The sequence below is a fragment of the Nerophis lumbriciformis genome, linkage group LG16 (assembly GCF_033978685.3).
Source record: "Nerophis lumbriciformis linkage group LG16, RoL_Nlum_v2.1, whole genome shotgun sequence".
Classification (NCBI taxonomy): Eukaryota; Metazoa; Chordata; class Actinopteri; order Syngnathiformes; family Syngnathidae; genus Nerophis; species Nerophis lumbriciformis.
In genome coordinates, this window is record NC_084563.2 from 40,351,698 (window position 1) to 40,423,786 (window position 72,089).

At 42.3% G+C, this 72,089-nt stretch overlaps 1 protein-coding gene across 4 annotated transcripts; it reads left to right on the plus strand.

Moving 5' to 3' along the window:
• The first annotated feature begins 2,841 nt into the window (after window positions 1–2,841).
• On the plus strand, window positions 2,842–43,727 carry LOC133617436 (uncharacterized). 4 transcript variants are annotated; one of them, XM_072914965.1, is made up of 11 exons: window positions 2,842–3,432; window positions 10,314–10,409; window positions 10,484–10,717; window positions 12,138–12,276; window positions 17,564–17,683; window positions 22,642–22,799; window positions 33,032–33,127; window positions 33,202–33,435; window positions 39,109–39,247; window positions 41,018–41,137; window positions 42,922–43,727. In XM_072914965.1, exons 1-11 carry the CDS (start codon window positions 2,842–2,844, stop codon window positions 42,930–42,932), a joined length of 1,938 nt encoding a protein of 645 aa, XP_072771066.1. In that variant the 3' UTR covers window positions 42,933–43,727. The 4 variants fall into 4 exon arrangements, with proteins under 4 accessions (XP_072771066.1, XP_072771068.1, XP_072771067.1 ...); XM_072914967.1 differs by having other exon boundaries at window positions 33,202–33,318; XM_072914966.1 differs by having other exon boundaries at window positions 10,484–10,600.
• Window positions 43,728–72,089: the final 28,362 nt, after the last annotated feature.

A 72,089-nucleotide genomic window follows, 5' to 3' on the forward strand; every position in this document is an offset into this window, starting at 1 on the left:
TTGTGAAGACTCATCAACATTCCTGTTCTGTTACCCTGTAAACTGTTTGTTTGTCTAATCTTGAACGGGTTTGTGCAGAAAACAAAGTTTTGTTGTACTTGTAATTTGAAAATAAAAACCATACAACACCATATACCATACTGCATATATATATATATATATATATATATATATATATATATATATATATATATATATATATATATATAAAAACAGGCAGAACAGGGGCAGAACCGGAAGGGCACGTAATGGACACACAGATATATCGCTGCAAATCAGTAGGTACGCTTTCGGGGTGGTGTCCAAATGGACTCCAATGTGGTGGCGGGTTGTGCCTCCGGCACGAACACTGTCATGGCGGGCCTGGAGTGCAAACTTTTGAGTATCTGTACTTTTGGGGTGATTAATCTGATGTCAATAAAACACCGTCGGAATCCCAGTAAGTTCCAGGAAGGAACTCTTTACTAGTGCGGGTGTAACGGTGCCCAGTCAGGGTGGTTCGTTAACCTCTCTCCCTGACAACTTCAAAGAGTGTGCTAGCCGCTGTGTTGGGTTTTAGCCTAGTGGCTAGCACACTTACATCTCATTCGGGCGTCACACACACACACACACACACACACACACACACACACACACACACACACACACACACACACACACACACACACACAGAGACAGGCAGACACACGCATACACACCCAAACCCAGCTGTAGTGGTGATGAAAACATCGTGAATGCATTTGAACTCTGAAAACAGCGGTCCAGTCGCTATTCAGATTGTGCGATCAAGAGAGTGACCACTGCAAAGATCCAGCCAATGGTGAATACACACACACACTGATTGATAGCCGATGGGGGTGGTTGTCAGCTGCTCATCAATCCCAACTTTCCTCACAGAGTTGGAAACATTAATTCCAAACGTCTGTCTGAAGCCCAAAATTTACAGCATGTCTGTGCTTGTTCCAGACTTTCTTTAACTCGTTTGCAGAACTAAACTAAAATTAACTTTTGTGATGTCACTATTGACAGGTGGAGGAAGTCCGGTGCTCCGTCTGTGTCCACTCGTGGCGAGGCATTGTATTACATCATTTTCACCCCGCGATCGTTTCTGCCTGGGCGTGACTCACTCCTCCAAGAGACATTTATTCTTTCAACCCAGCGTCAAAACAAAAGCTAAATGTTCCTGTAGGTACATACTCTCAGTCAGCCGGTGATGAATTGACAAACAGGTTTGACTTGAGTCTTTGTGTGTGTCTATAAATAAAGTTGATTTGATTTGGAAGTAAATGGAGGTAAATGTCTATTTTTGTGTAGTTAATTTAATGCTTGGAGCGGTTCCCCAAACAGTCTGTTGAATATCCAACTTGAAACTAACTCACTTTGGTCCACTTCCTGTATACATAAAGTGAAACTTCTCGCTTTAATGTTTTCCATTTCTTTTGCCAAGTATTGATACGATACAGTAATCACAATTGTTTTTCAAGCCTGCATCAAAACGAAACAGAAACTGTACTGTAGGGACAAACAGCTCTGACTTCAAAGTCCATGTTGGAATCAAGGAGGGGAAAGTCTACCTGCGTGTCGCTACTTTTGAACTTCTAATCCTGGAGACGGTTCGCCAAACAGTCGGTGTGGTTGGAGTCCAATCTGTTGAATATCCAACTTGAAAATAACTTCATTTCATTCCACAAAGCGTAAGGTCTTGCTTGAATTTTTTCCATTTTTTTTGCTCTGGATCTATGTGATATGTTTTACGTACTGTATCTATTATCAATATTTAGATTTACTATCTAAAAAAGAACATGTGCTGTAAAATTGTTTTGTTTGTGCCATGACGATTTTTGAATTAATCTAGAACACATTTTCTGACTAGTGATGTCATCCTGCCCCCCCCCCACTTTGTCACAATCTCCCCAAACTTGTCATCTCAGGGCATTCAATCGTCTTGGAAGAGGTTTCGCCGCTCATCCGAGTAGGTTTCATCCGTACGTACTTATAAACTTCGAATGGTCAGATCTAGTCCAGCGGCTGGTGCCAAAACCCCAAATATTTACACCCCAAAAACCAGGAGGGTGTGCCTGGGCAAGGATGGTTTCGGCCAAACAATACCTCAATGCTAACGAGGGGAATTTACACGTCAACGACTGTCGTTGACATTGACAGGTAGGGTTGCTCGTTTGCATTAAAACGTTGTTTTTCTCACCACGATACGGCGAAACCATCCTTGCCCAGGCACACTCTCTACTGGTTTTGGAGTATAAATATTTGGGGTTTTGGCACCAGCCGCTGGATTAAAACTGACCAATCTAAATCTATGAGCATGAACTGATGAAGCCTACTCAGATGAGGGGCGAAACGTCTTCCAAGTTTCCAAGTTTGGGGAGATCGTGTTTAGGTGAGGGGGCTGGATGACGTCACTAGTCAGAAAATGTATTTTAAATCAGAATCAGAATCAGAATCAGAAATACTTTATTAATCCCTGAGGGGAAATTAAAAATTTTCAGCACAATCCCATTCAAGAGCAGACACATTACAGGGAGACAGAACAGGATCGCTGACGGGTCTGCCAACTTCCGGCGCCCCTTACAAAAAAGGTGAGATACAGGTAAACAATGGGGGGTTTGGGGGTGAGAAAAAACAAAATCGGTCTAAGCCTGGGCCCCTGGAGAGGGGGTCCAGACTGAGGCCAAAGGAAAAACAACTCATAGCCATAGCACACATCCCTCTTACATGTGTGTAGAAGGGAAACATCAAACATCAAAGAAAACAAAGGATATTAAAGACATTAAAATACCTTTAAAACCCGTAACAGTGTGGTCCCCTCCTGCACCTCTTTGAAGGATGGCTCATGGCGGGATGGTCCTGGACAAAGACCAGTTCAACTGTGCAATGTGTCAGGATGTCCTGAAGGACCCAGTGACCATTCCATGCGGCCACAGTTACTGCTCCGAATGCATCAGCAGCTACTGGGACGATAATAGCAACTTGAAGGTTTTCAACTGCCCTCAATGTCGGCAGACTTTCAACCCGCGACCGGTGCTTGGCCGAAGCATCTTACTGGATGACGTGGTGGGAATATTTAAGCAAAGTGGACTCCAGGAGGCCTCGGCGGGTCGAACTCTGGCGGAGGAGGACGACGTGGAGTGCAATGTTTGCCCGAAGAGAAAGTACAAGGCGGTCAGATCGTGCTTGGTGTGTTTGGCCTCGTTTTGCGAACTGCACATTCAACCGCACTACCAGTCAAACGAGCTTAAGACGCACACGCTAATTACGGCCTCCAAGAGGGTCCAGGAGTGCGTCTGTGGTCAACACAACAGGCTGCTGGAGTTCTACTGCCGCACGTACAAGCAGTGCATCTGCCTGCTGTGTGTCATCGACCAACACAAAGGCCATGACGTCGTGATGGCGGAGGTGGAAAGACAAGAGCAACAGGTATGCTAATCATCATAATAATCAAAACATCTCCATTCACACGAGTCACCCGTCATCACAAAGAGCATGCACACTGAATAAGATCCCTTCTTACATCACGTTTGGCAAATTAAACCTCTTCTTTAAAGTAAATCCTCCAGTTAACAATTTAAAAACTAAATGCCGAAAACACACAATTTTGCATCATTACGATAAGATTTAACTATGCTACATTATTATTTTGCTCTCTTTTTTGCTCTAATATTATTATCATTATTATTATGCAATAAATCAATCAAAGTTTAGTTGTATAGCCCAGGGGTCTGCAACCTTTACCACTCAAAGAGCCATTTTGACCCGTTTCACAAATTAAAGAAAGCAATGTGAGCCACAAAACTCTTTTGAAATTTAAAATTAAATACGTTTTTTTTGCTTTGTGCTATGTATAAACAAACTATTATGGGTTACATTTATGAAATCAATGGACGACTGCAGAGAAAATGAAACAACATTTCTGCATGCAACAAAACGTTTTAACTCCGAAAAAGAAGTCGGGTTGAAGTTTAAGTAAAATACTTAATGTCTATTTAAGTCCTCCTTGTAGTAATGAAAAAACAAAACGCCAAACTTAAATGATCCACTGGCAGAGAACCGAAAATGCCGTCCTCTCTCTCTGTGCCGTCATCCTTTTACTGGCGCCGTACATTCAGCTGCCAACCTGAATAATACAATGTCTATTTCACTGAACAATTAAAAAATGTGAATATATGCAAAATTATAGGAAATTAAAATATTTATCATACTTGGTCAATGTGATTTCTGCTCCTGAACCGCACGCAGCGCACAGCGTCTCCACATCAGAGCTGTATGACGTCACCTTTGTCTTCACACAGGATGGTAAGCTCTCATCTGTGAGGCGTGTGCCATGTTTGTTTTGAATAAAGTTCATGTTGGACAACACCTACTCACATACATATGTGGATCCAAAGATCGGCAGGACTCCAAGTGCATACTTTTTCATGTTCACATAAAAGTCGGGGATAGCGTTCCAAGTTTCAAACACAAGTTTGTCTGGTTTGGGGAGGTTTTCAATATCACACCATTTGTGATTCTGAGCAAGAACGGCCTTGTGGTGTGAAACATCTTCAAGGTACGCTGTTAACTTGGACACCCACATGTCTTTGTCGGCTATGTCAGCCAGTTCCATCTCAAGATCAGGTGGACTCACACCTGGAAATGCTGTCATATTCAACAGGGATGGATGGAGGGTGAGGGGAGTGACAGGGAAGGATAATGTGTTTTTTTCCTCTCTGAACTCACTGAATTGTTTCCCAAACAATGTTTGCATTGCAATGACTGCAGAATGTAAATACTCTAAATTCACAATGTGAGCTTTTTTGAACTCACTCAAACTGGGGAAGTGTGACAGTGTACCTTTCTGTAAATCTCTGGCAAGCACTGTCAACTTGCGCTGGAATGCCAAAACCTCCTCCAACATGTGCAGGGCTGTGTCCTTTCCCCTGAAGAGCTGTGTTTAGCGTGTTCAGGTGCGCTGTCATGTCTACCATGAAGTGTAGCTTTTCCAGCCACTCTGGCTGTTCCAACACAGGATATGTGAGCCCTTTGCTGCCCAGAAAGGTTTTCACTTCTCCCAAAGCGTTTCAGCACCTCGTCTCTGGACAGCCACCGGACTTTGTTGTGCAACAGGAGATCAGAATATGTGCTTTCCAGCTCGTCCAGTAACGAACAAAACAGACAGTGATTTAAACCTTTCACCATTATTTTATTGACAATCTGAATGACAACATTCATTACGTCTGTGCATTCCGGAGGAAATGTTTGAGCACACACAGCCTCTTGGTGCAGGATGCAGTGAATAGTCAGCAAGTTTCTGTCCAGCGACTTTTGCAGTAAAGCCACAAAGCTCTTGTGCGCTCCTTTCATACTGGTCTGTAGCCACTGACACCAGGTGGGCGGTTTTATTCCTTTGGCTCTTAAACAGTTCAAGACAGCCTCACAGACGTTCTCCCCCCGTGTTTGGCCTTTTAGTGGTATCAACTCAATAATTTCTTCCTGTGGCCCAGCAGAGTTAACATACCGGCAGAACAGAACAGTGCTATTTGTTCAATATCACCTTTGTCTTTAGATTCATCACAGGCAATTGAGTAGGCAACAGCTGAATTGATGTCTTTAACTTGCTGTCTGGTGATGTCTTCTGCCATTTTTATGGTTCTGTCTTTGACAGTCTTTGCAGAGAGGGGCATATCCTTGATTTTCTGCACAATTTCCCTGACGACCCCTCTTCATCGACCAAGTGCTGTCCAGAATTTGCCAAGCACCTGAACATATCGCTCGGTGTTGATTGTCACAAACCGCTCGTTGTCGTCCTCGAACCAGAATGGTCCAATGATGCCATGTTTGGAGATGGCGACCCATGCAGTGCACTTGACTGAGTGTAATGGCCTTTGCAGACAGTACTCAGGGGTTGTGCTACCCCACAAAATGTTGTTCTTAGAGTTCACATCACCTGACAGCAGAAAATGTGCCTCATCCGAAAACCAGACATTGTCAAGGAAGTCTGGCGCAGTGTCAATCTTATTGCAAAACCACTGGGACATGATCACTCGTTTCCTCATGTCGGCAGGTGTGAGCTTTTGTTTAATATGTATCCTGTTAGGATAGAGGTCGAGATCTGCCATCAAAATTCTCCGCACAGACTCCCGATTCATTCCAAGCTCCTGACTTCGTCGACGCACAGACTTGCGTGGGCTGCGAACAACACAGTCTCTGACTGCATCAATGTTCTGCGGTTTCCTTGATGATTTTGGTCGTCCAGAGTGTGATTGTCTGTTAGTATCTTTACGACTGAGGTTATTAACAGTCCCATGGGTTCGGAACTTGTTGACCCATCTGTAGATTATTGTTTGGGCAGGAAATTCACAACATCCAAACCGTTCTTTGTTTTGCAATTGAGCCGCATGGATAGAATTCAGCCGAAAATAGGCTTCAACTATAAATGTCTTTTGTTCAGTAGTCCATGGCATCTCGAAGTTGAAATTTTCTAAACTTTTAGAACATTAATTCTCCTTGGTAAATCTGTAAAATAAAAAGACTTGATTAATTATTTCAAAAGTTATTCAAGTTTAGGTGATGAACGCTTTTTTTGTGTCACCCTGTACTTATATTTGCAGACTTCATCCACTTCTTGAAGTGATTGTTGCTCAAATCAGCCTTCCGTGTCAGTTCCGAAAAAGCTTTTTTTTCTCTCATCTCCATCCGGATATTTGTGAGCAAATGCTGCGTGTTTATTTTGGAAATGTCTTGTGACATTTGACTTTTCGTTGTTAGCGAGTTTCTCATTGCATATTAAGCACACAAGTAAAGCAGTCTCGTCAGCAGTGAAAGCAAACGCATCTGCCCACTTAACATTGAACGTTCTGTTTTCTTCAGACACTTTTCTTTTCTTTGAATTCTCCATAGTAAGCCCACCTGGGGTCGAAAAGTTAAAGGAACCGCACACTGGCGGGTGTCGCACATTGGAGGTTGTGACGTGTATCAAGAGCGACAAAAATATGTTAACACATGTTATAAGATCGCCATAATAATCTTAATAGAATTACATTTTGAAAATGAATTAACTAAAATCAAATACATTTTAATTAATCCATCCATCCATCCATTTTCTACCGCTTATTCCCTTTGGGGTCGCGGGGGGTGCTGGAGCCTATCTCAGCTACAATCTGGCGGAAGGCGGGGTACACCCTGGACGAGTCGCCACCTCATCGCAGGGCCAACACAGATAGACAGACAACATTCACACTCACATTCACACACTAGGGACCATTTAGTGTTGCCAATCAACCTATCCCCAGGTGAATGTCTTTGGAGGTGGGAGGGGCCTATCACCAGGTGCATGTTTTTGGAGGTGGGAGGAAGCTGAAGTACCTGGAGGGAACCCATGCAGTCATGGGGAGAACATGCAAACTCCACACAGAAAGATCCCGAGCCCTGGATTGTTCTCACGACCTTCGTATTGTGAGGCACATGCACTAACCCCTGTGCCACCATGCTGCCCATATATATATATATATATATATATATATATATATATATATATATATACATCCCTTAAGAAGGGAGGGTACTGTCATGATCCGTTGCTTGGATCATGTTCTGTTTAGTTTTGTATTTCCTTAGTTCTTGATTTTGTTCGGTTTCAGCACCCTGGTTTGTGTCTTGGTTGCCATGGATGCTGATTATTGTCACCTGCCTTTGATTAGTGGTCGAGACACTCACATATTCCTGGTCACCAATCAGAGAGCTATTTATTCCTGCCTCTTGCCACACTCTGCCTGGCTGTTTTGTTTGCTACGTTGGATTTCTTTATTTCTTGTGCCTGCTTTTGGCTAGTCTTTGGTTAAGCCTATACCCTAGCTTCCCGTGCAATCGGCACACTTTTCTATTCTTGTTTTCTCGCCTGATTTACTACAATAAATAATTTATTCCTACCTGCTGTCACGATGGAGGGGTCAACCTTAAATAATGCCTCTGATTAGTGCTCGGGTAGCAGGTGAGCGGCTGAACACTAGTCAGAGACAGGTGAACATAATTAGCAAACCAAAACAAACTCAGGGAGGTGCACAAACAGGAATTAAAATGAGTCCAAAACTAACAGAACTACATAAAACATGATGAAGACCACAGATCATGACAGAGCCCCCCTTAAGGACAGATCCCAGATGTCCAAAAAAAAGACAAAAACCAAGCAGGGTCAAAAGTCACGGGAGGGCGGAGGGAGGACTTGGCGAGGGGTCGCCAGACCAAGTGTCCCTGCAACCAGCGAGGGCGAGTCAGGTGGCGGCGACGCGTTGAACTGCACTTGGCGAGGCGGGTGCACTTGGTGAGGCGGGCGACCAGGAAACGGCCACATCTGTAGCCGACGGGGAGGTGGGCGCGTCATCGGCGTGGCAGGCATGGATGCAGTAGACGACGACGTGGCAGGCGTGGATGCAGAGGCAGACGAGTCAGGCGTGGAAGCAGCGGCAGACGAGTCAGGCGTGGAAGCAGTGGCAGACGAAGCAGGCGTGGAGGGTGCAGCAGACGAAGCAGGCGTGGGTGCAGCGACAGGTGCTAGCCGTGGTGCAGCGACAGGTGCTAGTCATGGTGCAGCGACAGGTGCTAGCCGTGGTACAGCGACAGGTGCGAGCCGTGGTGCAGTGACAGGTGCTAGCCGTGGTACAGCGACAGGTGCTTGCCGTGGTGCTGCTACTGGTGCTAGCCGTGGTGCTAGCCGTGGTGCAGCAACAGGTGCTGGTGCTAGCCGAGGAGCAGGAACAGGAACTGGTGCTAGCCGAGGAGCAGGAAATTAAGGTGCTGAGGAGGATGGCTCCTGCAGGCCCACCGGAGATGATGGTGGCGTCTGCAGGCCCACCGGAGATGATGGTGGTGTCTGCGGGCCCACCGGAGATGATGGTGGTGTCTGCAGGCCCACCCGGGCTGAGGTTAGCCATGAGCTTGGCGGAGGTGGCCTAGCTGGGGGATGCGGCTTGGCATGCCGATGGACTGGTGGTGGTGGACGGGCTGGAGGTTGCTGCCTGGCTGGGCGCAGCTGAGCCACCCCACTAGCACAGCTCCCGGCCCTAGCCTCCCCCTCAAGGAGCGGACACCAGGCGCGCTCCTTGCGGTCTGGAACCGTCTTTAGGGGTGGGTGGAGGGAGGTCAGGAGGGGGGTAGACTCCTACCCTTTAAATTGTCCAAAAAGTCTATTTCTAACCCCCACCTGAGGTTGTGTGGGCGGACAAAAGGAAAAGGTCTGTGACGTGGGCGGGCTTTGTACCGGAGGAGGAGTCTGAGGGAGTGGCGCGTCCTGGCAGCAAAGTGAAGCCCTTTTGAACAGCTTCCGTCTTCGCTGACGCATCCGGTACTGCGGAGGTGTGACAATGTCCTCAGGCCATACGGAGTTGATTGGGACCAACTTTCCGTTAGGGCCCCACATCAGGTCCTGGCGCGCCAAGGGGGAATAGCAAAGAGTCTCCGCCTCCATTGCGCGCAACACCTCCCACGTGCCTTCATCCATCTCCTCCATGTCCGTTGCGGGAAAACTTCTTGCTGGCGTCATTCTGTCACGATGGGGGGGGTCGCAGCTTGCTGCGGGGTCGTTCCCCCAGGAATGCAATGACTACTCCGGACATGGCGTGCAGATAAAAACATGATTTATTCTTAACTTACTAACTGTAGCAGGAACAAACAAAAACTTACTTGTCAAGGCATGGAACGAGCAGAAAGAACAGAGGCATTGCATGAAACAAACAATGACGCCAGGCCGACTGACTGGCAAAGGCAGGCTTAAATAATGCCTCTGGTTAGTGCTCGGGTAGCAGGTGAGCGGCCGAACACGAATCAAACACAGGTGAACATAATTAGCAACCATGGCAACCAAAACAAACTCAGGGAGGTGCACACACAGGAACTAAAAGGAGTCCAAAACTAACAGAACTACACAAAACATGATCTAGACCACAGATCATGACACCTGCACACTGCTTCCGAATGCCTGTTTGGGGAAACGATCTGCGCATAACCGTCCGACCCCGGTGTAACACCATGCGAATTTACACCTAATATAAAAGGCCATTATAAATATTTATGATTTCATTGGTTGCTATATTTGGGGAGTATGTTAACACTCTTTAGACACTTTTGAAAAAGCAACTTGCGTTTTTTTGTAGGTCTTACAATGATGTCATCCAACAACTAAATAGATTGCAGTTCTCTAGGAACACTTTTTTAGACCACTCGTACATAGGATGAGTTAAGGTGCTTTGATGAGGCAGGAAGACCACCCTGGTGTCATGAAGGGTTTCTTTTGGCTTGATGTGTCTTGAATGTTTCATTGTCTCCAGAATCAGCTTGGTAAGATGAAGCACGACTGTCAGGAGAACATCCAGCAAGCAGAGAAGATGGCTGAGAAGGTCAAAGAAAACCTCTCCTCTGTCAAAGTAAGACCAAACAACCCTCGCACACTTTTTGGGTTAAATGCACACACGTCACAAACGTCACGGTTCTCTCGAAGGACTATGCCTGGAAGCTGACGAAGACAAGTGAGGAACTCATAAAAAAGATGACCAGCTACTTGGAGGAGAAGCACTTTGGGTTGATTGAGAGGATCCACAACATGGAGAAGCTGGAGGTCAGTGAGGTCGAGCAGTCGCTGGAGGAGGCAGACATTGTGATCAAGGAGCAGCAGAGGATGTGGGTCCAGCTTGACAAGTTGGCAGAAAACGTGAACCCCGTGCACTTTCTCCAGGTTAAGACTGAAACATGTAATAGTTGTCATAAATCACATACAACAATGTAATATATGTCATATATCACATACAACAACGTACTATATGTCATATATCACATACAACAACGTAATAAATGTCATATCACATACAACAGTGTAATAGATGTCATATATCACATACAACAATGTAATAGATGTCAAATATCACATACAACAATGTAATAGATGTCATATATCACATAAAACAATGTAATAGATGTCATATATCACATACAACAATGTAATATATGTCATGTATCACATACAACAATATAATAGATGTCATATATCACATACAACAATGTAATAGATGTCATATATCTCATACAACAATGTAATAGATGTCATACATCACATACAACAAATGATAAATGATAATAATAAATGGGTTATACTTGTATTGCGCTTTTCTACCTTCAAGGTACTCAAAGCGCTTTGACAGTATTTCCACATTCACCCATTCACACACACATTCACACACTGATGGCGGGAGCTGCCATGCAAGGCGCTAACCAGCAGCCATCAGGAGCAAGGGGTGAAGTGTCTTGCCCAAGGACACAACGGATGTGACTAGGATGGTAGAAGGTGGGGATTGAACCCCAGTAACCAGCAGCCCTCCGAATGCTGGCACGGCCACTCTACCAACTTCGCCACGCCATCCCCGATCCCCGAACAATGCAATAGATGTCATATATCACATACAACAATGTAATGCACCTGTCGCTGCACCACGGCTAGAACCTGTCGCTGCACCCATGCCTGCTTTGTCTGCTGCACCCACGCCTGCTTCTTCTCCTGCACCCTCCACGCTTGCTTCGTCTGCTGTACCCTCCATGCCTGTTTCGTCTGCTGCACCCTCCACGCCTGCTTCGTCTGCTGCACCCTCCCCGCCAAGTCCTCCCCCGCCAAGTCCTCCCTCCGCCCTCTCGTGACGTTTGACCCTGCTTGGTTTTTGTCTTTTTTTTGGACATCTGGGATCTGTCCTTAAGGGAGGCTATGTCATGATCTGTGGTCTACATCATGTTTTGTGTAGTTCTGTTAGTTTTGGACTCATTTTAATTCCTGTGTGTGCACCTCCCTGAGTTTGTTTTGGTTGCCATGGTTACTAATTGCGTTGTTGTATGTGTAATAGATGTCATATATCACATACAACAATGTAATAGATGTCATATATCACATACAACAACGTAATAGATGTCATATATCACATACAACAATGTAATAGATGTCATATATCACATACAACAATGTAACATAAAAGAGTGAGACAAGTGTATTTACAATTGACATTAAAGAGTATTTGAAGTAAGTGAGGCACACAAATGTTAGCAACATTAGCATAGCTATGTAAGCTAACATTACAGTCCATCACAATAATTTAATTCTTCTCTGCCGGCAGAAACTTCCGTCCCTGAAAGCCTGGACTATGTCCTCACTTCTGCCAGACTTCAACTTGATCCTTTTCAAAGATATTTACGTCTACCAGGAGTGGATGTTGAAATACTACAAGGAAGGATTCAATGACATTTTTGAAGAAGGTTTACTTGTGTCTTTTTATTTGATTTTACTTCGTAACATGGTAGCAACACAGCATCAATCACACAAATACATTTAATTAGACAACGACAAACATAAACACCATACTTTTTCACAAGTGACATTAAAATACAAAAACATTTAATATATTTTGAAAAACCTTTTTTTTAACTCCTTGGATTATTTTTGTCCTATAAGTAACTCTAATAATAATAAAGTTAAATTAATCTTAATCAAGAACTGTGCTAATATATGTATTTATTCATTTGAAAGTCAGTAGACTTCAAATATGTATTTGCTAAAATGATATGCCAAGTTTTGAGTTAGTAGTTTTACAGGAAGTTATGTTACTGATCATATTTTAGCAGTTAGTGACGCAAGGAAGTATTCTAGAAGGAAACGAAAGAGCAGTAGTGAAACATTTATGATGAATCATTACCAGGTTGTTGTTTTACATTTGAAGAAACAATGATTCCTACTCTTCAGCTTGTGTCATGATCAGTGTTGGGTTAGTTACTGAAAACCAGTAACTAGTTACAGTTACTAGTTACTTTATTTCAAGAGTAACTCAGTTACTAACTCAGTTACTTACACCAAAAAGTAATGCGTTACTGTGAAAAGTAACTATTTAGTTACTTATTTTTTTCTCCTTTTTTTTAAGGCTCCCATTAATGCCCTTTTAGCCTTCGTTTCAGTACTGTTATTGCACTGGAGAATAATACAATGTGTTGATCAACTTGACATGCATTTGCATCACTGAACTCTGCTAAGCAATGTGGTCTACATACAACACACAAAGACAAAGATATGTTTCAAAGGGCCAATTTATTTCAGGCCACAACAAATTGACAAAACTATTTGAAATAGCTGCAACATGACATACATAAGTAACAAACCGCATAATAACAACATAGCTGTAAAGCTGGCTTCACCCAAGGAAGGCACACATGACATACACAAAGCCTAATCAGGCATTTTTTTTCTCTCAAGGAATTGTGAAATAAAATCATGTATTCAGGAGATCAACACTGTAGTGAAGCCCAGAAGACTCTACACATTTCCCCAGTTTTAGTTTAGAGAAAATGAAAGATTGGCCTGGCCCACTAGCATCCCTCTTTATGTTTGTGAACTTTATAGTCTATACATTTAGAGTGATGTGAAAATCAAACACTCTAGAAGTCTAGAATGAAATAGTATATAAGAGAATTGACAGAGTGTGTACCTTCAATGATGAGCAGAGGCAGAGTTTGGAGTGTTTTCTTTAGCTCGCTTTCCATGTTTATGTACTCACTGTCCAGGTACTTGGAACATGTTTTCTGTGCCATTTGTTGTTTGACGCCGGTATCATGCTATTTAGCTGCCAGAAAACGGGTGACTCCACTGTAGAAATAGCCTGCATGTCTTCTAGCACATACGCTGCAATGGCTCTATCAATGTTGTCCTGGCTAGCATTGCCTCCGTTAAATCCTTAGGTGGAGGTGAAGTGGCATCGGAGTCTGTGTCTCTCTTTACTAGCTTCGTCAAAGCATGTTGCTTAGGTGGCGTGGCGAAGTTGGGAGAGTGGCCGTGCCAGCAATCTGAGGGTTACTGGTTCAATCCCCACCTTCTACCGTCCTAGTCACGTCCGTTGTGTCCTTGAGCAAGACACTTCAACCTTGCTCCTGATGGGTCCTGGTTAGTGCCTTGCATGGCAGCTCCCGCCATCAGTGTGTGAATGTGTGTGTGAATGGGTGAATGTGGAAATAGTGTCAAAGCGCTTTGAGTTCCTGAAAAAGGTAGAAAAGCTATACAAGTATAACCCATTTACATTTATGTAGCTGTTTCAGCAGATTTGAATTGCTGTTTTGGGCAGTATTCCCGGGTGCGGTCACTGTTGCTACTCACTGCTCCCCTCACCTCCCAGGGGGTGATCAAGGGTGATGGGTCAAATGCGGAGAATAATTTCACCACACCTAGTGTGTGTGTGACAATCATTGTCACTTTAACTTTAAGTAGATGGGATCTTTGATCCAAGACACAACTTACATTTAACTAAAATGTTATTTTCTTTGTGCTCGACAAAAGAAAAGTAGTGACAATGTATCCATGTTAAGAACCTCGACTTCTGGCTTCGCCATGAGGTCTTTTTAGTTGTTATGAGAGTAGCGTGTGTGTGTGTGTGTGTGTGTGTGTGTGTGTGGCCCTTTAAGAAATGACAGCATGTGAGGTGAGTGACGTCAGTGAGTGAGTGGGCGAGAGAGGCGAGGGAGCGCAACAGTGCGTACGTGCAGGTGCTCTAGCTTGGTGGATGGCTGCGTGCAAGACACCAATAAAGTCACAAAATTGCAACAAACCGCCGGCCTCGTCATTCACCCTCGAGTCCGGAGCTGTAAAGACCCACTGCCGGGTAAAGTGAAGGGTGTTAGCCCCGAAGTACATAGACCCTGGAGCAGGCCCGGCCCTAATCAATCTGGCGCCCTAGGCAAGATTTTAGGTGCCCCCCCCCCCCCCCCCCCCCCCCACATCGGCAGTGAAGTGTATATACTCACAAGAACCCGAATAGCTTTGTCTTTGACCTTTTTTTTTTACTTACAACTATACCTAATATATAAAGGGGTGGAAAAGTGACTATTACCTGCAGGGAAAACATTAGCTAACCAGAAGGCAATAATGTAAACAAAAAACACCTGCTTAAAAGATCTAATACAACTGTCCCTGAGGAATGTAAGGTGGGAGTACTGTAATTACCTAACGTTACATTATTATTTTCCATAACAATTTAGCCCCCTCCACAATATTAACCCGACGTTAAAACAGAACTAGCTATTTATTGATTAGCAATTGCCGAGTCATGTAACATTAGCTTAATGCTAAAAAGCCAGGTTACTATCACATTCTGTAACAGACAAATAATTTCATGTAGGCTAACGTTACCTACCTGCTACCTCTGTCTTTTCTCGTTTCTCCTCTTCTTCTTTTCTCTTTTTTCTTCCCTGGGCACCTGACAGTTTTGGCCGTTTTGACATCTTGTGTTGATTTTTTGATGTGGTGACGTCCAAGGCGAGTCATGATACGGGAAGGGAGGGGGCGCACCGTGTGGGGGGAGGAGGGGGGGGCGTAATGTTGTAACAAATAATATTTCTATTAAATAGGCTTTACTTTGCATTTTAATTAACGTGAGATTATTTTTTGTATTTAGAAATAATAGTAACAACTTTTTTTTTTTTTTTTTTTTTCTCCAACATTTGTGGCACTGGCATGGCGCCCCCTGATGGACGGCGCCCTTAGCATTTGCCTATACGGCCTATGCCACGGGCCGGCCCTGCCCTGGAGGAACGTCTCCCCTGCGCTCCGCTCCTCGGTCGAGGAAAGCACGCCTTTTCTTTTCCTTGTGAGACAGAAGGACGACACTTCTTCTGTTTCTAGCCGATACTACATTAAAAAATAACGTAAAATAACGCAGTAACGCATCATGTAGTAACGGTAACTGAGTTACTGGATATAAAAAAATAACGCGTTAGATTACTAGTTACCGCCGAAACTAACGGCGTTACAGTAACGCGTTAGTCCCAACACTGGTCATGTTATAGTAGATTACAATGTTTCACAATAAAGGTTCTGTTACTTGATATTTAAATATGCATTACACCAATACAAACCCCAAAAGCAGTGAAGTTGTCAATGGTAAATAAAAAGAGAATACAACAAATCTTTTTCAACTTATATTCAATTGAATAGACTGCAAAGACAAGATATTTCATGTTCACACTGAGAAACTTTGTTAATTTTTGCAAATATTAGCTCTTTTGGAATTTGATGCCTGTGATATGTTTTTAAAAAAGCTGGCACAAGTGGCAAAAAAGAGTGAGAAAGTTGAGGAATGCTCATCAAAGACTTATTTGGAACATCCCACAGGTGAACAGGCTAATTGGGAACAGGTGGGTGCCATGATTGGGTATAAAAACAGCTTCCATGAAATTTTTAAACAAGGACGGGGCGAGGGTCACCACTTTGCCTGAGCAAATTGTTTAAGAACAACATTTCTCAACCAGCTATTGCAAGGAATTTAGGGATTTCACCATCTACGCTCCGTAATATCATCAAAAGGTTCAGAGAATCTGGAGAAATCACTGCACGTAAGCCATGATATTACACACCTTGGATCCTTCAGGCGGTACTGCATCAAAACAGTCATCAGTGTGTAAAGGATATCACCACATGGGCTCAGGAACACTTCAGAAAACCACGGTCAGTAACTACAGTTGGTCGCTACATCTGTAAGTGCAAGTTAAAACTCTACTATGCAAAGCCAAAGCCAATTATCAACAACACCCAGAAACTCCGCCAGGTTCCCTGGGCCCGAGCTCATCTAAGATGTACTGATGCAAAGTGGAAAAGTGTTCTGTGGTCTGATGAGTCCACATTTCTATTTGTTTTTGGAAACTCTGGACGTCGTGTCCTCTGGACCAACGAGAAAAAGAACCATCCGGACTGTTCTAGGCACAAAGTGTAAAAGGCAGCATATGTTATGGTATGGGGGTGTATTAGTGGCCAAGAAATGGGTAACTTACACATCTGTGAAGGCACCATTAATGCTGAAAGGTACATACAGCTTTTGGAGCAACACATGTTGCCATCCAAGCAACGTTACCATGGACGCCCCTGCTTATTTCAGCAAGACAATGCCAAGCCACGTTTTACAACAGCGTGGCTTCAAAGTAAAAGTGTGCAGGTACTAGACTGGCATGCCTGTAGTCCATACATTGAAAATGTGTGGTGCAATATGAAGGCTAAAATATGAGAAGGGAGACTGTTGAACAACTTAAGCTGTACATCAAGCAAGAATGAGAAATAATTCCACTTCAAAAATGTGTCTCCTCAGTTCCCTAACCTTTACTGAGTGTTGTTAAAAGGAAAGGCCATGTAACACAGTGGTAAAAATGCCCCTCCGACAACTTTTTTGCAATGTGTTGCTGCCATTAAATTCTAAGTTCATGATTATTTGCAAAAAAAAAAAAAGTTTCTCAGTGTGAACATGAAATATCTTGTCTTTGCAGTCTATTCAATTGAATATAAGTTGAAAAGGATTTGTTGTATTCTCTTTTTATTTACCATTTACACAACCTGACAACTTCACTGCTTTTGGGGTTTGTAATTATTTCATCCCCTGCTGAATTTTTAGTTTTCGTCTCTTGCATATGAACACATATGAGTTAAAAAATGTGTAATGTCGTGCAACCCAACATTCTAGTACACAGTGATGTGGCTGGTTTTCTGTTGACCAATCATTTTTGTTGTTGTTGTTGACAGTGGAAATGGCATTGTTGTCATCGTGTAGTACGAGTCATCGTCTTACCCCCGCCCCGCCGGCCCAGGCAGAAGCAGCGCCCTCGGCCTGTGTCACACCTCCCGTTCAAAGGGAAGCCGCAGGTGAGTCACCATGATGACGTCACCACCAACACCAACTGATCACGTGTCGACCAGTGTTTGTCAACGTGGGTGATTATGTCATTTCACTTATTGGGTTAATGCAAACCAGTAATTATAACCCGCAAATAATGCGCCCTTGTTGAGTGTCAGTGCTGTCTAGAGCTCGGCAGAGAAACCGTGTAATACTCTTCCATACCAGTAGGTGGCAGCAGGTAGCTAAGTGCTTTGTAGATGTCGGGAACATGGTGTGTCGTGATCACAATATGCAGATGACAGTGGGAGGCAGGGTGCAGGTAAAAAGGTATCGACGCCAATAATAAACAAAAGGCGAGTGCCGCCAAGAAAAAGCATTGAAGCTTAGGGAAGGCTATGCAGAACGAAACTAAAACTGAACTGGCTGCAAAGTAAAGAAACAAAGAATGCTGGACGACAGCAAAGACTTACAGAGTATGGAGCAGAGAGTTGTTTAATGACTTTACCATGAAAAAGCAACATTTAAGTGAATGTACGACTAAAAAGTTACATTTTAAGTGAAAGTACCATTAAAAAGTAACATTTAAGTGAAAGTACCATTAAAAAGTAACATTTAAATGAAAGTACCATTAAAAAGTACCATTTAAGTGAAAGTACCATTAAAAGTAACATTCAAGTAAAAGTACCATTAAAAAGTAACATTTAAATGAAAGTACCATTCAAAAGTAACATTTAAGTGAAAGTACCATTAAAAAGTGATATTTAAATGAAAGTTCAATTAAAAAGTAACATTTAATTGAAAGTACCACTTAAAGGAATATTTAAGTGAAACTTAATAATAATAATAATAATACATTTCATGTATAAGGCGCCTTTCTGGGCACTCAAGGACACCGTACAAAATCAAAACAATAAAATCAAATTGGATAAAAAACAACAGCAACAACAAAGATAGAGAAGAAAAGATGATTACAATGAATAAGCAGTCAGGAATAGGTGTGTTTTGAGTCTTGATTTGAAGAGGGATATTGAGTCTAAGTTACGAAGGTCTGGTGGCAAAGAGTTCCAAAGATGTGGGGCAGAGCGGCCGAAAGCTCGGGCACCCATGGTGGACACTTTAAATAAGGGGACAGTGAGATGGATGGATGGAGAAGATCTTAAGGAACGTGAAGGCATGGCGACATGGATCAGGTCAGAGAGATATGATGGAGAGAGGTTATGGATGGCTTTGAAAGTGAGGAGAACTATTTTAAAGTGGATGCGATGTTTGATGGGTAGCCAGTGGATTTGCTGCAGAACAGGGGTGATGTGCTGGATTGAAGGGATTCTGGTGATTAACCGGGCTGCAGAGTTCTGGAGAAGCTGAAGTTTGTGAAGTGACTTGTGAGGGAGACCAAACAGGAGAGAGTTGCAGTAGTCCAGGCGAGAGGTGACCAGGCTATGGACTAGTATGGCAGCAGTATGAGGGGTAAGGGATGGGCGAAGACGATTAATGTTTCGTAGATGAAAGTAAGCTGACCGGGTAATGTTGTTTATGTGGGCTTGAAAGGAAAGTGTGCTGTCGATGATGACACCCAGACTCTTGACTTGGGAGGAGGGTGAGACAGAGGAATTGCAGGGAGTAATGGACAAGCTGTTGGTTTTGGCAAGAATGGTTTTTGTACCGACAAGTAGGATTTCGGTTTTATTACTATTGAGTTGAAGGAAATTGGATGAGAACCACTGCTTGAGTTCACTGAGGCAGTCTGTAAGGGAGGAAGGAGGAAGAGAGGCAGTTGGTTTGGTGGAGATGTAGAGCTGGGTGTCATCCGCATAACAGTGAAAATGTATTTTAAATTTACGGAACATATTGCCAAGGGGAAGAATGTAAATAATAAAAAGCAGGGGACCAAGAACAGAGCCCTGGGGGACACCAGAGGAAACGGGACACGGAGGGGATTTGAATGAACGGAGTTGAACAAACTGAGTGCGGTCGAAGAGATATGATCTAAACCAGTGAAGGGGTGTGCTTGTGATGCCAATACTGTGCAATCTATGGAGGAGGACAGTGTGTGAAATGGTGTCAAAGGCTGCAGTGAGATCTAAGATGATTAGGATAGTGAGAAGACAAGAATCAGCTGCCAGGAGGAGATCGTTTGTGATTGTTACTAGTGCTGTTTCAGTGCTGTGCAGGGGGCGGAAACCAGACTGGAATTGTTCATATAGGTTATTTAAGTGTAGGTGGGAGTGAAGTTGGGAGGAGACAGTTTTTTCAAGGATTTTTGAGATGAATGGCAGATTCGAAATTGGACGAAGATTATTACAATTATTTGGATCTTAGCCTGTTTTTTTTCAAAATTGGTGTTATGGCTGCTGTTTTGAAAGCAGAGGGAACAATTCCAGTAGTGAGAGAAGAATGGATGATGTTGGTGATGAGGTGGATCAGTGAGGCGGATCAGTGAGGCGAGGCAGACTTTCACCAAAGCAGTAGGGAGTGGATCTAAAAGAAGGTGGATTGCTTGGATGGACAGATAAGTGCAGTGATGTCCAACTGAGAAGGCAGTGAAACACTAGAAAATGAATGGATGAGGGTGGGGTGAACTGGGGTTGAGGAGAAGAAGAAGGAAGTTGTTGGTGAATCTGGGTGATTTTGGAATTAAAAAATTGCATAAGGGAACAACAAAAAGAAGTTGAGGCCATATGAGACGGAAGTCAGTGCGGAGGATTTGAAAATTTGCCAAGAATAGAAAAAAGTGTTTTGGAGTTGCCTTCATTAGAACCGATTACAGTTGTGTAGTAGGATGATTTGATGTTGTTTAGGCAGTCTTTGTAATGTTGAAGGTGTTGGATGTACATGTCCTTGTGTACAGTGAGACCAGTTTTTTTGTAAAGACATTCAAATTGGCGTCTCTTTGTTTTTAACTTGCGGAGTGTGGGAGTAAACCAGGGTGCAGAGTTGGTGAAAGAGACGCTTCTGATTTTTTCTGGAGCCAGCATGTCCAGTAGATGATGAAGATTGTTGTAGTAGGTGAGCAGTTCATTGGGAGAGGAAAGAGAGTCACTGTCCGGGAGGCTGTCAATGGCGGTGGAAAGAGTGTCAGAGTCGATGTCCTTGATTTTGCAAAAACAGATATTGCGGGGAAAGGTAATTGTAGAAAAACTTAATTTGACAATAAAAGATACTAGCAGGGGATCGGAGTAAGGTAGTGAATGGGAAGTGGCATTAACAACATTTACACCTGAACAGCAAACCAGATCAAGTGTGTGTCCTCTACAGTGGGCAGGGAAGTTGATGTACTGCTGCAGACCAAAGCTTTGTCGACAGGATGAAAAGTCACTGGCTATTGTATTGTTGGTGCTGTCCATGTGAAAAGTAAAATCCCCCAGCAGTACAATATTAGGGAAAAGTGAAGAAAGATGAGCAATAAAAGTAGAAAAATCACTAATAAAATCTTTGCTGTATTTTGGTGGTCGGTAAACAGCAGCAATGATTGTGGGAAAATAGGATTAAAAAGTAACATTTAAGTGAAAGTAGGATTAAAAAGTAACATTTAAGTGAAATTAGGATTAAAACGTAACATTTAAGTGAAAGTACCGTATTTTCCGCACCATAAGCCGCCCTGGGTTATAAGCCGCGCCTTCAATGAACGGCATATTTCAAAACTTTGTCCACCTATAAGCCGCCCCGTGTTATAAGCCGCATCTAACTGCGCTAAAGGAATGTCAAAAAAACAGTCAGATAGGTCAGTCAAACTTTAATAATATATTAAAAACCAGCGTGATGTGGGCGCACATGGAGTCGTATATCAACATGGGCGGAGCTGCGTGAAAAAAGCCACCCGGCCTCTTCGCGTAAACTTACCTTAACCACTCGCTCATCTTTTTCTTTTTCTTCTTCATCCATCCATCCCTTCGAGTTAGCTTTTATGATGACGCCGGCTGGAAAGGTCTCTTTTGGCAAGGTCTTCCTTTTGAATATCACCATGGGTGGAAGTTTCTGGCCATTAGCATGGCAAGCGAGAACCACAGTGAAGGATGACTTCTCATTCCCTGTGGTGCGAATATTCACCGTACGTGCTCCCGTTGTATCCACAGTGCGGTTCACAGGAATATCAAAAGTCAGTGGAACCTCGTCCATGTTGATAATGTTCTCTGGCCGGATCTTTTTTTCAGCTATCTTGTTTTTACAATATGCACGGAAAGTAGCCAGCTTTTCTTGAAAGTCTTTAGGCAGTTGCTGTGAAATAGTAGTCCGTGTGCGGATGGAGAGATTGCGTCTTTTCATGAACCGGAAACCTGTCGCTTAGTAGGAGCCATTTTGTGGTCTTTACTGATGTAAACACACAAAGGAAATGAAACGTAATATCCGCGCGCTTCTTCTTCTTCTTCTACGCGGGCGGGTGGTTGCTTACAGTAGAAGAAGAAGCGCTTCCTGTTCTATGGGGGCGGGTGCTTACCTTGGCGGTTGCTTGCGTAGAAGAAGAAGCACTTCCTCTTCTACGGGGAAAAAAGATGGCGGCTGTTTACCGTAGTTGCGAGACCGAAACTTTATGAAAATGAATCTTAATATTAATCCATATATAAAGCGCACCGGGTTATAAGCCGCACTGTGAGCTTTTGAGTAAATTTGTGGTTTTTAGGTGCGGCTAATAGTGCGGAAAATACGGTACCACTAAAAAGTAACATTTAAGTGAACGTACCATTAAAAAGTAGCATTAAAGTGAAAGTACCATTAAAAAGTAAAATCTAAGTGAAAGTAGGATTAGAAAGTAACATTTAAGTGAAAGTAATATTAAAAAGTAACATCTAAGTGAAAGTACCATGAAAAAGTAGAATTTAAGTGAAAGTACCATTAAAAAGTAACATTTAAGTAAATGTACCACTAAAAAGTAACATTTAAATGAAAGTACCATTTAAAAGTAGAATTTAAGTGAAAGTACCATTAAAAAGTAACATTCAGCCGCACTACCAGTCAAACGAGCTTAAGACGCACACGCTAATTACAGCCTCCAAGAGGGTCCAGGAGTGCGTGTGTGGTCAACACAACAGGCTGCTGGAGATCTACTGCCGCACGGACAAGCAGTGCATCTGCCTGCTGTGTGTCATCGACCAACACAAAGGCCATGACGTCGTGATGGCGGAGGTGGAAAGACAAGAGCAACAGGTATGCTAATCATCATAATAATCAAAACATCTCCATTCACACGAGTCACCCGTCATCACAAAGAGCATGCACACTGAATAAGATCCCTTCTTACATCACGTTTGGCAAATTAAACCTCTTCTCCAGTTAACAATTTAAAAACTAAATGCCGAAAACACACAATTTTGCATCATTACGATAAGATTTAACAATGTTACATTATTATTTTTTTCTCTTTTTGGCTCTGTTATTATTATCATTATTATTATGCAATAAATCAATCAAAGTTTATTTGTATTGCCGAGGGGTCTGCAACTTTACCACTCAAAGAGCATTTTGACCCGTTTCACAAATTAAAGAAAACAATGTGAGCCACAAAACTCTTTTGAAATTTAAAATGAAATACGTTTTTTTTTGCTTTGTGCTATGTATAAACAAACTATTATGGGTTACATTTATGAAATCAATGGACGACTGCAGAGAAAATGAAACAAAATTTCTGCATGCAACGAAACGTTTTTAACTCCGAAAAAGACGTCGGGTTGAAGGTTAATAAAAATACTTAATGTCGTCATGGAGAGTGGTCACATCTTTTTTCCCTCCCATGGTAGCGGTCGTTTGATTCCACACTTTCTCCTTTTTATATTGTGGATCACGGATTTGTATTTTAAACCACCTCAAATACTTTACCCTCTTGAAAATGAGAGTCGTGAACGCGAAACGGACAATCACAGTGACTTTTATCTCATTGACAATACATCGGCGAAGCACTTTAGCTTCGGAGCTAACGTGATAGCATCGTGCCTAACTGCATATCAAAACAGAAGAAACATGCCCCTGACTGGAAGGTTGGACCGAAGATCAACAATACTACTATTACTTCTACTCTCAGGAGACACCGAAGTCAACCCTGGACCTGTATCCACCCAGTTAATGTTGTCCTGGCTGGCGAAGCCTAGCAATGCTACTGCTAACGACGCCATTGAAGCTAACTTAGCTTCGACACCTCCTATCTGCTCATCACAACCCGAGCTCACCTGTGCTCCAGCGATCGGCGGCTCGACAGAGGACTTCACCCCGTTCATCCACACGGGCGGCGGCGGCGGCGGCGGTGGAGGACAGCGGCTCGGCGGCGGCGGCGGAGGACAGCGGCTTGGCGGCGGCAGTGGAGGACAGCGGCTCGGCGGCGGAGGAAAGCGGCCCGGCGGCGAACAGCACGGCGGCGAACAGCACGGCGGCGAACAACGCGGCGGCGGTCAACGAGGTGACTGTCGACATCAACAGTGCGGAGGTCCTCCTGGCCTCTCCCGAGGCCCTAGGGGTCTTCACCGCGTCACCTGGACCCCCCAAGGTCTACACAAGATACAGGGGATGTTTTGTACAAAGTTGGTCGTTGTTCTCAACAACAACAACAACAACATCACCAAAACCCGCAAAACTTCTTCAACTACGCCCCTCCCCCATCACCTGGCCGTTGAACAATGTGCCTCTCTCCCTCTCCCCTCCCCCAAGTCTCTCCGCACAAACAGTGAATTGGACTGCAATACAACTCCATCTTCTGGACAATACTTCTCCCCAGCGGACTCTGATGTTATTTTTGGTTCCAGTGGGCTACACATCATCCACCTTAATGTGAACAGTCTCTCTGGAACTAAACTCGACCAAATCAGAGAAATGTTCCACAACAATAAGGTAAAAATCTTGTGTTTCTCTGAAACTAAATAAGATCAAAGTGTTTCTCACTCAGAGATAGAGATAGAAAACTTCTCGGTTATTAGAAAGGACAGGAATAAGCATGGTGGTGGGGTTTGTATGTATATTCACCAGGATATTAAATACATAAGTCGAACCGATCTTAACCATAATAACCTTGAATCTGTGTGGGCAGAAATCAAATTCACAAACGCTAAGCCATAGGGACTGTTTACAGACACCTTAATCAGAGTGATTTCTATGGTGCTCTCAAGGAGTACTTGGCTGGTGTAGACAACGTGGAGAAAATTATAACTGGAGATTTGAACACAGATATTCAACGCAGAGATGCGCCTGTCTTCAAATCTTACAGCAAGCTTTGTAATCTGCACGGCCTCTCCCAACTAATAACACTACCCACAAGGGTGTGTGATTCCACCCAATCAACCATAGATCTTATTCTCTCATCAGACCGGCATAACATAAAAAATAGTGGGGTCATGATCTGTGGTCTTAGCGACCACTATCTAACCTTCTGCACCCGCAAAATAACTAAACCCAAAGCCAATGGCCACATAACAGCTCAATCCAGATCAGTTAAAACATACTCCAGTGATAATTTCAACCTTAAATTAGGTGAGTGGGACTGGTCCCCTGTGCTCACGAGCAACCTGGTTGATGTTGTTTGGGATCGCTTCAAAACAGCGTTCCTAGCGATACTAAATGATATGGCTCCCGTTAGAACAGTCAGGATCAAAGCCCACTCTGAACCATGGATGAATCCAGACCTCTTGGCTGCCATAAAAGACAGAGACAGAAAATACTCCGAATACCAAAAGTGCAAAACCGAAGTAGATAAACAACCCAATAATAACCTCAAATCACTCCTTTCAACACTCAAAAAGCAATGCAATAAATTAAGAAATAAGACAAATAACCTGACTAAATCCTTAAAAAAAAATTACATTACCGACAAAATAGAGGAAAACACAAATAAGCCACGTGAGCTCTGGAAAATCCTCAACAACCAGCTTCCTGGTTGCAGCCAGAAACTTAAAACCATACTCACCAACATCAACATCAAGGAGGGTGACTCCCTCATTACAGACAAAATGGAGGTAGTAAGCAGACTTAACACCTTTTTCACCAGCATAGCCACAACTCTAGTCAACAAGCTGTCCCACCATTCTGGTCGCTTTGGTGTAGAACACATTAAAGCTTTCTACAGAAAGCTAGGAGTATCCAGCAACGATTTCAAATTAGAAATGGTCTCACCTGACGAGGTGATTAAAAAATTGAGCGCGCTCCACCCAAACAAGGCCACCGGCCTTGATAATATCCCCTCCAGATTCCTCAGGGACTCTGCCACCACCATTGCCCCGATCATCACACACATAATAAGCCTCTCAATTACTCAAGGCCAAGTACCAAAAGATTTCAAAATAGCAAGAGTAACTCCCCTCTTTAAAAAAGGAAGCAAATTAGAACCTAGCAACTACCGACCTGTTTCTATTCTCAGTTCCATTTCGAAAGTAATGGAAAAAATAGTTTATGAACAGGTCGATAGTTACCTTGCCACAAATAAACTCATGTACAAATTCCAATCCGGCTTCAGAACTAACCACTCCACTGACACATGCCTTCTCTATCTGACCGACCACATCAAACATGAGGTGGACGCGGGCAAATACTGCGGCATGGTCATGCTGGACCTTCAGAAGGCCTTTGACACCATTAACCACAATATACCGTTGGATAAGCTCAGCCCCCCCCCCCCCCCCCCTCTCTGTAAGCTGTGGAGTCCCCCAAGGCAGTATATTAGGGCCTTTATTGTTCCTAATATACATAAACGACATGTCATCAGCATGCGACTGTGAATTTTTTTTGTTTGTGGATGACTCGGCCCTGCTGGTATCCGGCAAGGACAAGTCACAGGTGGAGAAAATCCTCAGTGCTGAACTCTGTAGAATTTGCACCTGGCTCGCTGACAACAAGCTATCCATACACTTGGGTAAAACGGAATCCATCCTGTTTGGGCCCCACATCAACCTTAAGAAAGTCAGTGACTTCACTATAAAAGTGGGTGACATTGTTAGCGCCAGGAAGGATGAGGTCACCTACCTAGGTTCCATTCTAGAGGCTAATATTTCCTGTGATAAAATGGCAACCAAGGTAATCAAAAAGGTCAACCAACGAACGAGATTTCTCTACAGAATCTCCTCTCTGGTCAACAAAAGCACCATGAAGATTCTGGCGGGAAATCTCGTTCAACCCTTTTTCGATTACGCATGCACCTCCTGGTACCCTAGCACCTCCAAAACCCTCAAATCTAGACTCCAAACATCCCAGAACAAGCTAGTCAGGTTACTTTTAGACCTCCACCCCAGATCACACCTCACTCCTACCCACTTCTCTAAAGTGGGCTGGCTCAGGGTGGAGGACAGAGTAAAACAACTTGCACTGAGCCTTGTCTATAAAATCCGCTACACCTCCCTGATACCGAAGTACATGTCAAACTACTTCCTTAACGTAAATGACCGCCATAACCACAACACCAGGGGGAGCTCCACTAACCACGTTAAACCCAGATTCCCATCTAACAAAGGTCTTAACTCATTCTCTTTCTATGCCACATCAATGTGCAATGCACTCCCAACAGGTGTAAAAGAAAGGGCATCTCTATCCTCCTTCAAAACAGCACTAAAAGAACACCTCCAGGCAAATTCAACCCTAAACTAACACCCTCCCTTCCTCATCATACCTCCTCGGATTGTAAATAATCAAATGTAAACAATCAAATGTAGTCACTTTTTCTTATAATTCCTGATCTCTCTCTCTGTGTCCAATACTTGCTGTACACATGTACCAAGTCAGACCTACACTGTTCCAATGTCAATTTCTCTGATGATGCAATTGTTGATGACTGAAGTGTTGATTCCAACCAAACTTAACCCCCCCACCTCCCTCCATATCCCACACCCCGGATTGTAAATAATGTAAATAATTCAAATTATATACTGTGATGATTATCTTGTGTGATGACTGTATTATGAAAACAGTATATATCTGTATCATGAATCAATTTAAGTGGAGCCCGACTTAAACAAGTTGAAAAACTTATTCGGGTGTTACCATTTAGTGGTCAATTGTACGGAATATGTACTTCACTGTGCAATCTACTAATAAAAGTTTCAATCAATCAATCAATCAATCAATCTATTTAAGTCCTCTTTGTAGTAATGAAAAAACAAAACGCCAAACTTAAATGATCCACTGGCAGAGAACCGAAAATGCCGTCCTCTCTCTCTGTGCCGTCATCCTTTTACTGGCGCCGTGCAGTCAGCTGCCAACCTGAATAATACAATGTCTATTTCACTGAACAATTAAAAAATGTGAATATATGCAAAATTATCAGAAATTAAAATATTTATCATACTTGGTCAATGTGATTTCTGCTCCTGATGCGCAGCGCACAGCGTCTCCACATCATGGCTGTATGACGTCACCTTTATCTTCACACATGATTGTAAGCTCTCATTTGTGATGTGTGTGCCATGTTTGTTTTGAATAAAGTTCATGTTGGACAACACCTGCTCACATACATATGTGGATCCAAAGATCGACAGGACTCCAAGTACATACTTTTTCATGTTCACATAAAAGTCGGGGATAGCGTTCCAAGTTTCGAACACTAGTCTGTCTGGTTTGGGGAGGTTTTCAATATTACACCATTTGTGATTCTGAGCAAGAACGGCCTTCTGGCGTGAAACATCTTCAAGGTCCGCTGTCAGGCGCTTTAACTTGGACACCCACAGGTCTATGTCAGCCAGTTCCATCTCAAGATCAGGTGGACTCACACCTGGAAATGCTGTCATATTCAACAGGGATGGATGGAGGGTGAGGGGAGTGACAGGGAAGGATAATGTGTTTTTTTCCTCTCTGAACTCACTGAATCGTTTCCCAAACAATGTTTGCATTATAATGACTGCAAAATGCAAATACTCTAAATTCACAATGTGAGATTTTTTGAACTCACTCAAACTGGGGAAGTGTGACAGTGTACCTTTCTGTAAATCTCTGGCAAGCACTGTCAACTTGCGCTGAAATGCCAAAACCTCCTCCAACATGTGTAGGGCTGTGTGTCCTTTCCCCTGAAGAGCTGTGTTTAGCGTGTTCAGGTGCGCTGTCATGTCTACCATGAAGTGAAGCTTTTCCAGCCACTCTGGCTATTCCAACACAGGATATGTGAGCCCTTTGCTGCCCAGAAAGGTTTTCACTTCTCCCAAAGCGTTTCAGCACCTCGTCTCTGGACAGCCACCGGACTTTGTTGTGCAACAGGAGATCAGAATATGTGCTTTCCAGCTCGTCCAGTAACGAACAAAACTGACGGTGATTTAAACCTTTTGCCATTATTTTATTGACAATCTGAATGACAACATTCATTACGTCTGTGCATTCCGGAGGAAATGTTTGAGCACACAGAGCCTCTTGGTGCAGGATGCAGTGAAAAGTCAGCAAGTTTCTGTCCAGCGACTTCTGCAGTAAAGCCACAAAGCCTCTGTGCGCTCCTGTCATACTCGTCTGTAGCCACTGACACCAGGTGGGCGGTTTTATTCCTTTGGCTCTTAAACAGTTCAAGGCAGCCTCACAGACGTTCTCTCCCTGTGTTTGGCCTTTTAGTGGTATCAACTCAATCATTTCTTCCTGTGGCCCAGCAGAGTTGACATACCGGCAGAACAGAACAGCGCTATTTGTTCAATATCACCTTTGTCTTTAGATTCATCACAGGCAATTGAGTAGGCAACAGCTGAATTGATGTCTTTAACTTGCTGTCAGGTGATGTCTTCTGCCATTTTTATGGTTCTGTCTTTGACAGTCTTTGCAGAGAGGGGCATATCCTTGATTTTCTGCACAATTTCACTCTTGTTTTTAAAGTCCGTGAATAGGTGTTCTGAAATCTTAATGAAAGATTCTTTTAAATATTCTCCATCTGCAAACGGCTTCCCGTGCCTTGCTATTTCCTGAGCTGCAACAAAACTAGCATATGTTCATCAATACAAATCGAATAACTTCCAAAATTGTATTTAGATTATCACAAAAACTCAGCTACATTAGGTTAAGTCTATGTAGCAGACATCTCTAAATTTTCAAGTCTGTACCACAAAATCTCTTTGTTTAACTGGCGCTCAAAAAATGTGCTCTAAATGAGCTCCCCGTTGCTGCAAGCACATTTGGATCCGGCGGGCAAAATTCTCGATGACCCTCCCACATTCTTCCCTTGGGATCGCTCTTATTGCTGCTGTGATTTCTGCCTTCAGATCAGGGATAGTCTGGGGGTTGTTGCCATACACCCTGTCCTTAAGGTATCCCCACAGATAAAAATCTGAACATATCGCTCGATGTTGATTGTCACAAACCGCACATTGTCATCCTCGAACCAGAATGGTCCAATGATGTCATGTTTGGAGATGGCGACCCATGCAGTGCACTTGACTGAGTGTAATGGCCTTTGCAGACAGTACTCAGGGGGTGTGCTACCCCACAATATGTTGTTCTTAGAGTTCACATTACCTGACAGCAGAAAATGTGCCTCATCCGAAAACCAGACATTGTCAAGGAAGTCTGGCGCAGCGTCAATCTTATCGCAAAACCACTGGATCATGATCACTCGTTTCCTCATGTCGGCAGGTGTAAGCTTTTGTTTAATCTGTATCCTGTAAGGATAGAGGTCGAGATCTGCCATCAAAATTCTCCGCACAGACTCCCGATTCATTCCAAGCTCCTGACTTCGTCGATGCACAGACATGCGTGGGCTGCGAACAACAGAGTCTCTGACTGCATCAACGTTCTGTGGTGTCCTTGATGATTTCGCTCGTCCAGAGTGTGATTGTCTGTTAGTATCTTTACGATTGAGGTTATTAGCATTTCCATGGGTTCGGAACTTGTTGACCCATCTGTAGATCATTGTTTGGGCAGGAAATTCACGACATCCAAAACGTTCTTTGAATTGAAATTGAGCCGCGTGGATAGAATTCAGCCGAAAATAGGCCTCAAATATAAATGTCTTTTGTTCAGTAGTCCATGGCATCTCGAAGTTGAAATTTTCTAAACTTTTAGAACATTAATTCTTCTTGGTAAATCTGAAAAATAAAAAGACTTGATTAATTATTTCAAAAGTTATTCAAGTTTAGGTGATGAACGCTTTTTTTGTGTCACCCTGTACTTATATTTGCAGACTTCATCCACTTCTTGAAGTGATTGTTGCTCAAATCAGCCTTCCGTGTGAGTTTCGAAACAGCTTTTTTTCTCTCATCTCCACCCGGATATTTGTGAGCAAATGCTGTGTGTTTATTTTGGAAATGTCTTGCGACATTTGACTTTTTGTTGTTAGCGAGTTTCTCATTGCATATTAAGCACACAAATAAAGCAAACGCATCTGCCCACGTAGCATTGAACGTTCTGTTTTCTTCAGACACTTTTCTTTTCTTTGAATTCTCCATAGCAAGCCTACCTGGGGTCTAAAAATTCAAGTAACCCCACACTAGCGGGAGTCGCACATTGGAGGTTGTGACGTGTATCAAAGGCGACAAAAATATGTTAACACATTTTATAAGATCGCCATAATAATCTTAATAGAATTACATTTTGAAAATGAATGAACTAAAATCAAATACATTTTAATTAAATACTCATTAATTATTTTCAACAGCTGAGCCACATCAGAGTGATCAAAGAGCCGCATGCGGCTCCGGAGCCGCGGGTTGCTGACCCCTGGTATAGCCCTTGATCACAGTGCAATGTTGACAGCCATACCCGGCTCTCACCCTAAAAGTTATTTTAAGTGGCGTAAAAATGCTGGTGAAACGTAGCAATGTTGTCCAGTGATATATATAAATATATATATATATATATATATATATATATATACAGTATATATATATATATATATATATCCATCCATCCATTTTCTACCGCTTGTCCCTTTTTGTGGTCGTGAGGGGTGCTGGAGCCTATCTCAGCTGCATTCGGGCGGAAGGCAGGGTACACCCTGGACAAGTCGCCACCTCATCACAGGACCAACACAGATAGACCGGGGACCATTTAGTGTTGCCAATCAACCTATCCCCAGGTGCATGTCTTTGGAGGTGGGAGGAAGCCAGAGTACCTGTAGAGAACCCACGCAGTCACGGGGAGAACATGCACACTCCACACAGAAAGATCCCGAGCCCGGGATTGATCTCACGACCTTCGTATTTTGAGGCACATGCACTAAGCCCTGTGCCACTGTTCTGCCCATATATATATATATATATATATATATATATATATATATATATATATATATATATATATATATATATATATATATATATATATCCCTTAAGAGGGGAGGGTACTGCCATTGCTTGGATCTGTCACGTGGGGGTCGCATATTGATGCGGGATCGTTCCTTCAGTGCAACACGGACACTCCGGACAAAAACGTGAAGGTATGAGGTGATTTATTTACACAATAAACAGAAAACAAGCAAAAGAAAAGCGTGCCGAACGCAAGGGAAGCTAAGGCTAACACTTAGCACAGGAGTCTGGAACATGAAATACAAGAACGCGAATGTAGCTTACCGCAAACAAGGAGCACAGGACGAGTGAACAGAAAGGCAGGCTTAAATAGTGTCAGTGATGCAAAACAGGTGCGCGTCGGGAACACAAGCGGCAGGTGAAAATAATAAGTAACCATGGTGACGAAACAAACTCACAGGTGCACAAGCAATAACTAAAGGAGTCCAAAACTAACCAAACATAACTAAACAAAACATGATCCGACCACGAATCATGACAGGATCATATTTTGTTTAGTTTTGTATTTCCTTAGTTCTTGATTCAGTTTGATTTCAGCACCCTGGTTTGTTTCTTGGTTGCCATGGCTGCTGATTATTGTCACCTGCCTCTGATTAGTGGTCGAAACACTCACATATTCCTGGTCACCAATCAGAGAGCTATTTATTCCTGCCTCTCGCCACACTCTGCCTGGCTGTTGTGTTTGTCACAGTGGTTTTCCTCACTTCTTGCTCTTGCTTTTGGCTAGTCTTTGGTTAACCCTATACCCTAGCTTCCCGTGCACTCGGCACATTTTTCTATTCTTGTTTTCTTGCCTGATTTACTACAATAAATAATTTATTCCTACCTGCACGCTGCTTCCGGATGTCTGTTTGCATCTTGGGGAAACGACCTGCGCATAACCATGCGACCTCGGTGTAACGCCATGAGAAATTACACCTAATATAAAAGGCCAATATAAATATTCATGATTTAATTGGTTGCTATATTTAGGGAGTATTTTAACACTCTTTAGATACTTTTAAAAAAGCAACTTGCGTTTTTTTTGTGGTCTTACAATGATGTCATCTAGCACCTGAATAGATTGCAGTTCTCTGGGAACACTTTTGTAGACCACTCGTACATAGGATGAGTTAAGGTGCTTTAGTGAGGCAGGAAGACCACCCTGGTGTCATGAAGGGTTTCTTTTGGCTTGATGTGTCTTGAATGTTTCATTGTCTCCAGAATCAGCTTGGTAAGATGAAGCACGACTGTCAGGAGAGCATCCAGCAGGCAGAGAAGATGGTTGAGAAGGTCAAAGCAAACCTCTCCTCTTTCAAAGTAAGACCAAACAACCCTCGCACACTTTTTGGGTTAAATGCACACACGTCACAAACGTCCTGGTTCTCTTGAAGGACTGTGCCTGGCAGCTGACGAAGATGAGTGAGGAACTCATAAAAAAGATGACCAGCTCCTTGGAGGAGAAGCACTTTGGGTTGATTGAGAGGATCCACAACATGGAGAAGCTGGAGGTCAGTGAGGTCGAGCAGTCGCTGGAGAAGGCAGACATTGTGATCAAGGAGCAGCAGAGGATGTGTGTCCAGCTTGACAAGTTGGCAGAAACCATGAACCACGTAAACTTTCTCAAGGTTAGGACTGAAACATGTAATAGTTGTCATAAATCACATACAACAACGTAATGTATGTCATATATCACATACAACAATGTAATATATCACATACAACAATGTAATATATGTCATATATCACATACAACAACGTAATAGATGTCATATATCACATACAACAATGCAATATATGTCATATATCACATACAACAACGTAATAAATGTCATATATCACATACAACAACGTAATAGATGTCATATATCACATACAGCAACGTAATAGATGTCATCTATCACATACAACAATGTAATCGATGTCATATATCACATACAACAACGTAATAGATGTCATATATCACATACAACAACGTAATAGATGTCATATATCACATACAACAATGTAATATATGTCATATATCACATACAACAACGTAACATGTGTCATATATCACATACAACAATGTAATATATGTTATATATCACATACAACAACGTAATAGATGCCATATATCACATACAACAACGTAATAGATGTCATATATCACATACAACAACGTAATAGATGTTATATAACACATACAACAATGTAATAGATGTCATATATCACATACAACAATGTAATATATGTCATATATCACATACAACAATGTAATAGATGTCATATATCACATACAACAATGGAATAGATGTCATATATCACATACAACAATGTAATATATGTCATATATCACATACAACAACGTAACATGTGTCATATATCACATACAACAATGTAATATATGTTATATATCACATACAACAACATAATAGATGCCATATATCACATACAACAACGTAATAGATGTCATATATCACATACAACAACGTAATAGATGTTATATAACACATACAACAATGTAATAGATGTCATATATCACATACAACAACGTAATAGATGTCATATATCACATACAACAACGTAATAGATGTCATATATCACATACAACAATGTAATATATGTCATATATCACATACAACAACGTAACATGTGTCATATATCACATACAACAATGTAATATATGTTATATATCACATACAACAACGTAATAGATGCCATATATCACATACAACAACGTAATAGATGTCATATATCACATACAACAACGTAATAGATGTTATATAACACATACAACAATGTAATGGATGTCATATATCACATACAACAATGTAATATATGTCATATATCACATACAACAATGTAATAGATGTCATATATCACATACAACAATGGAATAGATGTCATATATCACATACAACAATGTAATATATGTCATATATCACATACAACAACGTAACATGTGTCATATATCACATACAACAATGTAATATATGTCATATATCACATACAACAATGTAATAGATGTCATATATCACATACAACAATGGAATAGATGTCATATATCACATACAACAACGTAATAGATGTCATATATCACATACAACAACGTAGTAGATGTCATATATCACATTAAACAATGTAATATATGTCATATATTACATACAACAACGTAATAGATGTCATATATCACATTAAACAATGTAATAGATGTCATATATCACATACAACAACGTAACAGATGTCATTTATCACATACAACAATGTAATAGATGTAATATATTATATTTTTTAGAAGCCCATCCATTTTCTACCGCTTTTCCCTTTCGGAGTCGCGGGGGGTGCTGGAGCCTATCTCAGCCGCAGTATAGTATATTCATCAGTACCGGTAAACCGTACAACCCCTAGATCTGGGTCATAATTTCTCCCAAAGTCGTCGTCTTTGGCTCTCATGAAGTTTGCCGTTAGTAGTTGTTATTGTTGAAGGAAATAGCAAACATTGTGATGTGTCTGTGAAATCAATACCTCGCCGTGTGCTTAAAATCATCTTTCTCAAGGTTAGGACTGAAACATGTAATAGTTGTCATAAATCACATAAAACAATGCAATAGATGTCATATATCACATACAACAATGTAATATATGTCATATATCACATACAACAATGTAATATATGTCATATATCACATACAACAATGTAATAGTTGTCATATATCACATACAACAATGTAATATATGTCATATATCACATACAACAATGTAATAGTTGTCATATATCACATACAACAATGTAATATATGTCATATATCACATACAACAACGTAATAGATGTCATATATTAGACTTAGACTTAGACTTCATTTTTATTGTCATTCAAATTTGAACTTTACAGCACAGATAAGAACGAAATTTCGTTGCATAAGCTCATGGTAGTGCAGGATAAAAAAGCAATAAGGTGCATATATAAATAATAAATATATATAAATAATATATAAATATACATATAAAATAAATAAATATATATAAATATATATAAATAAATAAATAGATTACTGTACGGATAAATATATTGCACTTTTTCACATGCGTCCACGTTTATGGATGTATGTTATATTGTCTTTTTTATTCCAGCGAGTTAATCCATTTTGGGGGGAGTTGAGGGGATCATTTAATTTAATTATGATGCATTCAAGAGTCTTACGGCCTGAGGAAAGAAGCTGTTACAGAACCTGGAGGTTCTGCTTCGGAGGATGCGGAACCTCTTTCTAGAGTCCAGCAGTGAAAACAGTCCTTGGTGGGGGTGGGAGGAGTCTTTGCAGATTTTCTGAGCCCTGGTCAGGCAGCGGCTTTTTGCAATCTCCTGGATAGGAGGAAGAGGAGTCCTGATGATCTTTTCCACCGTCCTCACCACTCTCTGGAGAGGCTTCCAGTCTGAGGCATTGCAGGCTTCAGTCCAGACAGAGATGCTGTTGGTCAGCAGGTTCTCTATAGTGCCTCTATAGAATGTGCTGAGAATGGGGGGAGGGAGCTGTGCTCTTTTCATCCGACGCAAAAAGTGCATGCGCTGCTGAGCTCTTTTTACAAGAGCTCCGGTGTGTAAGGACCAGGTTATATTGTCAGTTATCTGCACCCCCAGTAACTTGGTGCTGCTTACTATCTCCACCGCTGTGCCGTTGATGTAAAGTGGAGCGTGGCTGGACTGGTGCTTTCTGAAGTCAACGATGATCTCCTTGGTCTTGTTGACATTCAGGACCAGGTTGTTGGTTCTGCACCAGTCAACCAGATGTTTCACCTCCTCCCTATAGTCCATGTCATTGTTGTCACGGATGAGGCCCACTACTGTCGTGTCGTCCGCATACTTCACAATGTGGTTAGTAGTGGACCTGGCACAGCAGTCATGGGTCATCAACGTGAACAGCAGTGGACTCAGGACGCAGCCCTGGGGGGAGCCGGTGCTCAGGGAGATGGCACTGGAGGTGTTGTTGCCCACCCTCACAGATTGGGGTCTGTCTGTGAGGAAGTCAAGCAGCCAGTTGCAAAGGGGGGTACTGAATCCAAAGGGGGACCAGTTTTCTTACCAAGTGCTGCGGGATGATGGTGTTGAATGCTAAGCTGAAGTCCAGGAACAACATCCGCACGTGTGTGTCCTTTCTTTACAGATGTTCTAAGCTCAGGTGGAGTGCAGAGGAGATGGCGCGGTAAGGGCGATAAGCAAACTGGTATGGGTCGAATGTGGGGGTAAGTTTGGAGACAATGTATTCCTTTACCAGCCTCTCGAAGCACTTCATTATGATGGTGAGTGCAACGAGGCGGTAATCATTGAGGGAGGAGATTGTGGGTTTTTTTGGCACTGGGATGATTGTGGCCATCTTAAAACATGATGGTACCACAGCCTGGGTCAGCGAGATGTTGAAGATGCCTGTGAGAACCCCAGCCAGCTGGTCTGCACATCCCTTAAGCACCTTGCCCGGAATGTCATCAGGTCCCGGTGCTTTCCGGGGGTTCACTCTCCTCAGGGTTTTTTGGACATCCGCTATATCCAGGTTGAGCTGCTGCTCATCAGGGCGAGGGATGGATTTTCTCGCCGGAGTGGTGTTAAGTGCCTCAAACCTTGCAAAGTAGTTGTTAAGATCATCTGGGAAGCTGATACTGTTGTCACAGGGACAGGGGGCAGCTTTATAGTCCATGATGACATGTATGCCCTGCCACATTCGTCTAGTGTTTGTAGGGTTCTCGAAGAAGTCCTGCACTTTCTGACTGTGAGCACGCTTTGCAACCTTAATGGCACGGTTCAGGTTTGCTCTGGCTGTTTTTAATGCCACCATGTTGCCAGACTTAAAAGCCTTGTTCCGAGCCTTCAGCATTGCACGTACCTCACTGTTCATCCAGGGTTTCTCGTTGGCCCGTGTGGGGGTGTTCTTGATCACACTGACATCCTCCATGCACTTCTTAATGTATGCGGACACAGACTCTGCAAACTCCTCCACACGTGTGGTAATTTTTGGTGGCGGCTGCTATGAAGACGTCCCAGTCTGTGCTTTCGAAGCAGTCTTGTAATGCTGACATTGCTCCCTCTGGCCAGGTCCTCACCTGCTTCACTGTAGCTTGCTTCCTGATCAGCAGGGGCTTGTATGCAGGAATTAGCATCACAGATAGATGGTCTGAGGAGCCGAGGTGGGGGCGTGGTGCAGCTTTATACGCCTGTTTAATATTGCTATACACCAAGTCCAATCTGCTTCCACCCCTGGTTGCAAAATTCACATATTGATGGAAATGAGGGAAAACTGTTTTCATGTTAGCTTGATTAAAATCCCCTGCCATGATGAAAACTCCCTCTGGATGTGTAGTTTGCAGTTCATTGTTGGAGCAGTACAAAGCATTCAAAGCTTCTTTGGTGTTAGCACTGGGGGGAATGTACACTGCTGTGAAGAACATAGCACTGAATTCCCTGGGCAAATAAAATGGCCTGCATTTTTATAGTTAATATTTCAACATCAGGAGAGCAGTGACGTGATACTATCTTCCCATTGTTGCACCAGTTATCATTGACGTATATGCAAACACCACCGCCACAGGATTTACCAGTGAGAGATTTGCTCCTGTCCGCCCGAAACATAGTTAGCCCCTCGATGCTAACTGCCTCGTCCGGAACGGATGGTTTCAACCACGTTTCTGTTTGTTAGAAATATGGCGCAGCAGTCTCTCATCTCACGTCTTGCATTTAAGGGCGCGGACGTTTGAAAGCAGGATGGAAGGAAGCGGCGTTCTGTGGGGATTAGCCTTTAGCTTTGTTTTTAGCCCTGCTCGGTATCCCCGCTTCTGCTTCCGATCACACCGCTTACGTGTCTTCCGTTGACGGTCTCCGCTGGGACGGCGTGGCGAAGTTGGTAGAGTGGCCGTGCCAGCAATCGGAGGGTTGCTGGTTACTGGGGTTCAATCCCCACATTCTACCATCCTAGTCACGTCCGTTGTGTCCTTGGGCAAGACACTTCACCCCTTGCTCCTGATGGCTGCTGGTTAGCGCCTTGCATGGCAGCTCCCGCCATCAGTGTGTGAATGTGTGCGTGAATGGGTGATGAATAGATGTCATATATCACATAAAACAAAGTAATAGATGTCATATATCATATACAACAATGTAATAGATGTCATATATCACATACAACAATGTAACATAAAAGAGTGAGACAAGTGTATTTACAATTGACATTAAAGAGTATTTGAAGTAAGTGAGGCACACAAATGTTAGCAACATTAGCATAGCTATGTAAGCTAACATTACAGTCCATCACAACAATTTAATTCTTCTCTGCCGGCAGAAACTTCCGTCCCTGAAAGCCTGGACTATGTCCTCACTTCTGCCAGATTTCAACTTGATCCTTTTCAAAGATATTTACGTCTACCAGGAGTGGATGTTGGGATACTACAAGGAAGGATTCAATGACATTTTTGAAGAAGGTTTACTTGTGTCTTTTTTATTTGATTTTACTTTGTAACATGGTAGCAACACAGCATCAATCACACAAATACATTTAATTGGACAACGACAAACAGAAACACCATACTTTTTCACAAGTGACATTAAAATACAAAAACATTTAATATATTTTGAAAAACCTTTTTTTTTAACTCTTTGGATTATTTTTGTCATTTAAGTAACTCTAATAATAAAAAAGGTACATTCATCTTAATCAAGAACTGTGCTAATATATTTATTTATTCATTTGAAAGTCAGTAGACTTCAAATGTGTATTTGATCAAATGATATGCCAAGTTTTGAGTTAGTAGTTTTACAGGAAGTTATGTTACTGATCATATTTTAGCAGTTAGTGACACAAGGAAGTATTCTAGAAGGAAAAGAAAGAGCAGTAGTGAAACATTTATCAGGAATTATTACCAGGTTGTTGTTTTACATTTGAAGAAACAATGATTCCTACTCTTCAGCTTGTGTCATGATGTAGTAGATTACAATGTTTCACTATAAAGGTTCTGTTACTTGAGATTTAAATATGCAATATACAAATACAAACCCCAAAACCAGTGAAGTTGTCAGGTTGTGTAAATGGTAAATAAAAAGAGAATACAACAAATCCTTTTCAACTTATATTCAATTGAATAGACTGCAAAGACAAGATATTTCATGTTCACCCTGAAAAACTTTGTTATGTTTTGCAAAGATTAGCTCATTTGGAATTTGATGCCTGCAATATGTTTCAAAAAAGCTGGCACAAGTGGCAAAAAAGAATGAGAAAGTTGAGGAATGCTCATCAAAGACTTATTTGGAACATCCCACAGGTGAACAGGCTATTTGGGAACAGGTGGGTGCCATGATTGGGTATAAAAGCAGCTTCCATGAAATGCTCAGTCATTCACAAACAAGGACGGGGCGAGGGTCACCACTTTGTCAACAAATGCCTGAGCAAATTGTTTAAGAACAACATTTCTCAACCAGCTATTGCAAGGAATTTAGGGATTTCACCATCTACGCTCCGTAATATCATCAAAAGGTTCAGAGAATATGGAGAAATCACTGCACGTAAACCATGATATTACGCACCTTGGATCCCTCAGTCCGTACTGCATAAAAACAGACATCAGTATGTAAAGGATATCACCACATGGGCTCAGGAACACTTCAGAAAACCACTGTCAGTAACTACAGTTGGTCGCTACATCTGTAAGTGCAAGTTAAAACTCTACTATGCAAAGCCAAAGACATTTATCAACAACACCCAGAAACGCCGCCAGCTTCGCTGGGCCCGAGCTCATCTAAGATGGACTGATGCAAAGTGGAAAAGTGTTCTGTGGTCTGACGAGTCCACATTTCAAATAGTTTTTGGAAACTGTGGACGAAAATGTGAAATGTGTCTCCTCAGTTCCCAAACCTTTACTGAGTGTTGTTAAAAGGAAAGGCCATGCAAAAAAATAAATAAATAAGTTTCTCAGTGTGAACATGAAATATCTTGTCTTTGCAGTCTATTCAATTGAATATAAGTTGAAAAGGATTTGTTGCATTCTCTTTTTATTTACCATTTACACAACCTGACAACTTCACTGCTTTTGGGGTTTGTAATTATTTCATCCCCTGCTGATTTTGTAGTTGTCGTCTCTTACATATGAACAAATATGAGTTAAAAAATGTGTAATGTCGTGCAACCCAACATTCTAGTACACAGTGATGTGGCTGGTTTTCTGTTGACCAATAATTGTTGTTGTTGTTGTTGACAGTGGAAATGGCATTGTTGTCGTCGTGTAGTACGAGTCATCATCTTACTCCCGCCCCGCCGGCCCAGGCAGAAGCAGCGCCCTCGGCCCGTGTCACACCTCCCGTTCAAAGGGAAGCCGCAGGTGAGTCACCATGATGACATCACCACCAACACCAACTGATCACGTGTCGACCAGTGTTTGTCAACGTGGGTGATTATGTCATTTCACTTATTGGGTTAATGCAAACCAGTAATTATAACCCGCAAATAATGTGCCCTTGTTGAGTGTCGGTGCTGTCTAGAGCTCGGCAGAGAACCCGTGTAATGCTCTTCCATACCAGTAGGTGGCAGCAGGTAGATAATTGCTTTGTAGATGTCAGGAACATGGTGTGTCGTGATCACAATATGCAGACGACAGCGGGAGGCAGGGTGCAGGTAAAAAGGTATCTACGCCAACAATAAAGAAAAGGCGAGTGCCGCAAAGAAAAGGCATTGAAGCTTAGGGAAGGCTATGCAGAACGAAACTAAAACTGAACTGGCTGCAAACTAAAGAAACACAGAATGCTGGACGACAGCAAAGACTTACAGCGTGTGGAGGAGAGAGTCGTTCTCTGCATTTAATGACATTACCTTGAAAAAGCAACATTTAAGTGAATGTACGACCAAAAAGTAACATTTAAGTGAATGTACGACCAAAAAGTAACATTTAAGTGAAAGTACCATTAAAAAGTAACATTTAAGTGAAAGTACCATTAAAAAGTAACATTTAAATGAAAGTACCACTAAAACGTAACATTTAAGTGAAAGTACGACTAAAAAGTAACATTTAAGTGAAAATAGGAGTAAAAGGTAACATTTAAGTGAAAGTACCACTAAAAAGTAACATTTAAGTGAAAGTACCACTAAAAAGTAACATTTAAGTGAAAGTAGGATTAAAAAGTAACATTTAAGTGAAAGTACCATTAAAAAGTAACATTCAAAAGAAAGTACGATGAAAAAGTAATATTTAAGTGAAAGTACCATTAAAAAGTAACATTTAATTGAAAGTACCATAAAAAGTAACATTTAAGTGAAAGTACCATTCAAAAGTAACATTCAAGTGAAAGTACCACTAAAAAGTATTATTTAGTTGAAAGTAGGATTAGAAAGTAACATTTAAGTGAAAGTACCATGAAAAAGTAGAATTTAAGTCAAAGTACCATTAAAAAGTAGCATTAAAGTGAAAGTACCATTAAAAAGTAACATTAAAGTGAAAGTACCATTACAAAGTAACATTAAAGACTTAAAGCGTGTGGAGCAGATGGCGTCCACAAAGTACATCCGTACATGACATGACAATCAACAATGTCCACACAAAGAAGGATAAAAACTACTGAAATAGTCTTGATTGCTAACACAAAGCAGGTGTGGGGAACAGCACTCAAAGGAAGACATGAAACTGCTACAGGAGAATACCAACAAAACAGGAAAAGCCACCAAAATAGGAGCGCAAGACAAGAAGTGAAACACTACACACAGGAAAACAGCAAAAAAGTCCAACTAAATCTCGGCGTGATGTGACAGGTGCTGACAGTACACCTACTTTGTCCCTTGGTTTAGACAAACACTGGCCTCCAGTGGCCAAGCTGTGTCATTACGAAAACATGTTGTTTTTTTTTATGCACTCTAACTGGCATATTAACATAAATGAGTCAATGGTAGGTCCTCTGTTCCGTCAGTAGAACCGAATAAATAACCACCCAAAAGCGGCAAGAAAACTTGATCTACATTTGGTGACTTGAATATTAACCAAGTATTAGTGATAATGTTATGTAATGATGTAATGTTTGGTTTGCGATCTTTTTAATTCAACGATGCCAGCATATCACAAAGTCTATGAAAGGCCTTGACTCTTGTTTGATGACTCAATGTATTATTATGACCCAGGAGAGGACTAGCTGCCGGAGCCGAAGGTGACACAGGGTATTCCTCCAGAGTCCAGGAAGTGTTGAGTACAAGGAAGCACCTTCTTCCGATGGATGGAAAACAAAGAGTCATCAAAACAAAGACTTCCAGTCGGCTCATCGACCCTACCACCTAGGCCTCCCTCCGCCCTCCCGTGACGATGGACTTTTTTGTTTTTTGTTTTTCTGGGATGTCTGGAATCCGTCCCTTAAAGGGGGGGGGGGGGGTTCTGTCATGATCCATTACCCGGATTATGTCATGTTTAGTTTGAGATTCTCTTAGTTGTTTAGTTCTTTTCAGCACTCCTGTTTTTGTGTTCCTTGTTGCCATGGATGCTGATTATTTACCCCTGCCTCTGATTAGTGGTCAGGACGCTCACCTGCGTCTGGTCACTAATCAGAGAGATATTTATTCCTGCCTCACGTCATACTCTGTCTGGCAGTTTTGTTTGCTACACCCAACAGGTTATTTTTGCTTCTAGTTCCCGTGTTGGCTAGTCCTGGTCAAAGCTTTTCTCTAGCTTCCCGTTCCAATTTTTGTATTCTTGCCTTGTTATGGTAATAAATCGTCTTTCTTACCTGCGGATCGTCAATGATTGTTGAGAAGAATAATTTTATTTTTGATTTTATTGTGTTGACAAACATCACACTGAATATTAATTGAAAAGAATAACGTACAACTCCAAACCAACGACACTTGAAATAACAATACACACTTCAACACACAAATTCAACACATGCATGAAAAAAAAGGACAAACAAAATTGAAAAATATCAATAAGAGTATCAATAATAATAATAAAATGAACATCAATATTAGTGAATAAGAACTTTAAACAACAATAAACAAACACATCACTATGTCAGGTTCAAAGACTGATGACATCTAATAATCAGACAAGAAGCAAGAAATCATGCAGAGACAGAGTTCAATTTAGCTCATGAGGAGACATGTGTTTTGGGCTGTATTCTAATTACAGATCCAAACTATGTTCTAAAAGTCAAGCCCGCGTGCCACCTCTATTTATTTGGAAGGTCCCTGTTACATCACTGAAGCTGTCGCTGAGGGAAGGGGGTAATCTCGACAACTCCAGTTGGACACAATATATGATTATAGAATAAATGAAAATTAGTTGACGCTGCAGATATCGTCTTGTCTCTGCTCTGTCTGCGTCACGGCGGTGTTCGGCCTTTGCAGTCAGCAGGCCGAGGCTGGACACAATACTGATAAAGCCGGCTTTTGGATTGCCAGCATGCACAGATACAAAAATACCACTTCAGCACAATTGAAAATAATTTATAGCAACAACCTTTAAGCATAAAGTTATGATGATAATATATACATAATTATTCTAACATTTCCCTCCTGTTCATCACATAACTTCTCCAGAATCTTTTTATCCCCAATAACTTCCTCTTGCAATTTTCAGTTAAAAGTTCATTTCTTTAGGGCCAAGTTATGTTTACACTAAGAGTTCAACATCATCATATTTTTTCTATATATACCTGTATATAGTCACCAGGGTCTGGAAACAGATCAGGAACACCGCCCAGGTAGGTATCCTCGTCATCAGATTCATCTTTCTTGTCGTCCGCCAGAAGGTGCATCTCAACATTACTATCATCTGCTAGGCTAATCGCTGTTGTAATCAGACGGTTAATCAGAGAACGCAGACAGGGAATACAACAACATCCACACAACGTCAGTATCGCTGCAAACGCAGCCATAGATACTAGAATTGATGATACCAAAGACTTATATTTACCGAACACATCCAACCATCCATCCCACATAGATGAGTGCTCTTTCATTTTACCGTTGAGGGTGCGAAGGCCTTCCAGTGCTCTGGTCAGGCTATCTTCTGCATCAGTGTAGTTTGGTATGACGTGCAACAATGTTCACCCAATATTGTGCACACATCTCCAACATGTTTGGCGCCGAACGGTTTTGAAAGGCCATAAGGGAGGTTGCGGTGAGTTGATCAGCGACGACTTCAAGTCCGGCCTGCGTCCAATTTCCTAATCTCTGTACGTTGTAGTGGACGTAGTTTATTCTGTCAACATTCTTGTTACACGTACACTACCAGCAGACGGATGATTCGAATCCAGCTGCAACTTCATTTACCAATTTGTACTCGTCAGGTACACCTCTAGGGACACCTATTGTATCGATATAAGTTGGATCTCCAACACTTTGCCAGTTTACATCAGGCTTTTCCAATGTTCGGGTATCAAACTGTTCAGACGTGTTAACAATTTTCGTACAAATATAGATACATTTACTATGTGTAAGCAGTTGTCTGATGATAATTTTCCTAACTATTGTCCAGAGCCTAGCATGTTAATGCAGGTGTAATTAGCTTTTGTCACATGTTTATCAAACATTGGTTTCTGCTTTGTTTCTTTGGTTACAGGCTACATTTTGTCATATGTAGTGCAATTCCATTCAGGAGTTGTTTTGCTCATTACTTCAATTAAACTTTTTTTGCCATGAGTAACCAATTAACAGCCAAAGGAGGAACCAATTAATACACACCAGTTGTTACTTTGAACATTTATCCACATCATCAAATGGTACGCTTACAACTGTGACTCCAGCGCGTTTAGTATAGGTGTTCACTCTGGGTTGTTCGGTGTTGCGCATGGTTTGATTTATGCAAACAATCACCAGGAAATGTGGGTCTAGTCCACTTGACCATGCCCATATTTGGAAACCGCATCTGGATGTGTTGAACAGTGTGGCATTGGGTGGTCTATTTTTTCCATCAGGGAGTGATATGGTTAACACTAGATTTGGTTATTCAACTTTTAAAGAATGTAGCTTCTTCACTATCTCCCGGGGCCAGTACTTCATTCATTCATTACCAATAGACAATTAAACTTTAGCAACTAAACACATATTTACACACCTATGCTTGAGAAGGAACATGATGAAGAAAACCTCATATTTCCTGCCCCCTTCAACATAATAAGTAGTCTTACTTAATGGATAGCCCAGATTCACAAGCATACAAACTAAACAAATACATCCATATATAACAAAAATAATATACTGTACATCTCACAGGATGATACAAATTAAATACAAAACCAGACACAAAATAAGTAGAATAATAAATATAATATATACTATAATATAATATATGTAGTGACCAGAGTGTCTCATTTCCCCCGTATTGGATAGCCTGTGAGGTACCACCAGTAATTTGGCCAGTCTGTTCCCGTGGTGGGAATCCTTTTAAGTTTCTTACAGGAAGTAGTGTTGTAGAGGTGGTATTGGGAGCTACCGTAAAAATCAGTGATTCATTTTAAGCCCACGAGACTATCCATGAGATACAGGTTGTTACATTTGGACCTCGGTTTTAGGATCAGATCTATCGAACAGACGGCATAGTCTGTTGTTCTTGCTTCAGCATTTCCTGTTTGTCGTTTAATGCGGCTGTACTTGTAATGTTCATGTACATTTTTACGAAATCTATATGGACGTTTTGTTTTTTCCATACATTTCTTTAGTCTGTTTTTAATTGTCACATTTTTCCTTTCCACTAGTCCTGCGCTTTGTGCATGATAAGCACAGTGGTTTTTGAGATCAATTTGGAATAATTATCCTATATTCTTGATTGATTGATTTACAAAATAAGGTCCATTGTCACTGTATAGTTTTAGTTATACCCTATCTTGGTATTATATCTTTGCATAAAGCTTTTAATACTTTTAGCGCATCTGCTTTTCCTTTAGAAAATATTTCTACCCACTCTGAAAATGCATCTACTATGACCAGACAATACTGTTTTTCTTCACTCCTATTTTGTTCAATAAAATCCATGCATAGCTGTTGGAACGGGTGTTGTGGTTTGGGGAATTGGCCTCGCACATGTCATGCATGCCCTACAAAATGTTTTTGAATAAGAATACAAGCCGTAGGTAGTACATTACTTCTATATTTTTTCATTCTTTCATTTATTTATTTATTTCAGGCATAAAAAAGTACAAAGTTGACAACACATAATAATATAAATTAATATAGTGCAAAAGGTAATGTATAGTATGCAATGCATGATTGTCCAGTTTTGCCTGAAAGGGAGTGGGAAAAAGATAACTTAAGGTTATAAGGTCCATCTTCCCTCCTGTTGAGGCATGAGTACAACCATGACTCAATACTGTTGCCCACTTATACAGATTTTTTGGTAAGATTGGTTTATTGTCTGGACATACATAGATGTGTTCTTTGTTCAACGTGGCTCCGTTTTTTTATTTTTATCCATGTATCTTTTTCTTTTGGAGTATTTTGTTGTTGCATGTCTTTTAGTATATCATTATTCATGTCGCTAGTTTGTAGTTTAAAAACTTTTCTTCTTCTGCTGTTTGTTTTGCTGTTTTGTCTGCAAACGTGATATTGCGTCCGTTCCGTTGGTGTGTGCCGCACATTTGCACATTGCTATTTTGCTGGTAACTGTACCGCTTTTAAAAATTATTTTAATAGTTCTCCATGTGTTACAGGTTTTCCTGTTGACGTTATCATTCCTCTATTTTGCCAGTGTTGTGCAAATGTGTGTATTGTTGAGAATGCATTTTGGCTATCTGTGTGTATTGTAACATTTTGATCTTTCATTAATTTACATGCTTTAGTGTTACTAGTTGTGCAGCTTGCATTGAGTAATTTGATGGTCATTTTATAGCTTTCAAAACTCCAGTTGCTGTAACAACCGCACATCCCATTCTATTTTTATTTCACAGAATGCTGCTTCTAAATTCCACTCTACAGGTGTTGACATTTTTAGATCTTTTTCATACATTATTTTAGTTAAAGGAGCTACTATTTCAGCGTAATTTTGTATCCAACTTCTACAGTAACTAGTTAATCCTAGAAATTACATCACTTGCTTCTTTGTTTGTGGTTTTGGTGCTTGTAGTACTGCTGCTTTTCTTCTTCCCACAATAGTGCGTCCATCTTTGTTTAGAGAATGTCCTAGATATTTTACTTCTGTTTTGCATAATTGGACTTCTGTTTTGCTTACTTTGTGTCCTTCACAATGTAGATGATTTAATAACGCTAATGTATCTTTTCTATAGGTTTCCTTATTCGGTGATACTAATAATATGTCATCTATGTATATCAGGACTTTTGTCTTCCTCCTGGAGGGTTGAATTTGGACATGCTTGCATGCATTGCTTGTGAATAGATTGTCGGACTTTCTGCGGTAGTCTTGTATAGGTGTATCTTTTCCCTTTATAAGTAAATGCAAACCAAAATGTACTTTCTTTATGTATTGGTACCGAGAAGAATGCATTACTGATATCAATCACTGTGAAATGTGTCCAAATCCTGCATATGATGTTTAAAATTACAGCATTAATTGTCCTAATAAACACTAAATCAATATTCATAATTTAAATGTTATACCTATTACTTCTTGTAATTTTAGGTAACATTTTAAACCCACTAAAACTGTCTATAAGTGAATTAAACTATAATTTTATAACTCAGAAGAGACATTCTTCCATTTCTTTATATTTTTTATTTGTAATTATTATTCAACAATATTCAAAACAAACCGTTGTAATGGTTATAGTCATGCTCCTGCCTACTCTTGCCATGCCTCCTTATTTATTCTATGTTATGCCATTATGTTATCTTAGCTCAGCACCCAGATATATGGTGTACTGCGAATGTGTAAAAAAAAATCATAATCTAACCTAAGAATGTTAGACTCCACTTTAAAGTTAGACTGACTTTAAACTTGCACGTAATACATTCATTTTCAAACTTTCACTCCCAATGTGCCACACACACACACACACACACACACACACACACACACACACAACAAGGTTGTGTGTGTGCGTGAGTGCACACCCTAAGAGATAAGGCGAACAACACTCGAAGAGCGTTTTTATTTTTTTTCCCTATGCCTATAAATATGTAACGTATTTTATATCACTTTATCATGCTATACATATCGACTCTTATTATAGTTATTAATCTAAGTTTTTATTTGTTCCATTATTTTAATTTTATGTATATTTATCATTGATGGGTCTCTCATAAAAACACTATTTTTATATATAAATATATGTATATCTTCAGTCTACATTTTCTTCATATCTTATTTCAATACCTCCACATTATCTGATGTACGCATTAGTTTATTCCATTTTGCATTTAATTATTATTATTGATTTCTTCCCATTTCTTCATCTATTTTTAAACATTTATCTCACTCCTCACCATTTTTATTTGAACCTGTTTTTATCTGAACCTCTTTTTATTCGAACCTCGAGGTTTTAACACAATTTTTACACAATTTGTTCCAGGAAAGTTACACACTTAAACAAACAAACAAACAAACAAACAAACAAACTTGCAGCGATCTACCACCAATAGCATACGCTGACAACACGAACACCATGTTTTTCCACATGCACCTACATTTGTCACTTTCTCATCTTTTCTTGAACTTGCTTTTTTGCTCACAACACATCCTCTATCCATCTCTTCCTTACACTGCAAAACAATGTTTATACGTCTATTCTCCTCTCCTAGAAACTATTCACGTAAGGTTATAAAGGTCCCTTTTTCCTGTCACATCAATTCCTAGATATGGTCGAAACTATTTAAAGTGCACTACGCATAATAAACGCAACATTATTAATATTGCTACTACAGATAATTTCAACAAAAACTCGTCAAAACAGCCCAATACTTATGATATGGGCTTTTTAAACATAAGATCATTGTCTCCCAAAACGTTATTAGTTAATGAGGTCATGAGAGACAACAATCTTAACGTCATTGGTCTTAGCAAAACCTGGCTCAAACCAGACGATTTTTTTGCGCTAAATGAGGCATCTCCTCCTAACTATACTAATGCACATATTGCCCGTCCCCTTAAAGGGTGTGGGGGGATCGCACTAATATACAATGAAAACTTTAGCCTTACCCTTAACCTAAATAATAAATACAAATTGTTTGAGGTGCTTACTATGAGGTCTGTCACACCGCTGCCTCTCGACCTGGCTGTTATCTACCGCCCCCCCCCCCCCAGGGCCCTATTCGGGCTTTATCAATGAATTCTCAGAGTTTGTTGCTGATCTAGTGACGCACGCCGACAATATAATCATAATGGGAGACTTTAATATCCATATGAATACCCCATCGGACCCTCAGTGCATGGCGCTCCAGACTATAATTGATAGCTGTGGTATTACACAAATAATAAATGAACCTGCGCATCGCAATGGTAATACAATAGGTCTAGGGCTGGCCAGGGGTGTCACCACCTCCAAAGTTATGGTACTCCCGTATACTAAAGTAATGTCCGATCATTACCTTATAAAATTCGAAGTTCTAACTCATTGTCAACAAACTAATAATAATAATAACTGCTATAGCAGCCGCAACAATAATGCTGCCACAACAATGACTCTTGCTGACCTACTGCCTTTGGTAATGGCACTATTCCCAAATTATGTCGACTCTATTGATAACCTCACTAACAACTTTGACAATGCCCTGCGCGAAACCATTGATAGTATAGCACCGCTAAAACAAAAAAGGGCCCCTAAAAGGCACACCCCATGGTTTACAGAAGAAACTAAAGCTCATAAATTATCATGTAGAAAGCTTGAACGCAAATGGCGCGCGACTAAGCTTAAGGTTTTCCATCAAGCAAGGAGTGATAGTTTAATAACTTATAAACGCATGCTTACCTTAGCTAAAGCTGAATATTACTCAAATCTCATCCGCCTCAACAAAAACGACCCTAAATTTTTGTTTAGTACAGTAACATCGCTAACCCAACAAGGGACTCCCCCCAATAGCTCCACCCACTCGGCAGATGACTTTATGAATTTCTTTAAAAAGAAAATTTAACTCATTAGAAAGGAGATTAAAGACAATGCATCCCAGCTACAACTGGGTTATATAAACACAGATATGACCGTATATACGACGAATACTGCAATCCAAAATAGTCTCTCTCTTTTTGATGAAATAACATTAGAGGAACTATTACGGTGTGTAAGTGGGATAAAACAAACAACATGTTTACTTGACCCACTTCCTGGGAAACTTATCAAGGAGCTTTTTGTATTATTAGGTCCATCAGTGCTAAATATTATAAACTTGTCACTTTCCTGTGGCACTGTTCCCCTAGCATTCACGAAAGCGGTTATTCATCCTCTGCTCAAAAGACCTAACCTCGATCCTGACCTCATGGTAAACTACCAACCGGTGTTCCACCTTCCCTTTATTTCGAAAATCCTCGAAAAATTTTTTGCACAGCAGCTAAATGAACACTTAGTGTCTAACAATCTCTGTGAACCTTTTCAATCTGGTTTCAGGGCAAATCACTCTACGGAGACAGCCCTCGCAAAAATGACTAATGATCTACTGCTAACGATGGATTCTGATGCGTCATCCATGTTGCTGCTTCTTGATCTTAGGGCTGCTTTCGATAGCGTCGATCTTAATATTTTATTAGAGCGTATCAAAACACTTATTGGTATGTCAGACTTAGCCTTGTCGTGGTTTAACTCTTATCATACTGACAGGATGCAGTGTGTCTCCCATAATAATGTGACCTCGGACTATATTAAGGTAACGTGCGGAGTTCATCAGGGTTCGGTTCTTTGCCCTGCACTCTTTAGTAATTACATGCTGTCGCTAGGCGACATCATATGCAAATACGGTGTAAGCTTTCATTGTTATGCTGATGACACCCAACTCTACATGCCCCTAAAGCTGACCAACACGCCGGATTGTAGTCAGCTGGAGGCGTGTCTTAATGAAATTAAACAATGGATGTCCGCTAACTTCTTGCAACTCAACGCCAAGAAAACGGAAATGCTGATTATCGTTGCTGCTAGACACCGACATTTATTTATTAATAAACATTTGACAACCAAACATCTACACAAGGCGACTCACTAAAGAATCTGGGTATTATCTTCGACCCAACTCTCTTGTTTGAATCACACATTAAGAGTGTTACTAAAACGGCCTTCTTTCATCTCCGTAATATCGCTTAAATTTGTTCTATTTTATCCACTAGCGACGCTGAGATCAGTATTCATGCGTTCGTTACGTCTCGTCTTGATTACTGTAACGTATTATTTTCGGGTCTCCCTATGTCTAGCATTAAAAGACTACAATTGGTACAAAATGCGGCTGCTAGACTTTTGACAAGAACAAGAAAGTTTGATCATATTACGCCTATACTGGCTCACCTGCACTGGCTTCCTGTGCACTTAAGATGTGACTTTAAGGTTTTACTACTTACATAAAATATACACGGTCTAGCTCCAGCCTATCTTGCCGATTGTATTGTACGATATGTCCCGGCAAGAAATCTGCGTTCAAAGAATTCCGACTTATTAGTGATTCCCAGAGCCCAAGAGCTATAGCGCGTTTTCAATTCGGGCTCCAGTCCTACGGAATGACCTCCCGGGAACAGTTAGAAATGCTACGACAGTAGAAGCATTTAAGTCCCATCTTAAAACTCATTTGTTTACTCTAGCCTTTAAATAGATCCCCTTTTTTAGACCAGTTGATCTGCCATTTATTTTCCTTTCTTCTCTGCTCCCCTCTCTCTTGTGGCGGGGGAGACACACAGGTCCGGTGGCCATGGATGAAGTGCTGGCTGTTCAGAGTCGGGACCCGGGGTGGACCGCTCGCCTGTGCATCGGTTGGGAACATCTCTGCGCTGCTGACCCGTCTCCACTCGGGATGGTTACCTGCTGGCCCACTATGGACTGGACTCTTACTATTGTGTTGGATCCACTATGGACTGGACTCTCACAATATTATGTCAGACCCACTCGACATCCATTGCATTCGGTCTCCCCTAGAGGGGGGGGTTACCCACATATGCGGTCCTCTCCAAGGTTTCTCATAGTCATTCACATCGACGTCCCACTGGGGTGAGTTTTTCCTTGCCCTTGTGTGGGCTCTGTACCGAGGATGTCGTTGTGACTTGTGCAGCCCTTTGAGACACTTGTGATTTAGGGCTATATAAATAAACATTGATTGATTGACTGATTGTCTCTGCTCTGTCTGCGTCACGGCGGTGTTCGGCCTTGGCAGTCAGCAGGCCGAGTCTGGACACAACACTGATAAAGACGACTGGCAATCTTTTGGATTGATATGATCAGTATCGGATCGATGCTATCAGTATCAGATCGATACTATCAGTATCAGGTTGATACTATCAGTATTGGATTGGTACGATCAGTTTTAGATCAACACTATCAGTATCAGATTGACAATAACACTATCAGATTGGCACCGTGAGTTTTAAATCAACACAATCAATATCTGATCAATAATATCAGTATCAGAGCAATCGGATTTGATAAAACCTCTTTGAGCTGGATGCAATCTTACTTGGAGGGGAGGAAACAGGTGGTAGAGACGAACGGCACCGTGTCCCCCCCCCTCTCAGTAAGCTGTGGAGTCCCCCAAGGCAGTATATTAGGACCTTTACTGTTCCTAATATACATAAATGACTTGTCATCAGCATGTGACTGTGAATTGTTCTTGTTTGCGGATGACTCGGCCCTGCTGGTATCCGGCAAGAACAAGTCACAGGTGGAGAAAATCCTCAGTGCTGAACTTCTTTGTATTTGCACCTGGCTCGCTGACAATAAACTATCCATACACTAACACATAAACGGAATCCATCCTATTTGGGTCCCAAATCAATCTCAAGAAAGTCAGTGACTTCACTATGAAACTGGGTGACATTGTTATCACCAGGAAAGATGAGGTCACCTACCTAGGTTCCATTCTAGAGGCTAATCTTTCTGTGATAAAATGCCAACCAAGGTAATCAGAAAGGTCAACCAACGAACTAGATTTCTCTACAGAATCTCCTCTCTGGTCAACAAAAGCACCTTGAAGATTCTAGCGGGAACTCTCGTTCAACCCTTTTTCGATTACGCTTGCACCTCCTTTGTACCCTAGAACCTCCAAAACCCTCAAATCTAGACTCTAAACATCCCAGAACAAGCTATTCAGGTTACTGTTAGACCTCCACCCCAGATCACACCTCACTCCAACTGGCACAGGGTGGAGGACAGAGCAAAACAACTTGCACTGAGCCTAGTCTATAAAATCCGCTACACCTCCCTGATACCGAAGTACATGTCAAACTACTTCCTTAACGTAAATGACCGCCATAACCACAACACCAGGGGAAGTTCCACAAACAATGTTAAACCCAGATTCCAATCTAACAAAGGTCTAAACTCATTCTCCTTATATGCCACATCAATATGGAGTGCACTCCCAACAGGTGTAAAAGAAAGTGCATCTCTATCCTCCTTCAAAACCACACTAAAACAACACCTCCAGGCAACTTCAACCCTTGACTAACCCCGCCCTCCACATCTCACCTCCCCTGATTGTAAATAACCAAATGTAAATAATCAAATGTATTTCTAATGTATATACTTGTTCTTATTCTATCTGAACTCACTATGTTCTCTGCTCGCTGTACATATCCTACCAAGTCAGACCTACACTGTTTCAATGCCCATTTCTCTGATGATGCAATTGTTGATGACTGAAGTGCTGATATCAACCAAACCCTCCTCATCCCACCCCCCCGGATTGTAAATATTGTAAATAATTCAATGTATATACTCTGATGATTAACTTGTGTGATGACTGTATTATGATGATAGTATATATTTGTACCATGAATTGATTACGTGGACCCCGACTTAAACAAGTTGAAAAACGTATTCGGGTGTTACCATTTATTGGTCAATTGTACGGAATATGTACTGAACTGTGCAATCTTCTAATAAAAGTTTCAATCAATCAATCAATGGAGAGCGGAGGCGCAAACAGCGGGGAAGAGTCAGATGGCGACAATGAGCTGACCGCCGCCCCAGCTGGCAAGGCGAGAGAGGCGGGCGAGGCAGGGGACCACGGAACGGCCACACTCTTGGCCGACGAGGGGCCTACGTGTGGGTGGAGACGATGTTGGCAGCAGTGCGTGGAAAGACCCGCTGGAGAAGAAGATGGCGGCGGCGTCGTGGAAGAACCCGCTGGAGACGAAGATGGCGGCGGCGCCGTGGAAGGGACCCGCTGAAGACGAAGATGGTGGCTGCACCGTCGGCGTCTGCAGAGCGGAAGCAGCAGATGGTCGGAGAACAGGACGGTGCCACAATCCTTTCAAGCCACTGGGTCATAGCGATATCCTCAGGGTCACTCCCTGGCTGGATAATTTCTGCCGCAGGATGAGTAGCTGGCAGCCCACCCCTTGCAGGAGGAAGCAGCCTGGCTGAGCTATTAGCACTATCCCCCTTCTCAGGAAGAAGATTCAAGACGATGTCACCCACTGGGGGAGCAACAGTCACGGGTGGGAGGAGGGAGGTCTGGAGGAAGGCTCTTGCTGGTCTAGGGGGAAAAACAGGAACAGGAGGAGAAATTCAGGAGGAGAAAATGAAGGACGTGCAGGAACTTGAGTCTTAACGATCTGGGGAGTCAAAGTGGGTGGGGCTTCAGCTTTGGGAAGGTGGAATGTCCTTGTGAGAGCCAGAGAGGAAAAGTCTGTACAGGGCACGTCACCTTGCTGGCCCGTAGCGCTTCCATACGTGTACTTTTTTGCGCGTTTGAGGTGCCGGTAACTCGGGTTCGGCTGGCCCTGATATGCCTGGACTGACTGGCTTGCTTCCCAGGACATGAAAAGTTCATCCATATTGCCGTTTGGGTTTCAAACTCATCCATAGTTCTTGACGATGACTGCGCGCAGTGCCGGCCCAAGCCTCCATGGGGCCCTAAGCAAAATTTGATTTTGGGGCCCTCTATTTCTGCCAATAATATTGATTGTTGATCATTCACACACCTACTATAAACTCATTGCGGCTCTGGCAGTGTTGTTTACATTATCCTATTGTCAGCCTGGCATGTCTTTACAAATGACATGTCATTTATAAAGATATGGGGGTGGCCCAGTTAAGAACATAAATAATACCAATGAATGTAGAAAACATTCAGCTACAAGAGTGGCCTGGGGTTGAACAGTCCAAGTGATAAAGCTTTGTATTTACAGTAAATGTGTCATCTTGTCTCATCAGTCTTGTACATATTAGTCTTTAATTACTAGTTTATATTTTTAGTTATTGTTCATATTTAATGTTTACTTTGTACAAAGAGAGCGCAGTCTACTGAAGTTAAATTCCATGTGTGTTAAACATAACTGGACAATAAAGCTGATTCTGATTCACTTTATTATTTTTGGTAACAAAAACCTGGAACAGCAATGTGCAAAAATAATTCGTAGTGCAAGAAAAACAATAAAGTGCAACAATAAAATCACTTAAATATATATAAAAAGGAACAAATTCAATTGTACAAAAAACAACATAATTAAATTAAATATCAAGCAAATACTTAAATAATATTAATGAACAGAGTTACCAGAAACAAGGTAACATAACGGTTTATAAACAAATATAAAGTTACTACATATTAAAATTATGTAAATGTACATAACGATGTGCAAACATTTTTTGGGGAAAAAATCAAAATAAACTACCTTAAATTAAGGTCCTTAATTCACACATTTGACCATCACATCACAGTTTTGTTCCTCTGTTCGTCACCACCCACACCACTCCACCCACTCCTTAAAACCTGTGCTTCCTGGCTTTTCTGGAGGCAAAGTCATTTATGACATCACTGTTGTCATGACTTGGTCCTGGGTGTTTGCTTTTCCGAGATGCAACGGAAAGTTGGCTCGGGCGAGACGGGGATGTGAGTACATTTTTATTCAACACTATAACTACAAAACAAGGAAGTAAACAAAAGGCGCGCACAAGGGCGGAGAACAAACTATGAAAAACAAAAAGACTATAAACATGGAACAAAAACTTACTTTGGCATGGGACATGAAGCAGGATCTTAGAGGATGAAGAGTGTACATAAGCATAAATGTGGAGATGTCGTCAGAACGAAAAACTGAAAAGAATGAACTTAAATACTATGGACATGATTAGTGAAAGCAGGTGCGTGACTCAAAACGTGAAACAGGTGCGTGACGTGACAGGTGAAAACTAATGGTTGCTATGGTGACAAAACAAAAGTGCACAAAAAGTCCAAAAACCAAAACAAACATGACCAAAACAAAAACATGATCACACAGACATGACAACTGTAAGAAATCTGATGGCCGACTTTGTTATTAATACTAATCACTGCCAGTCCACTCAGTCTTTCTTGAGCCATGGAAGATCTCAAGTAGTGTTTTATTAATTTGAGCTTGGAAAAGCTCCGCTCTGCAGATGCAACAGTCACAGGAAGAGTGCAGGCTATCCGCAGAGCTACCCAAAGATTTGGGTACAACTCACAGATCTCATTTTGAGAGAGGTAAGTGAGCAATTCAAAGGGGGTCATCTGTGCTCTAGGGAGTTCTGGAAGGTTCTCCATCTCTGTGGCCAGTGCACTCCCATCAATATCAAACTGTTCTCCAAAGGTGAGTTTGTCTCTGAGAACTTTACACTGGTCCTTCCTTGCCTGTGCATCAAGTTGGCTAAAGTTGAAAAGCACTCCAAAAATGCTTCTAACCTCCCCTACGGACTGAAAGCGGTCCTCCAAAGACTGGATGGTACAGTCTACCACAACATTAAAAAAGGTTACTTCCAGCCTCTTCATGGCATCAGATTGTGGCTCATCAGTCATCTCATAGGCAAAGTGCCTTTTTGTCGTTCGCAACCTCTTCTGTGTCAGCACTACTTCAGTGTTCATTTGTTCACATGTCTCTTTTGCTGAGATCTGTGCATCTTTAAAACCAGTTGCCCTGTAACTGATTACATTTTCTTTGTTTTTCTGAATGAGCCCCACTGCAACATCCAACGGCATGTTGGCTGACTGAAGTAGTTTGCTTGTGATGTTAATCTTGGAGAGAATGTCATACCAAATCACACAGCAAATGTGAAATCTGAATGACCCGATTTCTTCAGCAAGCGAGTGGGTCTCAACTTTTAGTGTAGGGTCAGTAGTTTTTTCCCTGACTTCTAACAAAGCCTCTCTTACCTTGTCTGCTTGGTAGCGTAATACTTTAAACCCGGCTTTCCCATCGTGTCTCACTCCAAGACTTGAATGTGATGTTCACATGTTTCTTCAAGATTGCCCACCTTTGAGGGGAAGCTGAGAAGAGTTTATATAATTTTTCCACGTGTCCAAAAAAGCAAGTGGCATCCAGGGACCCTTTAGCAGCATCGGAAACCACTAGATTTAAGCTATGGGCTGCACAAGGCACATAAAAAGCACGTGGATTTTTTTTTAAAGCCTTGCCTGTACACCTTTATTTGCACCTTTCATGTTTGCGCCATTGTCATATGATTGTCCCCTACAGTCCTCAAAGGGGATGTTCAACTCTTCAAGCCTCTGAATAATTAGTTCAGACAAGCCTTGACCAGTAGATTCAGGAGCTAGAAGAAACCCCAAGAAGTGCTCCTTTACCTCAGGTGTTTTGTCAATATTTACAGTGCGCACAACAACAGACATCTGTTCTTGATGACTAACATCTGGGGTGCAATCCAGTATTACAGCATAGTATTTTGACTGTTTGATTTCAGACACCATTGTCTCCACTATTTTATCACTTATGCAGGTTATCAACTCATTTTGAATAGTTTTCCCCAAGTATGTGATATGCTCTGCTCCACTGTCAATGCGTCTCACGTGATCTTTCAACACAGGATCAAATTTAGCAATCAGTTCCACTTCTTTTAGAAAGTTCCCATTGTTCGCCTGATGTAATGTGTCAACAGATCCCCTCAGTGCCAGGTTCCTTTCTGCCAGCGACTGGATAATAGTGACTAAGCGTGTGAGAACGTCTCTCCAGCGATTCTTTTCTGCCTCCAGGAGGCCAATTTCTGTCTCATCAATAGTTTTCCCCTTTGAAAGACGCAAGGCAAATTCCTTCCATTTCACCATGTTGCTACAATGATCTTCAGTGTTTTCATGCTGTTTCAGCAGTGCACCTATGTTGACCCAATCCCGCTGTCCCTCGGCTGCCAGTTTTAAGGACTTTTTGGAAAATAATTTGCAGCAAAAGCAATAGACTTTATCTTTACTTCTTGAATAAGTCAGCCAGCTACGCTTGACCTTTTCCCCATTGACTAGCTGTCTGTAGGTATAATGATGATGAAAACTTCGGCCATCATGCCGTTTGGGGAATGAAAAGTTCTCCTTAATAGACAGTGGTCCTCTGATCACCTGCTCAGTCCTGTCTGAATCTGAGAGGAAAGAAGGCCACTCAGCTGGGTCAACTGGCGGAGCTGATGATGGTCCATGGTGTGAAGAGGACGTTGTGGTGGAAATTGCTGAGGAAGTGACCAAAGAAAGACATTGACTAAAAAAGAAGGACCTATAAGGTCATTAAATTGCACTGTTGGACATAATTATTAATCTCATAATGTTCTGCAGTACAATGACCAATTATAAAGGGTGTTTTGCAGTTAACTTACTAGATAAATCAGCTGTGGTTTCAGACATGGAGGGAACAGTGGGCACAGAGGATGGAGGTGTGTGAGAGAGCACTGTAGAGGATGGAGATGGACCTAAGATGAAATACATACATACATACATATAGGCACACATATTAATAAGATACTTTGACTATATTAATTTCCCTTCAGGTGTAATGTTTATACTAAGAAATTAAATGTATACTGTATGGTGACAGTCTTTTCCTCACCTGATTCATCACTCACAGTTGAGCCTGAGGATGTGGACTGGCTCTGGTCTGATTCTGTGCCTCCAAAGTATTTTAACAATGCTCCTGGGGAAGTTTCACATAACTTATGAGTTGATGTAAAAAATAATGTTTATTTTACTCACATAAATTACCATGCTCTGCTGCAAACAATTTGTGCAAACAACATATCTCACTAGTAACCTGATGCTAAAAACATATTGCTAGCACCACGCTAGCTAGCTAAAGTCACCTAGCTGAAGCTAATTACAGTTACAAATCTCTTTGATAAACTTTTTATTACCGAGTCATGCAAACATACCTTTATCATTGTCACACCTGGGTGAAGTCTTGTCTGGGTGTCGTCTGTTGTCATGTTGTCTTGCAATTTCCTGTTTTATTTTGAAAGATTAACTCTCCCTCTCGTTTCAGGTCACTTGCCCTTCCTCCTGTTTCACTGGTCTGACGTCTCTCCTGATTGCCTGATTGTTCCCACCTGTGTCACACTCCCTCATGTGTATAAATGTCTCGTCCTCCTCTTGTCTTGTGCCAGAGTGTCTCGTTACTTCATGAGCGTACCTCCAGCGTTCCCTTGCCATAGCATTGTCCACAGCCACAGCCACGTTTCTTGTATCTTTTTGGATCCATGGGAGTATTTTGATTTGTAAGTTTTCTCAGGTAAGAATAGCTTCCTAGCATCACCTCCATTGGAGCGGCTTTTGTTATAAATAGTAGTTTTTTGTTCATAGCCCCTTTTTCCCTCCGTAGACGGAGCGTTTTTGAGTTATTGATATTTTTGTTAGTTTAGAGCTCAGGTCAGTTGTGTTTTTATAGCCTGTTTGTTTCTCCTGTTTTGGACCCCTTCCCTTGTCCAAATAAATATATTGTCTTAAAATCCTGCATCTGTGTTCAGAGTCCTGTTCTGGTCGTGACAGTACACTCTGGCCAGTATGGACACAGCAGGATCGAAGCAGTGGGCCGCGACCCTTCATGCGCAGGAATCCCGCCTCTCCGCTCATGAGGAGCGGGTGGCAGTCTTGGGCCAGGGAATCCAGGGGATCGCCCGAATCCAAGAGAACTTTCAGATCGCTGTTACCTCCCAGGTAGGCCAACTTGCGGAACAGGTGCAACTTTTGTTCACCCAAATGACCAAGCCTGGTCCTGCACCCCATGTGCCTGAGCCGCAGCCATCCCCCATGACTCAGGTACTCCCCACCATTCATAGTGGGGTGGGAGCCTGATTGGCCCCTCCAGAACGCTTTGCGGGCGAACCCGGACAATGCAAAGAATTTATCATAAACTGTGAGATGCATTTGGAGCTCTCGCCCCATGCCTTTCCCACCGATCGTGCTAAGGTGTCTTTTATGATCTCTTATCTGGCGGGGAGAGCAAGGAAATGGGCCATGGCCGAGTGGTCCAGGGGCTCTCACATATGCAGCTCACTCCAAGACTTCACAGAGACTCTCCAAAAGACTTTTGATCCTGTCTCTACTGAGCGCGAAAGGGCCAGAGAGCTAAGTAGGATTCGTCAGGGGAAAGAATCAGCTTCTGATTATGCCATTCGTTTTCAAACACTGGCCGCAGACAGCGGATGGAACACTACAGCACTCTATGACGTCTTCCTCAAGGGGCTGGCCGGCCCGCTTCTGGAGCGACTGCTACCCATAGACCTACCCGTGACCCTTGACGACCTCATCACCCTCGCCATCAGGACATACTAACGACTACAGGAGTTCAAGTTTCTCCAAGGAGGCCGTCCGACGGATCCAGACCACCAGCCGCAGTTTTCTCTCACCGCCAGTTCTACTCCAGGTCCTCAACCAACAGTACGGCTTCCCTATTCCCTGCCTGAGAGGGGAGAGGAGCCCATGCAGTTGGGCCGGGCACGACTCCCTCTGGTAGAGCGCCCACGTCGCCTTAAGGAGGGGCGATGTTTCTATTGTGGGGAGGTGGGGCATCTCGTGGCCGCCTGCCCTTCCAAGTCGACCCAGGTGAGGGATCAGAATCCTGCCTCAAGTGCTACCGTGCGTACCTTGACACCCATTAAGGTAACCAATGACTCTATTAGTGTGGTTATGCATGTTTTAATTGACTCTGGGGCTGATGAGAGCTTGATGGACTGGGGTTTAGCCAAGAAATTGGGAGTAAAAACAAGGGTCATCACACCCCCCCTTAAGGCTAGCGCCCTTAATGGTAGCGTTTTATTCACGATCACCCATGTCACAGAACCCGTAGCCATAGACATTGATAATCACCACGAAGTATTGAACTTATTTTTGTTTCACTCACCAGCACGCACCCATCCATGACTCGTTTACCACAACCCCCACATAGACTGTCCCACAGGCAAAATCAGGGGCTGGGGTAGGAACTGTGTGGGGAAATGTATGAGGGTTAGTGCCCCAGCAAAAACCACCACGAACATCAACTCTGTTTCTGCTCACTTTACCATAGAACCACAGCACCCAGATTTGACGTCAGTACCTCCTTGCTATCACCACCTGAAGGAGGTCTTTAATAAGGTAAAAGCTACATCGCTCCCACCACATAGTCCTTACGATTGTGCTATAGACCTCATTCCCGGATCTACCATCCCCAAGGGGCACCTATATTCGGTTTCAGGTCCCGAAAAAAATGCTATGAAAGACTACATACAATCCTCACTTAAAACGGGACTCATCCGTCCCTCATCGTCACCTGCTGGAGCAGGGTTTTTCTTTGTATCCAAGAAAGACGGCACCCTGCGACCATGTATAGACTATAGTCCCCTCAACGACATAACAATAAAGAATCGGTACCCTCTGCCATTAATGTCATCAGTTTTCGATCAGCTCCAACAGGCCAAAGTTTTTACCAAGCTTGACCTACGCAATGCTTATCACCTCATTCGCATTAGGGAAGGTGATAAATAATAATGATAAATGGGTTGTACTTGTATAGCGCTTTTCTACCTTCAAGGTACTCAAAGCGCTTTGACACTACTTCCACATTTACCCATTCACACACACATTCACACACTGATGGAGGGAGCTGCCATGCAAGGCGCTAACCAGCACCCATCAGGAGCAAGGGTGAAGTGTCTTGCTCAGGACACAACGGACATGACGAGGTCGGTACTGGGACCCTCGGGTCGCGCACGGCCATTCTTCCACTGCGCCACGCGTGATGTGTGGAAAACCGGATTTAACACCCCTAGTGGCCACTACGAATATTTAGTAATGCCTTTTGGTCTCACTAATGCCCCTGCCGTTTTTCAGGCTATGATTAATGATGTGCTGAGAGACTTTTTGGACAATTTTGTTTTCGTCTGTCTTGATGACATACTAATTTATTCTGACAATCTGGACATTCACAGACACCATGTCAGCCAGGTTTTGCAACGGCTCCGGAAAAAACACCTGTACGTAAAAGCTGAAAAGTGCAAATTCCATGCCGACACCATCTCCTTCCTGGGTTTCATTGTAGCCCCTGGAAGTGTACAGATGGATCCGGCTAAAGTTAGCGCAGTCGCCAAGTGGCCAACACCTGATAGTCGTAAGAAGGTTCAGCAATTCCTCGGTTTTGCGAACTTCTACAGACGATTTATCAGAGGCTTTAGCGCAATAGCTTCCCCTCTCCATGCCTTGACTTCTCCACAGGTGCGCTTCCACTGGTCTCCGGAGGCAGAGAGGGCGTTCCAGGATCTCAAGCGCCGCTTCACGACTGCACCCATCCTCACGCTACCAGATCCACAACGCCAATTTGTGGTCGAGGTGGACGCGTCGAACGAGGGAGTTGGGGCGGTCTTATCCCAAAGACTGGAGGCAGATGGTAAGACCCACCCCTGTGCTTTTCTGTCTCGCCAGTTGAGCCCTGCAGAACGTAACTATGATGTTGGCAACAGGGAACTTCTGGCGGTCAAGGTAGCGTTGGAAGAGTGGCGACATTGGTTAGAGGGGGCACAACTACCTTTCATAGTTTGGACTGACCACAAGAACTTGGAATATATTCGAAACGCCAAGAGACTGAATTCACGTCAGGCCAGGTGGGCATTGTTTTTCAATCGTTTTAACTTCACGTTGTCTTACAGGCCGGGGTCCCGCAACGTCAAGTCAGACGCTTTGTCACGCCTCTACGACCCCGAGCCTGCTGCCAAGGTACCAGAACCCATCCTTCCACTGAACTGTGTGGTTGGAGCGGTCACTTGGCAGATAGAACGAGAGGTAAGGCACGCTAATGGTGAGACCCCTCCACCTAGTGGGTGCCCAGAGAATCGCCTGTTTGTCCCGGTCAGTCTGCGCCCACAGGTGATCCTTTGGGCTCACATCTTGCTGCTTACCTGCCATCCGGGGGTCCGGTGAACTATGTTTATGATCTCACAGCGGTTCTGGTGGCCATCCATGGAGGCGGGGGTCCGGGAGTACATCGAGGCGTGTCCGGTCTGCGCTCGTAACAAAACATCCTCTGGGCCACGTGTTGGACTTTTACAGCCGCTGCCTATCCCTTCCAGACCGTGGTCTAACATCTCTATGGACTTCGTCACTGGCCTCCCGGTCTCAAGAGGTAACACCGTGGTCGATCGATTTTCAAAGATGACACATTTTATTGCTTTGCCAAAGTTGCCCACAGCCAAGGAGACTGCTCAGATATTGATGCAGCATGTTTTTAGAATTCATGGATTTCCCACAGACATTTTATCAGACCGGGGGCCCCAATTCATCTCACGGTTCTGGAAGAAGTTCTGCAAGCTCATCGGGGCTACAGCCAGCCTGACATCAGGATACCACCCGGAGGCAAACGGCCAAACCGAGCGCCTCAATCAACAACTGGAAACCGGCCTCCGATGCCTCGTGTCCCAGAACCCAACAACGTGGAGTTCCCACCTGGTCTGGGTGGAATATGCCCATAACTCCTTGCCTACCTCTGACACTGGTTTCTCCCCCTTCAAGTGTGTCTACGGCTACCAACCGCCAGTGTTCCCAGACTCAAAGCCAGAAGTTTCCGTCCCCCCCGCCCACGCCCTGGTGCGCCGATGCCGTCGTATTTGGCTTGCGGCCCGACAAGTGCTCGCTCGCCAAGGAGATCGGGTCAAGAAAGCAGCCGACCGGAAGCGGCGCCCAGCACCTGATTACCGGCCAGGACAGAGAGTATGGCTTATCGCCAAAGACCTGCACCTCAAGGTTCCCTCCAAGAAATTAGCGCCCAGATTCGTGGGTCCCTTTCCCATCACCAAGGTCATCAGTCCAGCAGCAGTACGCCTCCGCCTACCCAGGTTGCTCCGCGGCCACCCTACTTTCCATGTCAGCCAAGTCAAGCCTGCCAAAGAAAGCCCCATGGTCCCAGCCACCAACCCCCCCCCCCACCGCCGCTGGTAGCTGTAGATGGACGACTTCTGTACCGGGTCAAGAAACTTTTAGCTGTACGCAAAATAAGTCGAGGTAGACAGTTCTTGGTGGATTGGGAGGGGTACGGTCCAGAAGAGAGACAGTGGATTCCCCAACGGAACATTGATGACCCCTCCCTGATCCGGGACTTCTATAGACTCCACCCTGAGGTCCCTGGGCCGTCAGGAGTCGGCCCTAGAAGGGGGGGTTCTGTCACACCTGGGTGAAGTCTTGTCTGGGTTTCGTCTGTTGTCATGTTGTCTTGCCATTTCCTGTTTTATTTTGAAAGATTAACTCTCCCTCTCGTTTCAGGTCACTTGCCCTTCCTCCTGTTTCACTGGTCTGACGTCTCTCCTGATTGCCTGATTGTTCCCACCTGTGTCACACTCCCTCATGTGTATAAATGTCTCGTCCTCCTCTTGTCTTGTGCCAGAGTGTCTCGTTACTTCATGAGCGTACCTCCAGCGTTCCCTTGCCATAGCATTGTCCACAGCCACAGCCACGTTTCTTGTATCTTTTTGGATCCATGGGAGTATTTTGATTTGTAAGTTTTCTCAGGTAAGAATAGCTTCCTAGCATCACCTCCATTGGAGCGGCTTTTGTTATACATAGTAGTTTTTTGTTCATAGACCCTTTTTCCCTCCGTAGACGGAGCGTTTTTGAGTTATTGATATTTTTGTTAGTTTAGAGCTCAGGTCAGTTGTGTTTTTATAGCCTGTTTGTTTCTCCTGTTTTGGATCCCTTCCCTTGTCCAAATAAATATATTGTCTTCAAATCCTGCATCTGTGTTCAGAGGCCTGTTCTGGTCGTGACAATCATGGCATTTTTTCTCCTCTTCCACTTTCTTCTTCTTCCTTTTTTCTGCACCTGAAGGATATGTTCTTTTTTGTGACATTGTTTTGCCTCTATCTGCGCTTTTGATGCCCAGTGCGGCAAACGTCACAGGTGCAGCAGAGGCAGCTTTACATTTAAAGAGAGGCAGGAAGAGTCACTAGGCCTAGTGACAACAGCAGCACTCTGTTGACCTAAAATTGTGTTTTTGAACAATAATATATCTTTGATCATTTAGAATTCATCAGTCAGACTCGAACATGCAAAAAATAAAAAATAAGAATTTTTTGTTAATTGCTTTTGGGGGCCCCCTGGTGGCCGCGGGGCCCTAAGCAAGCGCTTAGTACGCTTATGCCTTGGGCCGGCTCGGGCCAGGCCAGTCTAGTACCCGCACTCTTTTACTATGAAGCCACGCTGTTGTAACACGTGGCTTGGCATTGTCTTGCTAAATTAAGCAGGGGCGTCCATGGTAACGTTGCTTGGATGGCAACATATGTTGCTCCAAAACCTTTATGTACCTTTCAGCATTAATGGTGCCTTCACAGATGTGTAAGTTGCCCATGCCTTGGGCACTAATACACCCCCATACCATCACAGATGCTGGCTTTTCAACTTTGCGCCCATAACAATCCGGGTAGTTATTTTCCTCTTCGGTCCGGAGGACGCAATGTCCACAGTTTCCAAAAAAATTTGAAATGTGGACTCGTCAGACCACAAAACACTTTTCCACTTTTCATCAGTCCATCTTAGATGAGCTCGTGCCCAGCAAAGCCGGTGGCGTTTCTGGGTGTTGTTGATAAATGGCTTTCGCTTTGCATAGTAGAGTTTTAACTTGCACTTACAGATGTAGCGACAAACTGTAGTTACTGACAGTGGTTTTATGAAGTGTTCATGAGCCCATATGGTGATATCCTTTACACACTGATGTCGCTTTTTAATGCAGCACGGCCTGAGGGTTCGAATGTCCGTAGTATCATCGCTTATATGCAGTGATTTCTCCAGATTCTCTGAAACCTTCGATGATATTACGGACCGTAGATGGTGAAATCCCTAAATTCCTTGCAATAGCTGGTTGAGAAATGTTGTTCTTAAACTGTTCCGACAATTTGCTCACGCATTTGTTCACAAAGTAGTGACCCTCGCGTTATCCTTGTGAATGACTGAGCATTTCATGGAAGCTGCTTTTATACGCAATCATGGCACCCACCTGTTCCCAATTAGCCTGTTCACCTGTAGGATGTTCCAAATAAGTGTTTAATTAACATTCCTCAACTTATCAGATTTGTTTGCCACTTGTGCCAGCTTTTTTGAAACATGTTGCAGGTATCAAATTCCAAATGAGATAATATTTGCAAAAAATAACCTTTTCCAGTTTGAACGTTAAGTATCTTGTCTTTGCAGTCTATTCAATTGAATATAGGTTGAAAATGATTTGCAAATCATTGTATTCTGTTTTTATTTACGATTTACACAAAGTGCCAACTTCACTGGTTAGGCGTTTTGTAAAATGTTAGAAGTAACTAAATGTGACTAAAATGTATTGGAGAACAACATTGAATGTCTTTTTTTATCATCTTGATGAACAAACCTTAGAAGTGATCAGAAATAAAATGCATGAGGGATTAAACATTTTTGCGGTCTGACTGAATAGGTCTACTTTGAACATGCTTTTACACTTAAAGTAGAATACAAAATAATCAGAGATGGCTGATGAGTCCGGTATTGCAATTATTGCTGCTTACTGAATATGCGTCATACACATCTTATTTTAATGCATACAAATTAAGGGAGCATGCTTGTTATTCAGTTAGTCATTCATTATAAAGTACCAATGACATCCCGATCCTATTAAAACTGTGACCTGCTTGGGTCTTGCAGGACCATGAGTTCATTAAGGGTGATCACAATTAGTCCTGTCTGCTGTATAATAAATGAACACCAACATGTTCTACAATGTTGGACTGATACAGCGGAAAGACTTAGAACTCACATGGTAGCTATTTACAGTCCTGGTCAAAAGTTTACATACAGAAAGAACATAATGTCTTGAGTTTCCAATAATTTCTAAAACTCTTTTTTGTGATAGAGTGATTGGAGCACATACTTGTTGGTCACAAAAAACATTCATGAAGTTTGGTTCTTTTATGAATTTATTTTGAGTCTACTGAAAATGTGAGCAAATCTTCTGGGTCAAAAGTATACATACAGCAATGTTAATATTTGGTTTCATGTCCCTTGGCAAGTTCCACTGCAATAAGGCACTTTTGGTAGCCATCCACAAGCTTCTGGTTGAATTTTTTGACCAGGCTTCTTGACAAAATTGGTGCAGTTCAGTTAAATATGTTGGTTTTCTGACATGGACTTGTTTCTTCAGCATTGTCCACACTGATTTAGCCATTCCTTTACCACTTTTGACGTGTGTTTGGGGTCATTGTCCTGTTGGAACACCCAACTGTTCCCAAGACCCAACATCTGTGTTACGTTGGGGTGGCAGCTTACTGCGAGGTTTGTTCTCGACTCAGGACAGGACTTGCAGGTAGGAACATGATTTAATTGTAAATTAACACTCAAAGAGGTACAAAACAGAAAACAAACCGGCGGAACAATGTGCCGACCGCACCTGAAGCTAAGGTTACTACGGACGAGAGATCACTAGCAGGGGCTAGGAGACAAACAAAACCGAAGTGACAGTAGCGTGACGCAAACAAAGAAGCCAGACCGACTGACTGGCAAAGGCAGGCTTAAATAATGTCTCTGATTACAAACAGATGCGCGTCCCGAACACAAGAGGCAGGTGGAACTAATACGTAACCATGGTAACAAACTCAGAGGTGCATAAACAGGAACAACAGGAGTCCAAAACTAACAGAAAACACAAGTGACTCGAAAAACTTAAACAGACTATGATCCAGGCTGCGGATCATAACGGATGATTTTAGGTTGTCCTGAAGAATTTGGAGGTAATCCTCCTTTTTCATTGTCCCATTTACTCTCTGTAAAGCACCAGTTCCATTGGCAGCAAAACAGGCCCAGAGCATAATACTTCCACAACCATGCTTGACGGTAGGTTTGGTGTTCCTGGGATTAAAGGCCTCACCTTTTCTCCTCCAAACATATTGCTGGGTATTGTGGCCAAACAGCTCAATGTTTGTTTCATCTGACATCACATGGACAAAGATAAGACCTTCTGGAGGAAAGTTCTGTGGTTGTCAGAAAACCAACACATTTAGCTGAACTGCACCAATGTTGTACCAATTTTGTCAAGAGGAGTGGTCATAATTCAACCAGAAGCTTGTGGATGGCTACCAAAAGCGCCTTATTGCAGTGAAACTTGCCAAGGGACATGTAAGCAAATATTAACATTGATGTATGTGTACTTTTGACCCAGCAGATTTGCTCACATTTTTCAGTAGACCCATAATACAAACCCCGTTTCCATATGTGTTGGGAAATTGTGTTAGATGTAAATATAAACGGAATACAATGATTTGCAAATCCTTTTCAACCCATATTCAGTTGAATGCACTACAAAGACAACATATTTTATGTTCGAACTCATAAACTTTATTTTTTTTTTGCAAATAATAATTAACTTAGAATTTCATGGCTGCAACACGTGCCAAAGTAGTTGGGAAAGGGCATGTTCACCACTGTGTTACATGGCTTTTCCTTTTAACAACACTCAGTATACGTTTGGGAACTGAGGAGACACATTTTTTAAGCTTCTCAGGTGGAATTCATTCCCATTCTTGCTTGATGTACAGCTTAAGTTGTTCAACAGTCCGGGGGTCTCCGTTGTGGTATTTTAGGCTTCATGATGCGCCACACATTTTCAATGGGAGACAGGCCTGGACTACAGGCAGGCCAGTCTAGTACCCACATTCTTTTACTATGAAGCCACATTGATGTAACACGTGGCTTGGCATTGTCTTGCTGAAATAAGCAGGGGCGTCCATGGTAACGTTGCTTGGATTGCAACATATGCTGGTCCAAAACCTGTATGTACCTTTCAGCATTAATGGCGCCTTCACAGATGCGTAAGTTACCCATGTCTTGGGCACTAATACACCCCCATACCATCACAGATGCTGGCTTTTCAACTTTGCGCCTATAACAATCCGGATGGTTATTTTCCTCTTTGGTCCGGAGGACACGACGTCCACAGTTTCCAAAACAATTTGAAATGTGGACTCGTCAGACCACAGAACACTTTTCCACTTTGTATCAGTCCATCTTAGATGAGCTCAGGCCCAGCGAAGCCGACAGCGTTGCTGGGTGTTGTTGATAAACGGTTTTCGCCTTGCATAGGAGAGTTTTAACTTGCACTTACAGATGTAGCGATCAACTGTAGTTACTGACAGTTGGTTTCTGGAGTGCTCCTGAGCCTATGTGGTGATATCCTTTACACACTGATGTCGCTTGTTGATGCAGTACAGCCTGAGGGATCAAAGGCAGTGACGTGCGGTGAGGTTGATGGCTGGTGAGGCACTGACTTCATCACAGTCAGATTTACAAACTTATGAACCCTAAAGAGTATCTTATTCACCATTTGATTGGCAGCAGTTAACGGGTTATGTTTAAAAGCTCATACCAGCATTCTTCCCTGCTTGGCACTCAGCATCAAGGGTTGGAATTGGGGGTTAAATCACCAAAAATGATTCTCAGGCGCGGCGCCGCTGCTGCCCACTGCTCTCCTCACCTCCCAGGGGTTGAACAAGGGGATGGGTCAAATGCAGACGACAAATTTCATTACACCTAGTGTGTGTGTGACAATCATTGGTACTTTAACTTAACTTTAACTTTACACATACAAACTATAGCACACAAAAAAGCACATTTAATAAAAAAAAAACATTATTATGGTCTTACCTTTACTTAGAAATTAAGTCCATGCGCCGCAACTAAAGCCCTCACTTAAACTTTCCACGTGCAAGATTGAATCTATTTAAAAAAGTGTAACCGAGGGTTTATAAATGTCGCCTATACTGTATGAAACTACAAAATAACAAACACGGAGGCTCCAGTTTACACGAAGACCACTTTATTTACATTCTTTCAAAAACCTCCGCAACCTGACATCACTTCCGCTCTTAGCGCCTTCAAAATAAGAGCTCAAGGCAAATACTGTATAACAGCGCATAACAGGAACTTATCATCACAAAGAGGAAAGCCCATGAAATAGGTTACAAAAGTTATTTAATAAGAAGCCAAAAAGTGCAAAAACAATAATGTTCGTGTTAGAGGAGTTGTGAATTAGATACACCTGCAGTCTGCAGGTGTACCTAATGTTGTGGCCCTGCAGTCATTCACAACTCCTCCAACACGAACATTATTGTTTTTGCACTTTTTGGCTTCTTATGAAATAACTTTTTTAAATAGATTCAATCTTGCATGTGGAAAGTTTAAGTGTGGGCTTTAGTTGATATAACAATTCTACGGCGGGGGTGCAGGAGGCGGGGCTACTGGAGCCTCAGCCAGTGCTTCTTTTTCAGCCGTTTTATGATCGCTCAGCACAAGAAATACGTTACACACATACAGTTGTTGACAAAATACACTGTACATTATATACCTCAGCTAACTAAACTATGGAAATGTATAATATAATTCATATAGCAATACAGTCTCACTGCACAGCAGGCCAGAAGTTAGCCGAGTCCGTCCATGTTGAGGCACTGAGTGACGTGCCTCAACTGGCTGCTGTTCACCGCACCGTCTCTTCTCAGTATTTGATTGGCAAATGTGAAAATTTAGCGATTTTGAATAAAAATTATCTAAAACTGGTGAAGTTAAATGGAAAATAACTTTATAGTATAATCACTGCAAACATATAACATTTTAATTAAATTGTTTTCTTTTTACATTTTTTTTCTTTCCATGATGGCAGGTGAGGCGGGGCCTCACCTGCCTCTAGTGACTGCACGTCACTGATCAAAGGTCACAGGCTTAGCTGCTTACGTGCAGTGATTTCTCCAGTTTCTCTGAACCTTTTGATGATATTACGGACCGTAGATGGTGAAATCCCTAAATTCCTTGCAATAGCTGGTTGAGAAAGCTTTTTTCTTAAACTGTTCAACAATTTGCTCACGCATTTGTTGACAAAGTGATGACCCTCGCCCCATCCTTGTTTGTGAATGACTGAGCATTTCATGGAATCTACTTTTATACCCAATCATGGCACCCACCTGTTCCCAATTTGCCTGTTCACCTGTGGGATGTTCCAAATAAGTGTTTGATGAGCATTCCTCAAC

Excerpts from the sequence above, each read along its gene's own strand:
- LOC133617436 (XM_072914965.1), top strand. The coding sequence starts at position 2,842 with ATGGCTCATGGCGGGATGGTCCTGGACAAAGACCAGTTCAACTGTGCA. Across the intron at positions 10,718-12,137 it reads ACCCCGTGCACTTTCTCCAG|AAACTTCCGTCCCTGAAAGC; the intron begins GTTAAGACTGAA and ends CTCTGCCGGCAG. Across the intron at positions 22,800-33,031 it reads TGGAAAGACAAGAGCAACAG|AATCAGCTTGGTAAGATGAA; the intron begins GTATGCTAATCA and ends CATTGTCTCCAG.